Here is a 72,089-nt window from a genome sequence, read left to right as displayed (position 1 = left end):
CTCTTTGACTATGGATTCGATCTCCCAGGTGAGGGCAGCCACTACACAGGATGGTGGAGGGATGGTCTCGGTGTTGGGAAGGCCCTCCTTGGAGACGTATTGACGGGAGAGAGCATCGGGCTTCCAGTTTTTGGGACCAGGATGATAGGTGAGGGTGAATTTGAAATGGCCAAATAATAATGCCCAACGGGTTTGGCGGGAATTAGGGCATTTAGCGGTTTGGATGTATGCCAGGTTCTTATGGGCTGTCCAGATGATGAATGGACATCAGCTCCCTCCAGCCAGTGCCTCCACTCCTCCAAGGTGAGTTTGACAGCCAGTAACTCCCGGTTCCCAACGTTGTAGTTCCGTTCGGCGGGGGATAGACAGCGAGAGAAGAAGGTGCAGCGATGGAGCTTTTGGTCTGGGATGGAGCATTGGGAGAGGACCGCTCCCACCCCAGAGTTGGAGGCATTGACTTCCACAATGAATTGGCGAGAGGGGTCAGGTTGGACCAGGATGGTGAAACGCCTCTTCAGCTCCGAGAAGGCTGAGTCCCCTTCGGGGTCCCAGTGAAAAGGGGTTGTAGGAGAGGTGAGTTGAGTAAGGGGAGCTGCCACCTGGCTGTAATACCTGATGAAGCGACGGTAAAAGTTTGCGAATCCCAGAAACCGCTGGGGTTGCTTGAGCGTCGTGGGTTTTGGCCACTCCGCCACCCCTCGGATCTTTTCGGGATCCGCCCTCACTTGCCCACTCTCAAGGATGTACCCCAGGAAACTGACAGAACAGGCATGGAACTCGCACTTCTCTGCTTTAATGAATAGCTTGTTCTCCAAAAGCCTCTGAAGGACCTGACGGACATGATGGGTGTGTTCCTGAAGACTGCGGGAGAAGATTAGGATGTCGTCCAAATAAACGAAAATGAAATGGTTAATAAGCTCCCTAAGGACGTTGTTCACCAGGGCTTGGAAGATGGCAGGGACATTGGTGAGACGAATGGCATGACCAGGTATTTGAAATGACCGACAGGGGTGTTAAGAGCCGTTTTCCATTCATCTCCCTCCCTTATCTTGACCAGGTGATGGGTATTCCGCAGGTCCAACTTAGAGAAAATTGTGGCTCCGTGAAGGGGCTCGAAAGCAGAGTTGATAACGGGCAGGGGATACTTATTCTTTATGGTGATGCTGTTCATACCACGGTAGTAAATGCAGGGGCGCAGTGAGCCGTATTTCTTCCCCACAAAGAAGGAACCTGCAGCTACAGGGGAGGATGAGGGTCGGATGATGTCAGCTGCAAGAAAGTCATTTAGGTAAGCCTCCATTTCTTCCCTTTCTGGCCAGGACAGGTTATACAGCCGACTGGTGGGTAGAGGGGCTCCGAGGAGAAGGTCAATTGTGCAATTGTAAGGGCGATGTGGAGGCAGGGAAAGAGCCCGTTGCATGCTAAACACTTCTCCCAGATTGTGATACTCTACTGGAACCGTGGACAAGTCGGGGGGTTAGACAGGGTTCCAGGAGTGGGTTGAGTGAAATGAGTGGAGACATGGTCCACCTGGTCACCGATCTGCGTGACATGAGCAGACAGGGAACAGAGGTTCTCCATGACCTCCCGGAGGAGTTGGTCGTGCTGTCCCAGTAGGGAACCCTGGCTGGCGAAGGCTTGTTGAAGGGTATTCATGTCTGCTGGGTCCATGGTGACCAGATCGTTCTGTTGCAACGGACGAGGCGAGCCCAAACACAGGACACAGGAACAGAGATTGAGTTCGGATGCAGACACAGGCATGAGCGTTGAATGGCAAACAGGAGGGAGTGCAGGAAAGCAGGAAGCAGGCAGAACTTATCTTGACACGGAGAGACTGAGTTTCACAGGTAAATCTCAGTACTGAAGCAAAACTTCGAACACACAATCCTAAGAGGCCAGGAAACTTTAATTACCACACTGGCAAAACCAATGATCTGGCAACAAGTGGGTGCAAAGCCGGGGTTCTTATGCTGCAGGTCTTGATGAGAACCAGGTGTGCCGCCATCAAAGGAAATTAGGAGAAAATGGGGAATTAATGGTCAGAACCGTGGCACAATCAAGGGGAATTAGGAGAAAATGGGGAATTAACGGTCGGGACCGTGACAACTTTAAAATTTCAAAGAATGAGTAGCGATCTCATTGAAACTTTAAAAATTCTTATGAGGCTTGAAGATACGAGAAGGATATTTCCCTTAGATGCAGAGTCTAGAAGTCACAGTCTCAGGACAAGGGGTAAACCATTTTAACAGAGATGAAGAAAAATTTCTTCATTGAGGGAATAGTGAATGCTTGGAATTCTTGACCTCAGCACTGTAGAGGTCTTGGTGTTCATTCAAAACCCATGCTGATGGATTTCTGGACATTGTGAATCAAGGGATATAGTTGTAACACTAGAAAATGGTGATGAGTTAGAAGATCAGCCATTCTCAATGAATTGTGAAATAGATTCAGATGGCCCAAATCTGTTCTTCAGAATGACTGATTTACAGAAATGAAAGTTTAAATTGTTCCCAACTACTTAGGAATGGCATGCCAGTGATTTGGATGATGGAATTGATGGCTTTGTGGCCAGGTGTAGTGTTGAGAAAGCAGGGAGTCAGTAGAAGGACCTTGAAAGATTAGGAGAATGGGCAAAGAAGTGAAAGATGGAATACAGTGTAGGGAAGTTTATGATCATGAACTTTGGTAGAAGGAATAAAGGCATGGACAATTTTCTAAATGGCAAATAAAATCAGAAATCTGAGGTGCCAAAGGGGTTTGGGTGTCCTCATACAGGATTCCCTGAAGGTTAACTTGCAGGTGTCGGTGGTAAGGAAGGCAAACGTTAATTCAGCATTCATTTCAAGAGGAATGAACATAACACCAAAGATGTAAGGCTAAGGCTTTTAAGGTCCTTGGTCAGACCACACTTGGAATATTATAAGCAGTTTTGGGCCCCTTTTCTAAGAAAGAATGGAGGAGGTTCATGAGAGTTGTCCTGGGAATGAATGGGTTAACATATCAGGAGCATTTGATGGTGGCTCTGGGCCTGTACTCACTGTAGTTTGTAAGAATGAGTGGGGTTCTTATTGAAACTTATCGAATATTGAAAGACCTAGATAGAGTGGAGGTGGAGAGGTGTTTCATGTAATGGGGGTGTCTAGGGACCAAAGGGCACAGCCTCGATATAGAAGGACATCCCTTTAGAACAGAGATTAGCTTGAATTCCTTTAGCCAGAAAGTTGTGAGTCTGTTGAATTCATTGCTACAGGTGACTGGAAGCCCAAGTCCTTAGGAATAATTAAAGTAGAGGTTGATAGGTTCTTGATTATTAAGGGTATTAAAGTTTATGGGGAGAAGCTAGGAGAATGGAGTTGAGAGAGAGAATAAATCAGTTATGCTGGATGGTGGATCAGACTCAATGAGCCAAATGGTCTCATTCTGCTCCAATATTTTATGGTCTTATGGTCAAGTGCAATAATCTCTCACATCTGCAAGTGAAACATTGCTTCCACGGAATGAGACAAATAATTAACTGATGAAAGATGAACAGAAAGATCAGAGACCATGTTCAAAAATGTCACAGTTTGAGGATAAAGGGTGATTTATTCATCTTTTAGGACCAAGATGAGGAAAAACTTCTTCACACAGAGAGTGGTGAATCTGTGGAATTCTCTGCCACAGGAAACAGTTGAGGCCAGTTCATTGGCTATATTTAAGAGAGAGTTAGATATGGCCCTTGTGGCTAAAGGGATCGGGGGTATGGGGGGAAGGCTGGTACAGGGTTCTGAGTTGGATGATCAGCCATGATCATACTGAATGGCGGTGCAGGCTCGAAGGGCTGAATGGCGGTGCAGGCTCGAAGGGCTGAATGGCCTACTCCTGCACCTATTTTCTATGTTTCTATGTTTCTAAAAATGTAATACCTGTAGATAGCCGTAGGGCCTTGGGTATTATGAAAATTGGAGGCCCTACATCCCATTAAATATATTAATGCATTGAACATATGTAAAACCATTAAATGTTTTAAATTGCGCATTAATAAACAAAGCATATCATACAATGTCAAAACTAACTCTTAATTTTCCATCATAATAAAACCATGTCTTTAAGGAATGACTATCTTCATTTAAATGTACATTTCACATTGTTCCTGCACATCAGCCCAGTGTATGTACAATGTTGACACATCAATTTATACGATGGTTATGAGCATGACTCTAGGAATGCCACTGGTGACACTTACTGTTAAAAGAAGTTGTAGACCTACAAAATACATCTCAGTATTTAATCATCCCAAACATGTACTAGACATCCTCTGCTTCAAACTTCATGTCTATATATCCGATTACACACATTTTAATACTGTCATCGCATAATTATGTAACAAAAGTGTGAGAAGAAAATTCTCATGAGAAAATACTGCTTGCCTGTTAAATCAGCCATTCTTCCAACATAAATGAGCAGTGCTTTCCAAGCTTTGAAGAAGGAAAGCTCGTGTACAAAGTCAGCCATGCTAAGCTGCCGCACTAGTTTCAGACTCTATTTTTTCCAGAGATCTTTCATCAGAATTGTGAAAAGTGGTGGGTATCTACTGCCCAGCAACAAACAGGGGGATCGAGAACCCTGTACAAAAATGAAACACATGTAAATCCCTGGAAAGGAACCAATCAAAGGAATAGTTTTTCTCAGATCTAGTTCCATAGAGTTCCTGAACGAAGAGACAATTTTGATCAAAGTCATCTCAATGGAAAAACATATCAGTTGATTATTTCTCTATATTTTCTTGGGAGAGGAAAACATTTAAGGAAATACCCATTTATGCCATTTGCAAACTCGAAAGGCAGTTTGCTGGATACGTAACTTTGAGCTGGTGATTATGAACAACAGGACACTCGTGGCAAGGTTGACACACAAAATGCTGGAGGAACTCAGCAGGTCAGGCAGCATCTATAGAGGGGAAAATAGAATCAACCGGAAAGGAAGGGGGAAGAAGCTAAGATATAACGAGAGAGGAGGGGAAGGAGTACAAGCTGGCAGCTGATAGGTGAGACCAGATGAGGGGAAAGGTGGGTGGGTTGGTGGGGAATGAAGTAAGAAGCTGGAGATAATAGATTGTAATACAACAAGCATATTTGTAATATTTTCATGTAATGGCAGTATGAGTGAAGAAAGGGTTATTGAAGTCACATTACAACAGCTAATCTGACTGGAGGAAATGAAACTAGGAGATGGATATCAACAGAGGAGTGAGAAGCCAAAAAGCAAAGCTGGATCTGTGAAATGCGAACACAGCAGTAGCTGAAATCTCTCAGCCAATACCACACAGAATGCTATTCAGCTGTTTTCATCTTCACCTATCACAGATACTCCTTTTGTTTTCTCCTTCCTTCTGCTCACTCTGGTTTCTAATATTTTCTTGTTCTGCCTGAAAGTTCATTGACCTGAAACACAAATCCAGATTCATTCTTCACATAGATTGCCTGATCTGCAAAGTACTGCCAGCATTTTCTGGTCATGTTCCGAATAATGACAATGGGCACCCCTTAAGAGGGGAGGTGCATTGTGGCTTAACCAGGTACTGACAGTCCTGCAGGATATGAATCTCAGTTTGGAGACAATAAGAAATAATGGAATATGATGGGAGTTGAGCCTAAAATATTCCAGGTACTGTACTTGAGGTCTTGATGGAAAAGAAAGTGTATTGCAACTTGTTTTCATTATAGATTTAGTTACCTCAGTTGCCTTACAAGTTTTTCATTTGTGAATACAAATTCCCCTGTGGCAAATTTAGTCACTAGATCTTTAGAAATAGAAGCAACAGAAGGTCATATTGCAACTCAATCCTAGTCTATCATTAAATAATGCCATGGTTGAACTATTAGCTCAAGTTTGCATTCCCACCATATCTCCATAATCCTTGATTTCCCTGGTGTCCCAATATTTATCGATCTCAGTTTTCAAATATGCTGAACCATTAAATATCCATATCTCCCCAGAGGAGAGAATGCCAAAGATTTACAGCACTCTCAGTAAAGACATTTCTCTTCATCTCAGTCATAAATAACTGACCCTTTACCCTCTGCTTTTAGAGCCTTCAACCTGATGAAACGTGTACCCTGTCAAACTTTCTCAGAATCATGAGTATTTTAATAAGATTTTTTTCTATTGCACAATTTGATTAGGACAATATTACTGTCTCTTTGCAGAAAATCCATTTCAATAAATTGAATTGCAATAAGTTTTGGAGTTTTTCATTGAAAAATAAGTTTTGCATTGATTGTATTGTGTTTCTTTGGATCTATTGTGAATGCCTGCAAGAAAATAAATCTCAGAGTAGTAGATGATCACAAACATTCTTTGATAATAACTTTACTTTGAACTTTGAACTTTTAACTTTGACTAGTTAATGATTAGCTCCAGAAAGAAAATGGCATTAAAATCTGTAAGTTTATTGTAAAGCTTAGTTATTTAAGAAATAAGGCAAAAAGCTGTCTGGCCACAGTGAACACTGCCACATTCAACAAGGTCACAGCTGATCTGCCCCATTTTCTGCCATATTTAGGCTGAATTTAGTGTTATGTGCCGTTCTGGTCAACTAGCTACCTATAAGTAAAATATCAACAAGCTTGAAAGAGGGCAGAGAAAATTTACAAAGGATGTTGCTGGGACTTGAGGACCTGAGTAATATGGAAAGATTGAATAGGTTAGAGTTTTATTGTGTGAACCATAGGGGAATGAGGGGATAGCTTATAGAAATACACAAAATTATGAGTGGGGTAGATAGTGCTGCATTTCTCCCTTCATATTGGGTGAGACTAGAATTAGAGGTCAGAGGTTGAAGGAGAAAGGTAAAATATTTAAGGGGAATCTGAGGGGAAACCTCTTCACTCAAAGGGTGGTGCAAGTGTGGAATGAGCTGCCGGCAGAAATGGTAGATTTACATTCAATTGTAACACTTACAAGAAGTTTGGGTAGGTACGTGGATGTGAGGGTTTTGGAGTGATATGGTCCAAGTACAGGTAGAGGGGACTAGGCAGAAGAACAGAGCAGCATGGACTAAATGGGATGAAGGGCATTTATCTCCACTGTAGTATTCAATTATTAGATGACTCTATTTCCATATCCTTTGATTTCTATGAAAATATCGTGGTCTATGAACCTTTGTTTTGAATGAACTCAGTGACTGGCCTTTCATAGGTATGGACTTCCAAAAGCTCATCACTTATTGGTTGGAACATTTCTCTTCATTTCAATCCCTTTACTTTGAGACTGTGTTTGGAGGGCTTGAAATACATAAAGATGAATAAATCCCTGGTGCCGAACCCTGTGTACCCTAGACTATTAAGAGGTGTAAAGCTTGACAATGCTGGAGCTTTGGCAGAGCATTTTGCATCGTAGTTTGCCACCGGTGAGGTATCAAAAGACTTGAAGATAGATAGTATTGTGCCTTTATTTAAGAAAGGCTGCATTGATATGCCAGAGAGCTACAAGCTGGTGAACCTCACAACAGTGGTGGAAAGGTTATTGGAAGGGATCCTGATGAACAGGACTTGTTTGCCTTTGGGAAGGCAGGGAATGATTAGCAATAGTCCGTATGGCTTTAAACATGGGAAATCAAATCTAACACATTTGACTGAGTTTTCTGAAGAAGTGGCCATGGTGATTGATGTGAAGAGGGCGGTAGGCATTGCCTACCTGGACTTTAGCAACACCATTGACAAGCTGCATGATAGGCTGGTACGTGATGTTAGGATACATGGGAGCCAGGGTGAGCTGTCCAATTGAACACAACATTGGTTTGGTGATAGGTGATAGGAGATAGAGGGTGGTTTTTCAGACTGGAGACCTGTGACTAGCAATGTTTTGCATAGATTGGTCTTGGGTCCTTACTTACTTATCAGATATATTATTAATATGGATGTGGTACGATCAGTAAGTTTGCAGTGACACCAAAATTGTTGGTATAGTGGACAATGAAGAAGGTTGGCAAAGGTTAAAATAGAATATAGACCATCTGGAAAAGTGGCCAAGGGAATAGCAGATAGAATTTTACTCTTGAAAAATCTGAAGAGATAAATTTTGGGAAGTTTTTGGAAGGACAAACACAAAGAAAGTGATGTTCTAAAGCTTGAGGTTTAGGGCGAGAAGGAAAAGTTTCAAGAGGTACCTGACAGGTAAAACAAACTATCAAAGGAGGTAAAGTCAGAAACAGTGAATGTAAGAGGCACGTGTACAGGTACTTAAATGAACACAACGTAGAAGGATATATAACTAGAATAAGATTCAAGATATAATTACAGATATATGTTATGAAATTAGTGCAAGACATAAACAGTGTTATAAGTTACAAAAAATAAATACAATAAATCGTGCAAAGCATGAATAATGAGATAGTGTTGATGAGTTCATGGATATTTCAGAAATCTGATGGCAGAAGAAAGAACTTATCTTCTCCAACAGGGCATAGTAGCTCACCAGAGTCCTCTGTCCTGGACTTCCACTTTATCTCCAGATGTAGCCACCTTCTTCTTGTATTATTTCTCTCCCAGGGATGGTTTCTGTTGGCACTTCTGTAGCATTGGGTTGTTATGGAATGGGGTTGCTAGCTCCATATCCAACCCTCCTTCTTTTGCAGCTGGGCTTAGGACTGTCCATGATGGAGTTCAGAGGGAAGAAGCTGTTCTTATAATGTTGAGTGTGAGTCTCCAGGCTTCTTTCCTTCCTCCCCAATGGCACTAACACAATGAGGTTACTTCCTGTATCATGAAGGTCCTTAGATGCTGTCTTCTTGAGCCACCCCCTTCTTAAAAATGTCCTTGGCGTTGGGAAGGGTGGTGACGTGACAGAACTGGTTTAATCCACAACACTCTGCAGCCTCTGTTCTGTGTTTTGGAGCCCCCATATCAGTCTGTGATATAACCAATCAGTCTGCAGTGATTTTGTACATCTGTAAAAATTTGCAAATGTCTTTTGTGACGTATCAAATCCCCTCATACTTCTAATAAATTATAACTGCTAGTAGGCCTTCTTCTTGATTGCATCAATGAGTTTGGCCCAAAACAGACACCCTAAGATGCTGACTGCCAGGAACTTGAAGGTTTCTACCATTGACCCCTCAGTGAGGAAGTGTGTGTGTCACCCTGACTTCCCCTTCCTGAAGTCCACAATCAGTTCCTTGATCTTGCTGACACTGAATGCAAGCATGCTGATACGACACAATTCAATCTATTTCATTTCTGTCTGCCTCCTTGTCGCTATCTGAGATTCTGCCAACAATTGTCATTGTTGAATTTACAGATTGTGGTTTCAGCTATGCCCAGCCATAAGAATGTAAGGAGCAGAACTCACAATTTTCCAGCTGTGGTCTGACAATTTCTTATAAAACCTCAGCATTACATCCTTCTTTTTGCTTTCTAGTCCTCTCGAAATGAATGCTAACATTGCATTTGCCTTTCTTACCGTCAACTCAACTGGCAAGATAAGTGTATGACTATGCATTTCCCGACATTATATTCCATCTGCCATTTCATTGCCCATTCCCCTAATCTTTCTAATTCCTTCTGCAGATAACCTACTTCTTCAACACTGCTTGCCTCTCCACCTATCTTCAGATCACCCACAATCTTGGCCACAAAGCCATCAATTGCTTCATCCAAATCATTGACATACAACATGAAAAGAAATGATCCCAACACTGACTCATGCGGCAAAACACTAGTTACTGGCAGCCAACTAGAAAAGGCCCACTTTGTTCCAACACTTTGCAGTCTGCCAGTCACCCAATCTTCTATCCTTTCCTGTAATACCATCGGCTCTGATTTGTTAAGCAGCTTCATGTGGCCCTGTCAAAGGTCTTCTAAAAATCCAAATATACAGCATCCACTCAGTCTCCTTTGTCTATCTTGCATGTGATTTCCTCAGAGAATTCCAACAGATTATTATCAGGCAAGATTTCCCCTTCAGAAAACCATGCTGAAGTCAGGCTAATTGGACTATAATTTCCTTTCTCCTGTCCCTCTCCTTTCTGGAAGAATAAAGTGACATTTGCAATTTTCCAGAACTCTGAAACCATTCCAGAACCTAGTGATTCTTGAAAGTTCACCACTAATGCCTCTGTAATCTCTTCAACTACCTATTCCAGAAACCTGGGGTAATGCTCATCTGGTAAAGGTGACGTATCTATCTTCAGGAGTTCAACTCCCCATGCATCTACTCCTTAATATTAACAATACTCACTTCTGCCCCTTGACACTCTCAAATTTCTGCAAATGTCTTCCACAGCCAAGACTGATGCAAAATGCTTATTACATTTGTCCAATATTTCCTTGCACCCCATTAATACTTCTCCAGTATGATTTTCCAGTAGTCTGATATCCACTCTCGTCTCTCTTTAACTCGTTATATACCTGAAAAAGAAGTTTTTGTATCCTCTTTTATATTATTGGCTAGCTTCCCTGCATATTTCCTTTTTTCTCTCTTTATAGCCTTCTTAGTTGCCTTCTGTTGGTTTTTAAAACCTTCCCAATTCTTACCTTCCCACTAGTTTTTGAGATATTATGTGCCCTCTCATTTGCACTATACTGTCTTTGACTTCACTTGTCAGCAACGGTTTTCTCATCCTCCCTGTAGATTACTTCATCTTTGGGATGTATCTATCCTGCACCTTCCATATTGTCCACAGAAACACCAGGCATTGCTGTTCTGCCATCATCCCTGCTAATGTCCCCTTCCAAATGACTTTGGCCAGCTCCTCTTTCATGCCACTGTAATTCCCTTTACTCCACTGTAATATTGATACTTCCAATTTTAGTTTCTCTTTCTCAAACTGTAGGGTGAATTCTATCACTGTCTGCTAAAGGTTCCCATACATTAAGCTTCCTAATCAAATCTAAATCATTGCATAGCACACAATCTGGAATTGTCATTCCCCTAGTGGGCTCAAGCATAATCTTTCTAAAGAGCCATATTGTAAGCATTCTACAAATTCCCTCTCTTGGGATTCAGCACCAACCTAATTTCCCAATTTACCTGCATATTGAAATCCCCCATGACTATTGTAACATTGCCCTTTTGACGTGCCATTTTTTTTATCTCCCACTGTAATTTGAAGTTCACATCCTGGCTATTTTTCAAAGCTCTGTAGATAACTCCCATCAAGGTCTTTTCACCCTTGCAGTTTCTTAACTTTACCCACAAGGACTCTACATCTTCCAATCCTGTGCCACCCCTTTCTAAGGATTTGATTTCATTTTTTACCAGTGGAGCCACCCACCCCTTTTGCTTACCTGCCTGTCCTTTTGAGACAAGGTGAATCCTTGGATGTTAAGCTCCCAACTATGATCTTCTTTCAGTCACGACTCAGAGAAGCCCACAAACTACCGATTTCTAACTGCACCTCAAGAGCATCTGCCTTATTCCAAAAACAAATATAACACCTTCAGTCCTATATTCATCATCCTCTTTGATTTTGACAGCCTATTACAATTTAACTCATCCCACTGACTGCAATTTTGCCCTATTATTTGCCTGTCATTCTTCAATGTCTCACTACACCTCTGTATGTATACCAGCTGCCCCATCCTCAACCCTATCACTCTGGTTCCCATCCCCCGCCAAACTGATTTAAACGCTCCCTCACGGCTCTAGCAGACTTGCCTTCAAGCATATTGGCACCTCCCTTCACCCCCGCCCCCACCACCCTCAGGTGTAACCTAAACTTTTTATACAGATCATATCTTCCACAGGAGAGGTCCAAATGATCCTGAAATCCGAAGCCCAGCTCCTGCACCAATTTCTCAGACGTAGTTCATCGGCCAAATCATCCTATTCTTGCCTTCACTTGCACATGGATCAAGCAGCAATCCAGAGGTTACTCCACTGAAGGTTCTGCTTTTCAGCTTTCTGCCTAGAGTAACTCCCTATGTTCTCTCTTCAGGACTTCCTCCCTTTTCCTACCTATGTTGTTGGTACCAATGTGCACCATGACTTCCAGCAGTTAACCTTCCCCCTCTAGAATGCTGTGGACCCAATCCAAGACATCCCTGACCCAGGAGGCAACATACCATCTGGGTGTCTCTTTCATGTGCACAGAATCTGCTTTCTCCTCCTCTAATTATGGAACCCCCTATCACTACTACACTCTTCTTCTCCCTATTTAACTTCTGAGCCACAGAGCCAGACTCAGTACCAGACACCTTGTCACTGTGGCTTCCCCCGGTAGGCAATACCAACACAGACCCCCCCCCCCCCCACCACCAAAAGTATTCAATGCAGTGTAATTATTATCAAGGGGTATATCCACAAGGATACTTTGCACTATCTGCCTTTTCCTTTTCTCTCGTGACAGTCTCCCAGGGACCTGCCTCCTGCAACTTAGGGGTGACTACCTCCCTGTAGCTCCTATCTACCACCTCCTCAATCTCCTGTAAGAGCTGAAAGTCGCTGAGCCGCAGCTCCAGTTCCTTAACACGGTCTCTAAGTTGCTGCAGCTCGATACCCTTCATGCAGATGTATTTATCAGGGAGATTGGAGGTCTCCCAAATTTCCCACATCTCACACAGGAAAATACCACTAACTCTGGATCCATTCTCAGCGTATTAGCTATGTACTAAGAAAAAATTTATTAAAAACTTTCTTACTGACTTACTTATAACCTCCGCCTGTGCTTGTTGAAGCCTATTCTCACCTAAGCCTGTTGAGTCAAAGCCGCGCCACTCCAACAACGTCCGCTTCGCTTACACCTCTGTTCCTTTCATTGGCCCCTTGCTGACAACAAGTTGAAAGCTCTCAAGTTCTTTTTAAAACTCGCACTGCATCACCAATGAATGATGTCTCATGCTGATCTCAGCCTGCTGCCACACAGTCATAAGTCTGGAGAGAGTAGAGCAGTGGGCAAAGCACATGTCCTTGAGGTGTGCCTGTGTTCAGTGAAAAAAAAGGTAGTATTATTGACTGTGGTTTCCAAATACAGAAGGTGATGATCCAATTGCACAGGGAAAAACAGAGGCCCAGATTTTGAATCTTGTTGATTAGTTCTGAGTCAATGATGGTATTGAATATCGAGCTGCAATCAAGAAGCAGCAGCCTGAGATATGGCTTGCTGTTGTCTACCTGCTCAAAGCAGATTGGAGAACCAGTGCGATTGTTTCCGCTGCAGACTAGTTGTGGTGATAGGTGATTTGCAGAAGGTCCAGGTCCTTGTTCAGGTAGGAGTCAATTCCAGCCACGACCTATGTAATATGTGGAGTTGTGTGTTTCATAATAAACTCTCTGCGGTATTCCGATGTGGCAGATTTGTCAAACTCATGTTCGCCCAGCCTTGAAAACCTAGTGATTAAATGCCATGCATTCTATTTATCTAGGGAGTTCTCATCCATGATCCTCACTGGAGTTTACCTACCTCTTGAGATACTCCGCAATGCCATCACCAAACAAGAAACGGTCCATCCCAACGCATTCCAAATTAGAGGCTAAAGAGCAAGGCTCCAGAGATGAGAACAAAGAGGTAATCGTGGGAGGCCGAGGAGTGGCCATGAGATTCCTTCGAATTGGTGGAGTCGGCTGTATTCAGGACTCAGGTGGATCTGAATGAATACACCAAGATTGTCATTGACTTTATAATGACAGTTGTAGACGACTGTGTCCCCACAAGATCATTCGGAGATTCCCCAACTAGAAGCCCTGGATGAACCATGAGATCCATAATCTGCTGAGGACAAAATCAGAGATATTCAAGTCTGGTGACCAAGAAAGTTGTAAGCGGTCCAGGTACGATCTCTGGAAAGCCAGCTCACAGGTGAAGAGGCAGCTCCAGACTAAACTTAAATCAATGAATGATGCTTGACAGTTGTGGCAGGACTTGAATGCTATCACCACTTATAAGGTAAAATCAAGCATCATAGGTGACAATAAGGCTTCCCTTCCAGATAAGATAAATGCATTCTATGCTCACTTTGACCATCAAAACACAGAGGAACCTTCACAAACTCCCACAGACCCCAATGATCCTGTGATTTCAGAGTCTGAGGCCAAAGGGTGAGCTTCCTTCAGGATGTTGAACCCATGGAAAGTATCCCCCCCAAGCAAGGTTCATGGCCAAGTACTGTTGCTCATAAGAACATAAGAAATAGGTGCAGGAGTAGGCTATCTGGCCCATCAAGCCTGCTCCACTATTCAGTAAGGTCATGGCTGATCTGGCCATGGACTCATCTCCACCTACCTGCCTTTTCCACATAACCCTTAATTCCCCTACTATGCAAAAATCTATCCAACCCTGTCTTAAATATATTTACAGAGGAGCCTCCACTATTTCATTGGGAAGATAATTCCGCAGATTCACCGCTCTTTTGGAAAAGCAGTTCTTCCTCATCTCTGTCCTAAATTTACTATCCCCGAATCTTGAGGCTATGTCCGTCAGTTCTAGTCTCACTATCAGTAGAAACAACTTTCCTGCCTCTATCTTATCTTTTAAAGGCATCCGTTAGTCTTGCGAGACCATGGATCTGCGCCTGGAAAGTCTTCACTCTCCAGGGCGCAGGCCTGGGCAAGGTTGTATGGAAGACCGGCAGTTGCCCATGCTGCAAGTCTCCCCTCTCCATGACACCGATGTTGTCCAAGGGAAGGGCAGGGGCCGATACAGCTGGGCACCAGTGTCCTCGCAGAACACTGTGTGGTTAAGTGCCTTGCTCAAGGACACAACACGCTGCCTCGGCTGGGGCTCGAACTCACGACCTTCAGGTCGCTAGTCAAATGCCTTAACCACTTGGCCACGTGCCCAAGTGGTAATCTATCCCTTTAATAATCATATATGTTTTTATAAGATCTCCACCCATCCTTCTGAATTCCAGCAAGTACAGTCCCAGGTGACTCAATCTCTCCTCATTGTCTAACTCCCTCATCTCTGGAATCAACAAGCTGAACCTGCTCTGCGCCACCTCCAAAGCCAGTATACCATTCCTCAAGTATGGAGACCAGAACTGCATGCAGTACTCCAGATGCAGCCTCACCAGTACCCTATATAATGGCAGCATAATCTCCCTGCTCTTAAGTTCAATCCCTCTAGCAATGAAGGGCAGCATTCTATTTGCCTTCTTGATAGCCTGCTGCACCTGCAAACCAACTTTTTGCGATTCGTGCACAAGCACTCCCAAGTCCCTCTTCACAGCAGCATGCTGCAATCTTTTACCATTTAAATAATAATCTGATCTTCCATTTTACCTTCCAAAGTGGCTGACCTTCCATTTACCAACATTGTATGTACTCCATCTGCCAACCCTTGCCCACTCACTTAACCTATCTATATCTCTCTGCAGACTCTGCATATCCTCTGCACAATTTGCTTTTCCACTCAATTTAGGGTCATTAACACACTTAGACACATTGCACTCGGGCCCCTCTTCTGGACTGTTAATGTATATCTTGAACAGTTGCAGGCCCAGCACTGACCCTGCGGCATACCGCTCACCTCTGAATGCCAACCAGAGAAACACCTATTTATCCCATCTCTCTGCTTTCCCATTTCTCTATCCATGATAATACATCACCCCCAACTCTATGCATCCTTATCTTATGGATAAGTCCTTTATGTGGCACCTTATTGAATGCCTTCTGGAAATCCAAGTAAATAACGTCCATCTGTTCCTCTCTATCTGCTGCACTTGCTATCTCCTCAAAGAACTCCCGTAAGTTTGTCAAACAAGACTTGCTCTTGCTGGGTCCATGCTGCATCTGCCTGATGGCTAGAGTGTTCATTGAGATCGTGAACCTCTTGCCTCGGCAGTCTGAGGTACCCACCTGCTTCAAGCAGGCTTCAATTATACTGATCCCTATGCAAAACGTGGTAGCCTGCCTCAGTGACAATCATCCAGTAGCACGTACTGTGATGAAGTATTTTGACTCCTGCCTGAGAAGTGACATGGATCTAAAGAGCAACACACACTAAATGCTAGAGGAACTCAGCAGGCCAGGCAGCATCCATAAAAAGAGTACAGTCAACATTTCAGGCCAAAATGCTTTGGCAGGGGTGGGGAGCATTCCTGGAAGTTAGCGAAATCGATGTTCATGCCATCAGGTTGGAGGCTCCCCAGACGGAATATAAGGTGGTGTTCCTCCAACCTAAGTGTGGCCTCATCACAACAGTGGAGGAGGCCATGGATATACATATCAAATTTGGAATGGGAAGTGGAATTAAAATAGGTGACCACTGGAAGATCCTGCTTTTTCTAGCAGATGGAGAGTAGGTGTTCGGTGAAGTGGTCTCCCAATCTATGTCAGGTCTCACCGATATACTGGAGGCCACACCGGGAGCACCGAACACAATATATGACCCCAACAGACTCACAGGTTAAGTATTGACTCACCTGGAAGGATTGTTTAGGGCCCCGAGTGGTAGTAAGGAAGGAGGTGTAAGGGCAGGTGTAGCACTTGTTCCGCTTGCAAGGATAAGTGCCAGGAAGGAGATCAATGGCAGCAGCCTCAGGATTCACAGCACCAGGTTCAGGAACAGTTATTACTCCTCAACCATTAGGCTCTGGAGATGACTTCACTTGCCCCATCACTGAAATGCTTCCACAACCTATGGACTCACTTTCAAGGACTCTTCATCTAACATTCTTGATATTTATTGCTTATTTAAAGTGCAAAATATATTTCTTGCCAAAGTATATGTGCAACTTTGAGGGTCATCTCCTTACAGGCAGCACAAAACAAAGAAACCCAAAAGAGAGTAAGAGTTCGGCACAGACTAGAAGGGCCGAGATGGCCTGTTTCCATGCTGTAATTGTTATATGGTTATATGGTTATAAGAAGAAAGCTGTCAAACACCCAATGTACAGAGAGAAAAACTAGTTCTGCAAACAATAAACGTAAGCATATAGCATTCAGAACTGAAGTTTTATGAAAGGCAATCCACAGATACAACGCGAGGCATCAATGCTGCCAGAGCAGGCCACAGACTCACTGCGGCCAGAGCCAAGTTGATGTTGAGGAGCAGCAAGCAGAACTGGCTGTCCCACCGCCCTGAGCTTTTCAATCTGGCCAGTGCTTAAATCCTCCAAATGTTGTGTCATTCCTCGCTCTTGAACCGCTCTGGGTCCCTAACCCCACTGCCAGGATTCGGCCCATACCCGACTTTCCAATTCGGCCAGGCACTTAAATTGATCAAACCTTGCATCTTTCCTCATTCTCAGGGGTACCTCAACTCTGTCTCACCTCTGCTCGCCTTGACTCTACTTCTCCATTGTTTATGCTGATCATTATTAATAAAGTGTTTTTAATAAAGTTGTTTTCTTTGTTTTGTTTCCCAACAATAATTATTGTAGTTGCTGGGCTTCACCAGCACCATCCTAAATATTTATTATTATTATTTATTTCTTTTTGTATTTGCACGGTTTGTTGTCTTTTGCACACTGGATTGAACGCCCAGTCTTTCATTGATTTAATTATGGTTATTATTCTATTACGGATTTATTGGGTAAGCCTGTGAGAAATCAATCTCAGGGTTACATATGGTGGCATATATGTACTTTGATAATAAATTTACTTTGAACTGTGACCAACCTCTTGAAGCACTACATTGCGTTAACTGTGAGTGCTCTCTGGTGATAGTCTTTGAGGTAGCTCTCCATGCTTTCTTCGATACTGGTATGATTCATGCCCTTTTGAAGCAGGTAGGAATATCTGACTGTAGCAATGAGAGGGCGAAGATGCCCTGAAACACTCCAGCTAGTTGATCAGCACAAGTTTTCTGTATCCTGCCAAGTACACCAACGTGGCTTGATGCCTTGTGCGGGTTCACCCGCATGAAGCATGTTCTGACTTTGGACTCCATGACTGAAATCACAGGGTCACCAGATGCAGTGGTGATTCCTTTTCAAGGCGTGTATGAAAGGTGTTGACCGCACCTGGGAGAAAAGCATCACAGCCATTTAGCTGTTAGGTTTCACCTAATAGGAAGTTATGCTATGCAGACTCTGCCACAGCTGTCGTGCATCCATTTGTGTCTCTAACTTCACATAGGATTGCCTTTTCACTCTCACAATGGCTTTCTAGATTTGTAGACACATAGAAAAGTACAGAACAGAACCTTCAGCTCATCTAGTCCTTACCGAACCATTTAAACTGCCTGCTCCATTGACCTGCACCGGGAATATAGCCCTCCATACCATTACCATCCATGTAACTTTCCAAACTTCTCTCAAATGTTGAAATTGAGCTCGCATGCCCCACTTGCACAGGCAGATCATTCCACACTCTCACAACCCTCTGAGTGAAGAAGTTTCCCCTCATGTTCCCCTTAAACTTTTCACCTTTCACTCTTAACACATGGCCTCTGGTTGTAATCCCACCCATCCTCAGTGGAAAAAGCCTGCTTGCACTTACGCCTTCTATGTCCCTCATTATTTTGTATACCTCTATTAAATCTACTTTCAATATTCTATATTCCAAGGAATAAAGTCCTAAACCAATCAATCTTTTCTTATAACTCAGGTCCTCCAGTCCCTGCAATATCCGTTTAAATTTCTTTGTACTCTTTCAAACTTATTTACATCTTTCTTATATATAGGTGACTAAAGCTGCACACAATACTCCAAATTAGGCATCTCCAACATCTTATACAACTTCAACATAACATCCCATCTCCTGTAATCAGTACTTTGATTTATGAAGGCCAATATGCCAAAAGTTTTCTTTATGACCCCATCTACCTGTGACACAATCAGTCCATGCCTATCCAAATACTCATACATCAGGTCCCTTAGAATACTTACCAATAACGTTTTCACTACGGATGCCAGGCTCACTGGCCTCTAATTTCCTGGTTTATCTTTAAAGCCTTTCTTAAACAGTGGAACAACATTGGCCATTCCCCAATCTGGTATTTCATCTTTCACTAAGGATAATATAAATATCTCTGCTAGTGCCCTGGCAGTTTCTGCACTTGCCTCCCACGGGGTACGAGGAAACACCTTGTCAGGCCCTGGGGATTTATCCACCCTAATTTGCCTCAAGACAGTAAACACCTCTTCCTTTGTAAACTCTATGGGGTCCACAAAGATGATGCCACTTTGTCTCACTTCTATAGACTCTGTATCCATCTCCTGAGTAAATACAGATGCAAAAAAATTAGTTTAAGATCTCCCCCATATCCTTTGGCTCCACGTATGGATTACCATCAGCCGGCTGATGGCATAGTGGCATCAGCGCTGGCTTTGTGGGGGAAGGTCCTGAGTTCAACATAAAGATATGATATCATTCAATATGAACGACATGAAGGAAATCTGGAAGTCGAACCTGACCAGGGGGCTTAAAAAGCAGTCATAGAGTCCATTCTCACGTACTGATGTGAAACATGGACACTCACCAAGACTGCAAAAGTCTCTAGATGGTTGCTATACACAAGTGCTCGGATGGCTCTTGATGTGAGTTGGCAACAGCACATGACGAACATCGAGCTCTATAACGACTTACCAACGCTCACCACTAAAATCAAGGCGAGAAGACTGCAACTAGTGGGGCACTATCTACGCCACCCCGAGCTGCCTGCCAGTCTAGTCATCATATGGGAGCCCAAGCATGGGAGGATGAACCCTGGACGCCCTCCCAAGACTACGGTCAACACGCTCCTAGAAGACAGCGGCGCGGCTAATGTAGATGAACTGAACACACTGATGAGGGAGAGGGAGAAGTGGAGAGTCCATCATCGTGCCTGACGCTGGACCCCTAGGCCTGAGTCGACATAGTAATAGTAGTCCTGAGTTTGAATCCAGCCAGCTCCCATGCCCGCTTTCCATCCGTGCTGGGTTGAGCGTCGAGCTAGCAACTCGACCTCATAAAAAAGAAATTGCCTGCTACAGAAACATCAACAGCAAAAAGTTGATGGCCTATGATCTCTTATGAGTTTAAAGGCAATTTCTTTCTGTCCCCTGCAATCCTTTTGTTCTTAACATTATCTATAGAATCTCTTAGGATTCTCCTCCACCTTGTGTCCACCTTGTCTACTAAGGCAACTTCATGCTTTCTTTTAGCCCTCCTGATTTGTTTCTAAGCCTTCTCTTGCATTTCGTATACTCCATAAGCACCTCATTTATTCCTACATGCCTATACCTGCTATGCACCTGTTTTTTTTATCTTAACCATGGCCTCAATATCTCTTGAGATTCTTGTCAGATTCTATCTTCTTCAGCCCATTAACTTTTCCACCTATCACCTCCCAGCTCCTCACTTCATTCCCTCTCCCCTACTCATCTAACTTCTCCCTCATGTGGGTTCACCTTTCATCTTCTAGCTTGCACTCCTTCCCCCCACCCCGCTTTCTTAAACTGGCTTCCTCCCCCTTCCTTTCCAGTCCTGACGGAGGGTCTCAGCCTGAAATATCAACAGTTTATTCCTTTCCATAGGTGTTGTCCAAACTGATGAGTTCCTCAGGCATTTTGTGTGTGTTATTCTCAATCTCTCCTTTTATGCTGATCACTACCATCCAAGCATTCAACCTAGTGACTGTTTGCTGCACTCCCTCTATAATAATATACCCTATTTTAGGTAGTGATGCTAAAATTGAATGCAATACTCTAAGGGTGTTGACTCACTATTTTAATTGCAATAGGAAATTTGTACTCAAATCCTCTTGCAGTGAAAGCCAACATTGCATTTGCTTTCCTAATTGCCATCTGCACGTGCATGTTAACTTTCAACAACTTGTGTATAAAACACCAAGGACTCATTGAACATCAACAATTTTAAACATTGTATATTTTAAAAAGTCACTTGTTTTTTCTGTAATGTGCCCCAAAGTGGATGACTTCACATTTTTCCACATTCCAGTCCATCTACTGCGCTCTGGCCCATTCCCTCTGCTTGTCAATATTGCCCTAAAACACCTTTACATCCTGCAGTGTATACACGTTCAGTTCCCCTCCAAGTGGATAACCTCACAACTTACCACATGGTCCTGTGCCTACAATACTATTGTTCAGAATCAGATTTATTATTATTGACTTATACGATGTGAGGTTGTTTTGATTTTAGGCAGCAGTACAGTGCAAGGGCAAGCATAAATTTACTCTAAATTACAAAAACAAAGAGTGCAAAAAAAAAACCCAAAATAACAAGATGGGTTCATGGACTGTTCAGAAACCTGTTCCTGAATCATTGAATGTGGGTCTTCAGGCTCATATACCTCATTTCCATGAACAAGAAGAGGGCACACCCTGTCCCAAACTTCTACAGATGTACTGTGGGGAGAATTCTAACCGGCTGCAACACCTTCTAATATGGGGGAGGGTTGCTACTGCATAGGATCGAAATAAAAGCTGCAGAGAGTTGTAAAGTTAGTCAGCTCTGTCATGGGCACTGGCTTCCATGGTATCCTGGACACCTTCGAAGAGTGATACTTCAGACTGGTGGCAACCACCATTAAGGACTCATCAACCAGGTCATTGCCTTGTTCTCATTGCTACCATCAGGAAAAAGGTACAGAAGCCTGAAGGCACACTCTCAACGTCAAGAACAGCTTGTTCCCCTCTGCCATCAGATTTCTAAATGAACATTGAGCCTATGTACACTATCTCACTACTTTTTAATGTCTATTTTTGCACTATTTAAGTTAACTATTTTATATATATAAAATATATATTTTATAAATTTTTGCTGTAATTCAAGGTTTCTTTTCTATTATGTATTGCATTGTACTCCTGCCATTGTACTCAGGACATATGCCAGTGATATTAAAGCTGGTTTTGATTCTGGATGGTGAGAGTCCTTAGTGATTAATGTTGACTTCTTGAGCCATAGCATCATGAAGATAGAGAGAGTAATGCCCGTGATGTGCCACTTGCAATCCTGCGTATTGAATCCCCCACACCAATCTGTGATGCTATCATTCATTTTGTTATCATTCATTTAGCTTGTGTAAAAAACAGGACCTGAGGTGGTTCCAGGTCTTTCATTGGCACTAAAGCAGCACTGGATGTCACACCATTGCTGTTTGTGAGAGTTGTACAAAGGGCAATAAATCCAGTGGTGTGTTTCTCAGTGCATCATTGTCTGCTTCTCATCCCATAGAATTCCTTCCCGATGCAGTGCAAGATCTTGCAGTTCTTGGCACGTAGCCCAGCAATTGTGATCTTTGCATCCAGTTCTTCAAGAGCCATAATATAATACAAGCAATGCTTTTTCATCTGCTAGGGGGTGCTGCTACTGACCATGAAAGTGGATGTTGCAATAATGGAAGGAGGATTGAAGAGTGTTCCCAAAGGGTTAAGGGCAGCCCATGTCAACAGGAGGCACATTCATTGTGCAGAGAGTCACAAAAGCATTACAAAGTGATGTTTACTGCCCTCCTGGTAAGAAGTTGCAAAGGGGGCTTCTGTAAGGATAAGTGTAGACAAAGGATATGTGTATCTGTTATGTGTGGAAGTCTGAAATGCCTTTGTTTATTCTGACTGCTCTTGTGAGGTAAAGGAGAAGCAAAGTCTTACTTCCTTGAGCATGGCTTTCAGGTTGCTTCCCTAATGCAAGAGTGTGTTGCAGATAGCAAACATCACCAGGCACAGGCTGCAGTGCTCCCAAAACAGAAATCTAAGGGATGCAATGTCTATGATCTCCATCAACAAAGCAATCCAACGTGCATATGTGTCATCTTAGGAGTATGGAATTTCTAATGGGACAAAGAAAGCAATTAGCCCCTTAAACTATGTGGCTTCAGGGAAAGCAGAGTTGAGTAAGGTTGGTAGTTCTGTGAGTAAATAAAGATTGTCAGTTTATTTTAAGGAACTGAAGTTATAACATTGGATGTCGTACTATTTCATTTACACTTGAAACTAAAGCAAAATAAAAACCTCTCCAAGAGATGGGGAGACAAATGCCCTTATGGATACTAAGGCACCCAGAAGTGAGTGCACTCAAGGTAAACTCAATTTCAACTGCAAAACGTTATTTTCTGCAGGTCTGTGCACATAAATTTCAAGTGCTGGGACTTTGTCACCCAGCACAAAGGATAAGAGAAACCTGGGAAACCGTCAGCAGAGGAATGGGGGATGATCAAAAAAGAGTGATCAATTGTGGAATAGCAGAAAGAAATGTCAGGTAATTAAGAGACCAACAAGGAAAAAGGAAAAGCAGATTACTGCCAATGATGACATGTAAATTGCTGTTTAAAATGTTTGCTTGAACCATTCAGCTTGAAACGGGCAGAGATTTATGCTGTTTTTAAATGGAGCTGGGAAGTGACTTGCTCAAATTGATGCCCAATGCCAACACAAATTTTTCCTTGCCATTATTCTGTTTGAACTGGAGTTAAGTTTCAGTTTTCACTGACATCTGAGCTGGTTATATGTTGGAGGCCAATTAAAAATTTATTTTTTTAAACTTAAACTTGTAATTTCTTTCTCCCTCCCCATACTCCTCACCCATACCTTGTATCCTCTTCTTTCTTTTCCAAGTTAGTTCCCTTGATCTGCCATACTACTGTTATTCCAAAAGACACACCACTATCATGAATACTGTCAACGTTAAAAGAAAGCATTTATATATGACCCCGACAGATATTCCCCACCATTTCTCAGTAATGTCCAAGCATTTTGTTTCTCCAGGAGCCAGTGGGAGAGATTGAGAATGGAATGTGAGTTGGGGTCTGGTCTTGACAGAATTATGAAATTTCCTAGTCAGCAAACCATACCAGGGCGAATTCTTTAAAATATAGCTACCTAATTATGATCCTTTTCTTGCTCGTTCCTATATTTTTGCCTACTTCCTACTCGATTGTTTTATGAATTTTTTCCTTTGCCATTTTCTATCAATTCACAGAACATTCAATATCTTAAGGCCATAAAATCTTGCAATGCACGAGGCTATTCCGCCCATCATATATCTACTAGCTCTTTGAAAGAGCTACCCAAAGTTTCTCTCCACCACCTTGTTCCTCCTCTTGACTGCTCTCCTTCTTGTGCCCTACAAATAATCCTCAGCCGGTTGTGGACCAGAAATGCCAGAGGATTCTCTTTCCATAGATGCCCAAATGATTTTTTTGTAAGTTATCTGAAATCTTTTTCTTCTGGTCACCACCAACGTCTGCCATCAGAAACCGATCTTCAAATTTTCTGCTAGCTGGAAAGTGATAGCTGGAGCCAAGTGAGTAGGAAAGGTAAAGGACTGGAGAAGAAAGAATCTCATAGGAAAGGAGAGTGGACCATAGGAAAAAGGGAATGAGGAGGGGACCCAGGGGGAAGCGTTTTGCTGATGTCATCTTTTACTTCTAGATTTTTTTAATAACTGAATTTAAATTGTCGAGTGGCCCTGCTGAGATTTAAACCCAGGTTTCTAATGACAATTGCCCAGACCTTGGAATAACTAGTCTGGCTCTTCACATTCTCTGTAGCTGTAATGCTTTATTCTACATTGTTATTATTTTACTTGCATGTTCTATTTGCCTGTTGAACCCATAGCTTACGCCTCTCCTCGTGCTTCCTTCCTCTCTACTCTGGTCCCAGATGCAACTAATTTCCTTCACTTTCCTCACCAGTGGAGAAAATTCAAGAAAATATAAGCTCTCAGGCATTGTACTGGTGAACCTGCAAGTAAAATATTCATAGACCAGTCATATAACTTATCACACCTTCTGAGGCACCAATACAATTGTAGGCATAGCTCCCACACCACAACTTGTTTGATTTGTTTTATGTATTTCAACCAATCGTTCACTATTGTCTAATCATGAACTGAATTTCAGTCTATCACTACCAGCTCGTCTGCATCTAAGTAACCAGCATCCAATATGTCTTTCTCAGTTCTTCCACTAGCTACTGACCAAGCATCTTCCACCAAAGCTTCCCCCCATTTCATTGTAGTGATGATTATCTGGGTCAAAGCTACTCAATACACCCAATAGAATTTGGATAGGAATTCATACCCAATTTGCTCTCACTTGTCCAGTTCACTTGGCTCTTCTCACACATAGGGAACACCTCTACCTGCTCTGCCAATGCCCACCTTTCATTTTGATTTGGTCATATATAATCTGTCTTTACGGTTACTTCGGATTTCAGTCAAGGTTCAAGTGTGAATTTACGGGAGGTTCCATATCTGGGTTGGTGAAGGATTCGCCTGTTATTCTATACTTTGCTGGAAAATTGCATGCTTGTGCATCCATGCAGCTTACCTTTGCCTTACCTGAGTTAGCCTGAAACAAAATCATGGACGGTGGTGAGAATGACCAGGAACAGTTGTGAAGAAAATGTATACTGCAGAAATTAGAGTGTTGCTGAATGACGTTGTCTTAGAAACATAGAAAACCTACAGCACAATACAGGCCCTTCGGCCCACAAAGCTGTGCATGATCTTGTCCATGTTTTTCAAAGTAAATCTAACATTGCCTTCAAAAATTTTCAAGTTGGTAATCAATGAAAGGTGTCAAATTAAAGGGGCAATTACAACCTCTTGGAGTCTGGCTGGATAGTAAAATAAATAAGGGTGACAGGTCAAGCTATCATTTACATATCTAAATGAAGTTGAGTGCACTAGATTTCCTGCCATATTCAACCAAGGCTACCAACACCTGATAGGAGGAGTGAACTGCTTCATGAGCAGGCAGCTGCTTTTTCAGAATGTGAGATGGTGGGAGCACTAAGTGGATATGTTAATTAGGGTGACACAATATGCAGTTATGGCCCAGGTGCAGAGGGAGAGACACTGAAGCAGATGAATAGTTCATTGACTGTGCAGGGAGTAAATGCTAGACCAGCGGGGCTATTACCTACAGTTACCAAACTGGAAGCTAATGCCAACACTGTGGCTAGGAAGCAGGAACTAATTTAATACCTCCCCTTTACAGGGACAACTGAAACAGTAGACTTATTTCCTGGAACAAGGAGAAAGGTAAACGCAGAGCATAGATGTAGCTGTGTTTTTGGTAAAGTTTTGACAAGAAAACAGTTAAATACCACCTCAGTGAAACACTCATTGGTTAGAAGGTGCATACTCACAAACGTGATTGCCAAACCTGCTCCGCAGCCCACCTGTGAGGCCACACAGACCTACGGCAGAGACTGAGGTTGTGACATATTGTGATGATGGCCAACCCTGTTCAATTGTTTGCCCATGTATTTACCAATATTTCCCCTCTCAACCACATCCCTCTCCAGCCCAAACCCATGTCATCCACGTCACCCTCCTGCAAACTTCTCATAGGGTCATCTGTGATCTTCTCCATTGAACCCCTGAGAATTTCATCTATCATCTCCTGATTAGTCTCCTACCTGAGACACTTTTCCTCAATAACATCAGATCTCCTCAGCCACTCAGTCTCTACAGGCAGTTCTTTCATTAGCCTTTTCCAGCCTCTGATTTTGTCTGGCACATTCTATGCTCACATCAGGACTCAAACCCCTCATTTATCATCCTGACACGCCATGCCCATGTCAGGTCTTGAATTTAAATTTGGCTGAATCTGAGGGAAAGCATTTTTTTTCATCATTTTCTCAGCAGCTAAATTATATCCAACTATCCCATTCTTTCCTCGCAGCCACATCCTTCCAATTTTCTGGTTAGATGGTGGTGAGCTTGGTTGCAGCAGCCTTTCCAGGTCCAACAAAAGATGCAAATGTTCGTCTTAATTGTTACTCTTGCAATCAGAAGACCCTGATGGATATTAGTAGGACAAAGTACTGCAAGTCTGATTCATTGGTGAGACCAAAGGCAGCAGAGCTGTGTGGACTTGGTTGTTGCATGGACCAGACCCTCATGCCACAGCGTAGATTGTTACAGACACCCAGGGGAGAAGGCAGTCTAGGATGGAACAGAGCTGTAGCAAGTTGACTCCTGAAGGTCAGCTCACCCATCAGTGTTGGTCTCTTTGTTTGCCCACTGGAAGACAAGCTGAATTGCCTGTGGCTGACTCAGCAAGAGACAAGCAGATTTGCCTTTGTCTGCAGCTGAGAGAGATCAGGAACTGCTACATACTTGTTCTTGCAAAAACATGGCTCCAAGACAACATCCCATGCTCCATCAGTCTTCAGGCCATGCCACTCAGGAATGTGCTAATATTATATTGTGGCTGTATGTGCTATCATAACTATATGTGTTGCATGCTATGTGAACTGTGTTTTGTACTTGGACCTGAAGAAATACTATTTCATTTAGCTGTACATGTATATGGTTGAATAGTAAATAAACTTGACCTTGAAAACTAAAGCCCATGTCTCTGCATAGCCTGCAATGAGAAATGTGTGTAAATATTATGCTGACCACACTGTAAAGTGGCCACTATACTTCCAGTACAGGTACGTTTCATGTTCTGCAGTGTGCTGTAACCACAAAGCTGGAAAATAATTTGCTCCATGTGAAGTAATGTCTCACACCAATACCTATTTAAGAGGAAACTAAATTATACTGGTGGTGTTGCTACTTTGTGTGAACGGAGAAAAATCTCTTCTTTATTTATTTGCTTGCTGTCTTTTAAACATCTGTCAAACCCTGCAGTTATTATGAAAGCGGCAGTCCCCAAGTAGTAGGCATGGAAGGATACTGTATCAGTAAAGGTCATTGTGGATTTGGTGAGCCCATTGACCCATTTCAGAACCAGAATCAGGCTTATTATCACTGATAAATATCATTAAATATGTTGTTTTGCTGCAAGACATCATTCGTTCGTTACGTGCTGTGTCCTGTGATGTAGGCGATCATGGTCTTTGCATGACCATGATTCTTCTTGGCAAATTATTCAAAAGAAGTAGTTTGCATTACCTTCTTCTGGGCAGTGTCTTTATAAGACAGGTAACCCCAGCCATTATCAAGTTGAGTCTCTCAAAAGCAAAGGTGGAGGAGGTGTATGCCTCATGGTCAGCTCCTCTTAGTGCACAAATGTATCACAGCTGTCCCAATTCTGCTCACCAGACCTGAAGTATCTCATAATTAAATGACATCCATTTTTACCTGCCGCAGGAGATTCCTGTGATCATTTTGGTGAGCAGTGTACATTCCACGTCAGGCCAATGTCAAACAGGCTCTGACTGATCTGTGCAATGTGATCAACATGCACGAATCACACCCCGGCACCTCCACCATCATTTTGGGGGATTTTAACTAGGCCAGCCTGAAAAAGTCACTAAATAATTACCATCAACAAATCATTTGTACTACCAGAGGAAGCAACACACTGGACCACTGTTACACCTCTATCAAGAGTGCTTACCGTGCTATTCTACACCCTTACTTCAGAAGGTCTGATCACCTGGCTGTACTTCTACTCCCTGAGCATAGGCAGAGACTGAAGACTGCAGCACCAGTAGTGAGGGGCAAGAAGGTTTGGACAAGGGAAACACAGGAGCACCTACAGGACTGCTTTGAATCGGGGGACCGGGCTGTATAGAGGGATTCATCTTCCAATCTGGATGAGTATGCCGCAGTCGTTACCAACTTCATTAATACTTGCGCGGATGAGTGTGGGCCTACAAAAACTTGCTGTACTTTCCCAAACCAAAAGCCATTGATGAATCAGGGGTTCATTGTCTGCTGAGCACGAGATTTGTGGCACTTAAGTCAGGTGACCCAGGTATGTACAAGAAAACCAGGTATGACTTGTGGAGGGCTATTTCAAGAGCAAAGAGATAAGTCCGAGTAAGGTTGAAGGCGATGTCAAATACATGTCAACTCTGGCAGAGTTTACAAGACATTACTTCCTACAAAGCAAACCCAATAGCATGAATGGCAGCAGTGCTTCACTGTCAGATTACCTCAATGCCTTCTATGCCCATTTTGAAAAGGAGACTGTAACTGCAGCTGTAAATGTTGTGTCTTTGCACAACTACATACATATTAAATAAAAGAATACATGTAGAAGATGGTTTTAGCTGGTGTAGTCACATGGGGGGGAGAGAGGGGGGAGAGAGGGGGGGAGAGAGGGGGGGAGAGAGGGGGGGAGAGAGGGGGGGAGAGAGGGGGGGAGGGAGAGAGGGGGGGAGGGAGAGAGGGGGGGAGGGAGAGAGAGGGGGAGGGAGAGAGAGGGGGCGGGAGAGAGAGGGGGAGGGAGGGGGGAGAGGTGGAAAAACAATGTGCATACATAGATAACAGCGCATGCACAGGCAACAGGTCAATATGTAGTGCTAAGAGGTGGGGGGTGGGTGTCTTTGCTCTAAAAGAAATAAATTCATACATTACAGTGAAGATCCCTGCTGCACCCAGTGATCTCCGTCTCAAAGGCCAATGTTGGCCTGTCTTTAGGGAGGGTGAACCCTTGCAAGGGAGCAGGCCCTGATGGAGTACCTGGTAAGGCTCTGAAAACTTGTACCAACAGCTAGCAGAAGGACTCAAGGACATTTTTAAACTCTCACTGCTGCAGTAGGAAGTTCCCACCTGCTTCAAAAAGGCAACAATTATTCCAGTGCCTAAGAAGAGTAGTGTGAGCTGCCTTATTGACTATCACCCAGTAGCACTCACACCTACGGTGATGAAATGCTTTGAGAAGTTGGTCATGGCTAGAATCAACTCCTGTCTCAGCAAGGATTTGGACCCACTGCAATTTACCTATCACCACAATAGGTCTATGGCAGATGCAATCTCTTCACATGGCCTTACGTCATCTGGACAATACAGACACTTATGTCAGGATGCTATTCATTGACTATAGCTCAGCATTTAGCACCATCGTTCCCACAGTCCTGATCAAAAAAACTACAAAACCTGGGTCTCTGTACATCCTTCTGCAATTGGATCCTTGACTTCTTAACCAGAAGACCACAATCTATGTAGATTGATGATAATATCTCTTCCTCGCTGACGGTCAACAATGGCGCACCTCAGGGGTGTGTGCTTAGCCCACTGCTCTACACCCATGATTGTGTGACTAGGTATAGGTCAAATACCATCTATAAATTTGATGATATTATTATTAGAATCTCAGATGGAGATGAGAGGGCGTACAGGAGCGAGATAGACCAGCTAGTTGAGTGGTGTTGCAGCAACAACCTTGTACTCAATGTCAGTAAGACCATAGAGCTGATTGTGAACTTCAGGAAGAGTAAGATGAGGGAATATGAATCAATCCTCAGAAGGATCTGAAGTGGAGAGAGTGAGCATTTTCAGGTTTCTGAGTGTCAAGATCTCTGAGGATCTAAACTGGTCCCAACATATTGACATAGCTATAAAGAAGACAAGACAGCAGCTATATTTTATTAGGAGTTTGAAAAGATTTGCTTTGTCACAGAAAACACCAGAAAACTTCTATAGATGTACTGCGGAGAGCATTCTGACAGGCTGCATCACTGTGTGGTATGGGGGAGCTACTGCACAGACCAGAGAAGCTACAGAAGTTTGTTAAATTAGTCAGCTCCATCTTGGGTACTAGCCTCCGAAGTATCCAAGATATATCCAAGGAGCAGAGCCTCAGAAAGTTGACGTCCATTATTAAAGACCACCGCCCCCCCCAATCACCCAGGGCACGCGCTCTTCTCATTGTTACTGTGAGGAAGGAGGTACAGAAGCCTGTAGGGACACAGTGATTCAGGACAGCTTCACCCCTCTGCCATACAATTCCTAGATGGGCAGTGCACCCATGAACACTAGCTCACTTGTTTTTTCTTTTTAAGTATATATTATTTATGTTTTTGCACTGCTTTAAATCTATTGAATGTATATATATATATATATATATATATATATATATACTTACTGTAATTGACTTACTGGGTTACTTATTTATTTATTCCTTCTTTCTATATTATCAAGCAATCGCATTGCACTGTTGCTGCTAAGTTAACAAATTTCATGACACATGCTGATGATAATAAACCTGATCCTGATCAATACTCTCCAGAGATGTCTGCCTGACATCAGTGGCTACGTAACCAGGACCTGAGTTATACACCATCTGCTCATACGACCATCCACCACCAGCTCCCATGCCTTCGCATGACCCTGATCAGGTGGCTAAGCAGGTGCTACACCTTGCCCAAAGGTGACTTGCAGGGTAGTAGAGGAAAGGAACACTTTAAGCCTCCTTTGGTAGAGACGTATCTCCACCCTGCCACCCAGTGCAATGCATAATATATATTATATCAACAAATATATATATTTTTTAAATTGATAAATACCCATTTTTATGTAGAATCACTCCATGACCCTGACTCAATGCAAAAGATACATGCAAATCCAATGCAATGTCTGTGTACATCACATAGAAGTTTAATGTGGAAGTTCAGGGATATGGGTTTAGAAGAGTGATGCTGTAATACTCCTTGGATATTTTCCTCTTTTTGATTTCGCAAGCAAAGGGAGAGACCTTATTGGTGAATCAGAGAAAAAAATTGAGCTATTTCTGGTGTGCCCTACCCACTCAGATAAATAATAGTTCAGAACTGTGAGATCTGGGCTGGTTTTGAGGGATGTGTATGTCCTGTGATGTGTGAGTCCAGATGAGGGGTGTAGGCTCAAAATGTCAACAATTTACTCTTTTCTATAAATGCTGCCTGGCTTGTTGAGTTACACCAGCAATTTGTGTGTGTTGTTTAGATTTCCAGCATCTGCAGGTTTTCTCATGTTTGAGGGGTGTGAGGAGGCCTGCAATCAGGAAGTAGGCTGAGGCTAAGGTAAGAGTCCGTGAAGTGTGAAGAGAAGTTGGATCGAAAAGGGGTATTAGCAATTGGGCTACAAGGGTGAACTGACAAAAGCACTTTAAATCTGATGACTAGCATGTCTGCTCTTACCCCATCCTCCCACCACCCTGCTAGGGATAGGGTTCCTCTTGTCCTCACCTACCACCCCACCAGGCTCCGTGTCCAGCACATAATTCGCCGAAACTTCCGCCATCTCTATGGGATCTCACCGCCAAATGCATCTTTCCCTCCACCCCCCCCCCCACTTTCTGCTTTCCACAGGGATCACTCCCTTGTCTATTCACCCCTCTCCACTGATCTCCCTCCTGGCTCTTATCCTTGCAAGCAGAACAAGTGCTACACCTGCCCTATGCCTGCTTCTTCACTACCATTCAGGGCCCCAAACAGTCCTTCTAGGTGAGGCAGCACTTCACCTGAGAGTCTGCTGGGGTCACTTACTGTGTCTGGTGCTCCCGGTGTAGCCTCCTGTATACTAATGAGACCCAACGTAGATTGGAAAATCGCTTCACTGAGCATCTGGTGGATGGAGTACAGAAAAAGTGGGATCTCCCAGTAGCCACCCATTTTAATTCCACTTTCCATTCCCATTCCGATATATCTAGCCATGGCCTCCTCCACTGTCGTGATGAGGCCACACTTAGGTTGGAGGAACAACAGCTTATATTCCGTTTGTGTAACCTCTAACCTGATGGCATGAACATCGATTTCTCAAACTTCCAGTAATGCCCATCTCCATTACCCATCTTCTTTTCTCTCTCTCTCACCTCATCTCACCAATCAACTTCTCAGCTCTTTACTTTATCTCTCCCCCTCCAGGTTTCACCTTTCACCTGGTGGTTCGCTTTCCCCTCCCCCTACCTTTTAAATCTACTCCTCAGCTTTTTTTCCTCCAGTCTTGCTGAAGGGTTTCAGCCCGAAACATCAACTAGCCTGTTGAGTTTCTCCAGTGTTTTGTGTGTGTTGCATGGTGTTACCACAACGTCCAATGTTCCCAGGACTAGGGATGGCCTCAGAGTGGGATCTTCAAGCAGAAGTTCGGCCCCTGACCTGCAATGGTCCTACTTTAGATACAAGTTCTGATCATCTGTTTTCTTTCCCTTCGTCAACATGTCTTGCCCCACATTTCCAGCTGGACATATGCATTTGATTCCTACCCCATCAAATTAATGGTTTACCAAAATGGCTAATGACCAAAATGAGGTATTTCTAACTGGATTCACATGCCTAGCACAAAATTCAGCTTTATGCATGAGCTGTACCAAACATCAATTCAATCTGAAAATCAAAACACGAGAATAACAACCAAATTAGCAGGATAGAGTCCTGCAGCTGATCCACTCGGATATTCAGATCACTAACCAAGATCATTATTTTTGGCAGCCTGTCAACGTCTGAAATTAACACAAGCCTTTGATCAACAGCAATGAATTATAATAATTAGCTCCTGGTCTGCCTGGTATGTCTTGCTCTTGAGCAGGCCAATCAGCAATATTTAAAGGAGTCACTGAGGGACGTTCATCTAAACAACCCAAAACCTCAATAATGTTGTTGATTAGGGAACCAGAAAGAGGAGGAGTGTAACTCTTGATTTCTCCTACAATAATATAAGGTCTGTTAATCCACAGTTCGGTGACCCACAGCCTCATCTGGACCCAGTCACGCTTAGAATCCTGGCTAAGGAAATACTCCCCGAGCATTCACCACACATGAATTTAGCCATAATCAGAGTACTACAGCACAGAAACAGGCCCTTCGGCCATCTAATCCATACCAAACTGCATCTTCCCATCAACTTGCACCGGGACCATAGCCCTTCATTCTCCTCCCATTCATATACCTCTCCAAATTTCTCTGAAGTGGTGAAATCAAACCTGCATCCATCACTTCACTGTCAGCTTGTTCCATATTTTCACCACCCTCTGAATGAATATGTTTCCCCTCATGTTCCTCTTAAACACTTTACCTTTCAAGGCTCCCTTCCTTAGTTTTGTCTCCACTGCAATCTCCTGCTATCCTTACTGATGGATCTTCTTCACCCCCCCGCCTTAGCACTCAGCCCCTTTACCTCAGATTCCCAATTCCACTCAAACTTCTAAGGCTATTCCTTTCTTTACCATGCTTCAAATCAAGTCAAGTTGCTTTTATTGTCATTTCAACCATAACATCTGGTAGGGTACACAGTAAAAATGAAACAACATTCCTCCAGGACCATGGTGCTATATGAAACAACACATAACTGTGTGTGTTTGTGTGTATAGGTTGGTGTCAGACTAGACTCTGGGAATTGAGGAGTCTAATGGCTTGGGGGAAGAAACTATTACACATACTTCTGAAACATATCCTGAAAATCAATTCACCTACTAAACTAATTTCAGCCTTTTATACCTCTTTTTTAAAAAAAAATTATTCTGTCTGGGCCTTCCATTTCTGGTATGTCTCTCTATAATATATAGTACATGTGTTCTGCTATAAATATAAGCTGGCTCTGATGTTATGAAGTAGCCAGTCTATTAGTTATTAAATGTCAGATTAATATCATAGCAACCAAGTGAACTAACACAGACACCAAAGTCCATTTGATTTACCTTAGTACCACAGACATATGTCACAGTGGTCAGTAATAGCATGTTGCAGGCAGGAACCCAAGAACAGTTCACTTGACTACCCTTTCAAGTCCTTGGATCACACCTGACACAAACCACACCAAGTGATAGATTAAATAAACAATTTACAAAAAAATAAATCACACCAGAGGTAGAAAGAAGTTATGAGTGAGCAGTAAATACACACAGTTTCTTTTAAGCAGGTAACTGACTCAAAGTCTAATCTTAAGGGGCTCCACCCTCAGAAGAAAAGGCTGCACAAGCTGCCATGATAAAAATGATTGATTATTCATCAACCTTACTAAGAAGTAATCCATTCCAAACAGCTCCTCGTTGAAACCATTAGGGGTTTAATTTGGCATGGTTGTGATCCCAAAATGAGTGAAATTGTAAAAAATATAGTTCAGAGGCTGATGTGTTTCATGCTCTATTAACCCTTACATACAGTTCATATTCTATACCTTCACAGTATGGTCTGGGTCAGTTTTGACCCGGCCCAAGAATCCCCTCATAACAAGTGTCTATACCAAATTTTGAACCACAGATCTATTTGGAATGAATAAATAGCCTATCTGACATTAATAAATGGGTGATTAATCCTTAATTAATGTTTCAGGGATTTAATAGAAATGGGTCAAATTTGACCCAGAACAGCCTAAATGTACAAAAATCTGTAGCACCTGTACAAAAGTAAAATATTTTTTAAATATTTTCATTTTTTGCATATCTTGGGTCACTTTAGGAAAAGTCATCAAATTTCAGCCAACAAAATGGCATTTAGGGTGTTTTTACTGCTGTCAAATGTCAAAATGGGTCAAATTTGACCAAACAGTATGTAAGTGTTAATAGATTAACAGATGGCTGAAATAAGTGCAGACTTCATTTCAACATTGAGATGAAGCCTTGCGCCCATATCCATCCCCGAGTGATAAATGAGCCAATTCAAATGTAGCTCCAATCCGTATGGTCCAATTTGAATTTGTAACAAGTGGAGATCATTCGAACAAAGGGGCCCTAAAACCAGAAATATTTACCGTAGTGCCAGACGGAGTGGGAATTGCTCAGCTGGTCTCATGCCTTCCTAATAACTTTTCCCCGCCCTTTAGCCTCCCCATTTACAGCCCACTATTATCCTTTGCTGAGTCATTTCTGTGAGGTATCATGGTTCAAATTTAGTCTGATCATTAGGCCTTTAGGTTAAAGGTTCCTATCATTTGTTGAAACTCTGTTATTAAGAATTTATTCCCATTGCCTTTGCTTTTGCTCTTGCCATTCTAGAGCAGAGGGATGCACAGAAGGCCATAAAGTCATGCAGACAACTGCGTCATATATTCAGGGATCTCCTGAATATACTCATAACTTTACAATGCCCAGTCCCACTCTATCCACTGCCCTCTCCAACTCTCAAGTCCAACGAATAGGCTGGGATCCTCCGCTGGCAAGTATTACTTTTATTTTATGAAGCTATGCAGAGGGAGTATAAAATTCACCCTTTCAGTTTGTGTGGAGATGTATTACCATATTATTATTACACACTCGGGCCCTCTGGGCTGCTCTGTAGAAAACAGAATCACTGGAAGACACATAAACCCAGTCAGAGAAGCATTTTTCTGGCCATCATCCATGGCCCCTTGTTTCACAATTAGACCTGTCAATATGCACAGTTACAAATGTCATTCATTTCATTTTATCCCCCACCTCGTCAACCAGTGGGGATCCTCGCCCTTCCTTCCTGGAAGCTCCACGCCATAGGTATTATAGCACCCGTGCCTACCCCATTCTGCACGCTGTCGATTGAGGCAGTGTATAAACATCTGTTGCCCTAGGCATGAAATTTGTCTAGTGCCAGCGTTAAAAAAAATTGCACGTTTTGGTAGGATCTACACAGGCCCATGAAATTGTGTTGACCTGATTCTCACATTTGGAGAAATTGTTATGTCTCTGAATCACCTTAAAACCTGGAAAAAGTGTTGAATTTTGGGAAGTCCTCTGAAATATTAACACTGCATCTCTCTCCAAAGATGTTGTTTCATCTGTGAGCATCCACAGTATTGTCTGTTTTTATTTCGGATTTCTATCATTTAGAGTTTTTGTTTTCCATTCACATCAATATCCACCTGCTAGGAGTACATTGATTTCGGGACGCACATGGAAAGGTTGGCAGAAACTATTACAGGAAAGTTAATTAATTCATTACTAAATTTACCATAAAGTCTGCAATATTCCAGATCACAGTTCTCCTCTCTGCTTTTTGTGAGACTAGATAAAGAGTTGTACTTAGAAACCATAGAAACCATAGAAACTACAGCACAGAAACAGGCCTTTTGGCCCTTCTTGGCTGTGCCTAGTCCCACTGACCTGCACACGGACCATATCCCTCCATACACCTCCCATCCATGTATCTGTCCAATTTATTCTTAAATGTTACAAAAGAACCCGCATTTACCATCTCGTCTGGCAGCTCATTCCATACTCCCACCACTCTCTGTGTGAAGAAGCCCCCCTAATGTTCCCTTTAAACTTTTCCCCCTTCACCCTTAACCCACGTCCTCTGTTTTTTTTCTCCCCTTGCCTCAGTGGAAAAAGCCTGCTTGCATTCACTCTATCTATACCCATCATCATTTTATATACCTCTATCAAATCTCCCCTCATTCTTCTACGCTCCAGGGAATAAAGTCCTAACCTATTCAACCTTTCTCTGTAACTGAGTTTCTCAAGTCCTGGCAACATCCTTGTAAACCTTCTCTGCACTGTTTCAACCTTATTTATATCCTTCCTGTAATTTGGTGACCAAAACTGAACACAATACTCCAGATTCGGCCTCACCAATGCCTTATACAACCTCATCATAACATTCCAGCTCTTATACTCAATACTTCGATTAATAAAGGCCAATGTACCAAAAGCTCTCTTTACGACCCTATCTACCTGTGACGACACTTTTAGGGAATTTTGTATCTGTATTCCCAGATCCCTCTGTTCCACTGCACTCCTCAGTGCCTTACCATTAACCCTGTATGTTCTACGTTGCTTTGTCCTTCCAACGTGCAACACCTCACACTTGTCAGTATTAAACTCCATCTGCCATTTTTTAGCCCATTTTTCCAGCTGGTCCAAGTCCCTCTGCAGGCTCTGAAAACCTTCCTCACTGTCTACTACACCTCCAATCTTTGTATCATCAGCAAACTTGCTGATCCAATTTACCACATTATCATCCAGATCATTGATATAGATGACAAATAACAATGGACCCAGCACTGATCCCTGTGGCACACCACTAGTCACAGGCCTCCACTCAGAGAAGCAATTCTCTACCACCACTCTCTGGCTTCTTCCATCGAGCCAATCTCTAATCCAATTTACCACCTCTCCATGTATACCTAGCGACTGAATTTTCCTAACTAACCTCCCATGCAGGACCTTGTCAAAGGCCTTACTGAAGTCCATGTAGACAATATCCACTGCCTTCCCTTCATCCACTTTCCTGGTAACCTCCTCGAAAAACTCCAACAGATTGGTCAAACATGACCTACCACGCACAAAGCCATGCTGACTCTCCCTAATAAGCCCCTGTCTATCCAAATGCTTGTAGATCCTGTCTCTTAGTACTCTCTCCAATAACTTACCTACTACTGACGTTAAACTCACTGGCCTATAATTTCCCGGATTACTTTTCAATCCTTTTTTAAACAACGGAACAACATGAGCCACTCTCCAATCCTCCGGCACTTCACCCGTAGACAGCGACATTTTAAATATTTCTGCCAGGGCCCCCGCAATTTCAACACTAGTCTCCTTCAAGGTCCGAGGGAACATCTTGTCAGGTCCCGGGGATTTATCCACTTTAATTTTCCTCAGGACAGCAAGCACCTCCTCCTTTTTAATCTGTACAGTTTCCATGGTCTCACTACTTGATTCCCTCAATTCCATAGATTTCATGCCAGCTTCCTTAGTAAATACAGACGCAAAAAACCTATTTAAGATCTCCCCCATTTCCTTTGGTTCCGCACAAAGCCGACCACTCTGATCTTCAAGACGACCAATTTTATCCCTTACAATCCTTTTGCTCTTAATATACTTGTAAAAGCTCTTTGGATTATCCTTCACTTTCACTGCCAAGGCAACCTCATGTCTTCTTTTAGCCCTCCTGATTTCTTTCTTAAGTATTTTCTTGCACTTCTTATACTCTCAAGCACCTGATTTACCCCCTGTTTCCTATATATTTCATACAACTCCCTCTTCTTCTCTATCAGAGTTGCAATATCCCTTGAGAACCAAGGTTCCTTATTCCTATTCAATTTGCCTTTAATCCTGACAGGAACATACAAACTCTGCACTCTCAAAATTTCCCCTTTGAAGGCTTCCCACCTACCAATCACATCTTTGCCAGAGAACAACCTGTCCCAATCCACGCTTTTTAGATCCTTTCTCAAATTTGGCCTTCTTCCAGTTCAGAACCTCAACCCTAGGACCAGATCCATCCTTGTCCATGATCAAATTGAAACTAATGGTGTTATGATCACTGGAACCAAAGTGCTCCCCTACACAGACTTCCGTCACTTGCCCTAATTCGTTACCTAACAGGAGATCCAATATTGCATCCCCTCTAGTTGGTCCCTCTATATATTGATTTAGAAAACTTTCCTGAACACATTTTACAAACTCTAAACCATCTAGACCCCTAACAGTATGGGAGTCCCAATCAATGTATGGAAAATTAAAATCCCCTACCACCACAACTTTATGTTTCCTGCAGTTGCCTGCTATCTCTCTGCAGATTTGCTCTTCCAAGTCTCGTTGACTATTGGCTGGTCTGTAATACAATCCCACTAATGTGGCCATACCTTTCCTGTTTCTCAGCTCCACCCATAAGGACTCAGTAGACAAGCCCTTTAATCTATCCTGCCCGAGCACTGCTGTAATATTTTGCCTAACAAGCAATGCTACTCCCCCACCTTTCATTCCTCTGCCTCGATCACATCTGAAACATCGGAACCCTGGAATATTAAGCTGCCAGTCCTGCCCCTCTGTAGCCAAGTTTCACTAATTGCTACAACATCATAATTCCACGCCCTCAACTCATTCGCCTTCCCCGCAATACCCCTAGCATTGAAATATATACACCTCAGAAGATTTTTACCACCACTCACAACCTTTCTATCAGTGGATTTGCTTAAACTTTCAACATCATTTATTTTCACCCCAGCCCCACTGTCAGCTCTGGCACTCTGGTTCCCATCCCCCTGCAAATCTAGTTTAAAGCCTCCCCAATAGCACTAACAAACCTCCCTGAAAGGATATTGGTCCCCCTGTGGTTCAAGTGTAACCCGTCTCTCTTGCACAGGTCCCACCTGCCCCAGAAGAGGTCCCAATGATCCTGAAATCTGAAACCCTGCCCCTACACCAGTTCCTCAGCCACCTGTTCCTCCTCCAGAGCATCTTATTCCTACCGTCACTGGCACCTAGCACAGGTAGCAATCCTGATATTACCACCCTTGAGGTCCTGCTTTTCAATTTCCTACCAAGCTCTCTATACTCACTGTCCAGGACCTCTTCACTCTTCCTTGCAATGTCATTGGTACCGATGTGCACCACGACATCTGGCTGGTCACCCTCCCACTTCAGAATGTCATGCAATCGATCAGAGACATCCTTGACCCTGGCACCTGGGAGGCAACAAACCATCCTGGATTCTCTGTCACGACCACAGAACCTCCTATCTGTACCTCTAACTATCGAGTCCCCTATCACTACCGCTCTCCTCTTTCTCCCCCCTCCCTTCTGCACTGCAGAGCCAGACTCAGTGCCAGAGATCCGGCTACTGCAGCTTGTCCCAGGTAAGTCATCCCCCCCAACAGTATCCAATGCGGTATATTTGTTGTTGAGGGGAATGGCCACAGGGGAACCCTGCTCCGCCTGCCCTTTCCTTTTCCCTCGCCTGACAGTGACCCAATTTCCCGTCCTCTGCTCCTTTGGCGTAACTACCTCCCTGTAGCTACTATCTATAATCTCCTCATTCTCCCGAATGATCCGGAGGTCATCCAGCTGCTGCTCCAGTTCCCTAACGCGGTTTGTCAGGAGCTGCAGCTGGATGCACTTCTTGCAGGTGTCGTTGTCAGGGACACCAGAGGGCTCCCTGACTTCCCACATCCTGCAAGAGGAGCATTCCAACATCCTGCCTGGCATTCTCTCTACTGTAAAGAATCTGAACAAAAAACTTACCAGAACCTACCCTGGCCTCTGCCTGTCTGAGCCAAAGCCGTCCCACTCTGACTCAGTCCACTCCAACGATGGCCGCTGTATATGGTGGTCTGCTTTTTAAACCTTGGCGCGCTACGTCACGCACCTGCGCAGTGCAGATCCTTCTCCCCAAGCAGTGTTTAAAAAAAAACGACTTTTTCGACCCGAAATTCTTCCGCTCACTCCTTCAGCTACTTGCTTCGACTGAAACAAGAACCGTTGAAGTTTTCCCTTTTTAAACCTTGGAGCACTACGTGAGACTGTTGTCCAAGCTTCCCTTCATAAAATCACACTAAAGCAAACATTGTCAACTTTGACATTGATTCCCTGTAGATGAGTTTGAAGTTGGCATTTCTCTCAAGATCAATTGCTGCATGTGTGATCCTTGCACCCATCACTTAAAGACATTCAATGCTTGGAGTAGTGAGTGAGAGAGTGACATCTTGCACAGTGGGAGCCATTTGAAAAAAGCAAGGCTCGTCAGGAGTGAGTCATTGTTGAAGTAGTGGGAGAGAGTGACATCATTCAGAGTGAGTTTTATTTTAGCCAATAAAAAAGAGGCATAAGTGGAGCAGCTATTGTGGGAGTGGCAATTGTTGGAGTTGTCCAGAATTAAAGACTTTGGATGAGCAGGCTTCAATGAGAGTATGCAAAGATTATGGATGGTGTGTGTTTTGGAATCATTTTGCTGATTGTAGACCTTAAGATTATGAAGTTAGAGCCATATGTAAAATAATTATAGGCAGGATGGTAGTCATGGCAGTGGGCTGCTCCTCCTGTAAGATATGGGATTGCAGGGTGCCTATCGGTCTCCCTGATAACTACATCTGCAGGAAGTACACCCAACTTCAGCTCCTGATTGACAAGGTCAAGGAACTGGAGCTGGGTGTATTCAGGACAATCTGGAAGGCTGAAAAGCTCATAGACAGGAGTTCTACAGAGATAGTCAATCCTTGAGTGCAGGCTGCAAATAGTAAATCAGTGACCACAAGGAGGAGTAAGGAGACTAAGACATCAGTGCAGAATTCCCCTGTGGCCAGTCTCCTCAGCAACAAATATGTCCCTTTGGATACTGCTGAGGTGGGGGATGACCTATCAAGGCACAGCAAAAGAGGCCAGGCTAGTTGTACAGTGGTCAGCCCTGGGGCTCAGCAGGGGATGGTAAAGTCAGGTAATGTGATAGTGATAGGAGACTCGATAGGGAGATAGACATAGACTCTGTGACCACAACAAAGATGCTAGGATGGTGTGTTGTCTCCCAATTGCTAGGCTCGAGGATGTCTCAGAATGACTACAGAATATTCTCAAGAGGGAAGATGAGCAGCCAGAGGGGATGGTACACATTGGCACCAATGACATACAGAGCCTATAAAACGTACTCACCCCCATGGAAGCTTTCATGTTTTATTGTTTTACAACATTGAATCGCAGTGGATTTTATTTAGCTTTTTATGACACTGATCAAAAGAAAAAGACTCTTTCATGTCAGTGAAAATAGATCTCTACAAAGTGATCTAAATTAATTGCAAATATAAAACACAAAATAATTGATTGCATGAGTATTCACCCCATTTAATATGACACACCAAATCATCACTGATGCAGCCAATTGGTTTTAGAAGTCACATAATAAGATAAATGGAGATCTGTTGTAGTCAAGGTGTTTCAATTGACTGTAGTAAAAATACACCTGTATCTGCAAGGTCCAACTGTTGGTGAGTCAGTATCCTGGCAAAAATACACCATGAAGACAATAGAACACACCAAGCCACTCCACAAAAAGGTTATTGAGAAGGACAAGTCAGGGGATGGATAAAAGAAAATATAAAAGTTACAGAATATCCCTTTGAGTACATTTAAGCCAATCATCAAGAAATGGAAGGAATATGGCAAGCTGTAAATCTGCCTAGAGCACGCCATCCTCAAAAACTGAGTGACCATACAAGAAGGGGACTAGTGAGGGAGGCTACCAAGAAACCTATGACAACTCTGGAGGAGTTACAAGCTTCAGTGGCTGAGAGGGAGAGACCGTGCATACAACAACTGTGGCCCGGGTGCTTCACAGCTTTATGGGTTAGTGGCTAAGAGAAAGCCACTGCTGAAAAAAAACTCACATGATATCTTGGATAGAGTTTGCCATAAGGCATGTAGAACACTCTAAGGCAGCTGGAAGAAGGATCTATGGTCTGATGAAACCAAAATTAAGCTTTTTGGCCATCAGACTAATCCCTATATTTGGCATAAGCCAAACACTGCACATCATCAAAAATGTACCATCCACCATGAAGAATGCTTGTGGCTGCATCATGCTGTGGGGATGCTTCACTGCAGCAGGCCCTGGAAGGCTTGTGAAGGCAGAGGGTAAAATGAATGCAGCAAAGTACAGGGAAATCCTGGAGGAAAACCTGATACAGTCTGCAAGAGAACTGCAACCTGGAGACAATTTGTTTTCCAGTAAGACAATGACCCCAAACATATAGCCAAATCTACACAGGAATGACTTAAAAACAACAAAGTTAATGTCCAGGAGTGGCCAAGTCAGAATAAAGAATGAAAACTTCCAAGGGAGGGTGAATAATTTTTATAAACACTGTAGATAGAAAAGGAGAAGCGGCCTTGCACAGTGAGTATAGAGACTTCGAGAAGAGGCTGAAGAGCAGTCTCCAGATTACTCCCAGTGCCACATACTAGTTAGGGTAGGGGTATGATGATAATACAGATGAACGGGTGGCTGAGAATCTGGTGCACGAGGCAGGTTTCAGTGTACGTACTAGATCATTGGGATCACTTCTGGGGAAGGTGTGACTTGTACAAAAAGGATGTTACACTCAACCCAAAGGGTCCAATATTCTTGTGGGCAGGTCTGCTAGAACTGTTAGGAAGGATTTAAGCTAATATGGCAGGGGGATGGGAACTGGAGTGATAATGCTGAAGATGGGGCAGTCAGTATCGAAATAGATGCAATATGTGGAGAGATTGTGAGGAAGGACAGGCATTTGAAAGGGCAAAATTGCAGTCAGTGGGATAAGGTGCAGCATAACATGGGGGCAAAATTGAAAAGGGTGATGAATACAGCAGTAAAGGGGTTATATTTGAATGCATGCAGAATAGGAAGTAAGGTAGATGACCTTGTGGTGCAGTTAGAGATTTGCAGGCATGATGTTGTGGGCATCACTGAGTCATGGTTGAAAGATGATCATAGTAGGAAGTTTAACATCCAAGGATACTCATTGTATTGAAAGGTCAGGAAGGTAGTGTAGGCAGAAGGGGTGGGGTGGATCTATTGGTAAAAAAATCAAATCAAATCGTTAGAAAGAGGTGACATAGGATTGTTAGACAGAGAATACTTGTTGGTAGAGTTAAGAAACTGCAAGGGTGAAAAGACCCTGATGGGAGCTAGATGCAGGCCTCCAAACAGAAGACAGTATATGAGATATAAATTACAATTTGAGATAGAAAAAGTATGTAAAAAGGGCAGCAATCATGGAGGATTTCAATATGCAGGTAGGTTGGGAAAATGCTGGATCTCAACAGGGGAATGTGTAAAATGCTTATGAGGTAGCTTTTTAGAGCAGCTTGTGGTTGAGCTGCTAGGCAAATGGCAATTCTGAATTGGGTGTTGCATAATTGATTAGGGAGCTTAAATTAAAAGAACTCTTTGGAGGCACTGATCATAATATGATAGAATTCATAGTGCAGTTTGAGATGGAGAAGATAAAGTCAGATGTATCAGTGTGGAGTAAAAGGAATTAGAGAATTATCACAGTGGAGTAAAAGGACTTACAGAGATATGCGTGAGGAGCTGCCGAAAGTTAATTGAAAGGGGCACTATCAGGGATGATGACAGAAGAGCAACGGCTGAAGTTTCTGGAGGCAATTCAGTAGGTGCAGGACAGACACATCCCAAAGATGAACAAGTATACTAAAGGGGAGAAGAGGCTGATAAAGGGAGTCAAAGACAGCATAAAAGAAACAGAGAGGGCTTATAATATAGCAAATTCTATTCACCAGTGAAAAGGACTTTGGTCAATTGTCGGGATGATTTACAACGAATTGAACCACTTGAATGTATAGACATTAAGAAAGAGGATGTGCTGGAGCTTTTGAAATGTATTAAGTTAGATAAGTCGCCGGGAATGGACAGGATATACCTCAGGTTAATGTGGGAAGCAAGGGAGGAGATTGCTGAACTTCTGGTGATGATCTTTGCATCATCCATAGGGACGGGAGAAGTACCAGAGGATTGGAAAGTTGCAGACATTGTTCCCTTATTCAAGAAAGGGAGTAGAGATAACCCAGGAATTTATAGATTAGTGAGTCATACTTCAGTGGTGGGCAAGTTGTTGGAGAAGATCCTGAGAGGGAGGATTTATGAGCATTTGGAGAGACATAATCTGATTAGGGATAGTCAGCCTGGCTTTGTCAAGGGCAGGTCATGCCTTATGAACTTGATTAAATTCCTTGAGGATATAACAAACACATTGATGAAGGTAGAGCAGTGGATGTAGTGTATATGGATTTTAGTAAGGCATTTGATAAGGTTCGCCATGAGAGGCACATTCAGAAGGTAATGAGGCATGGGATCCAAGGAGACCTTGCTTTGTGGATCTAGAATTGGCTTGCCCACAGAAGGCAAAGGGTGGTTGTAGGTGGCTCATATTCTACATGGAGGACCGTGAGCAGTGGTGTTCCGTTGGGATCTGTTCTGGGACCCCTCCTCTTTGTGATTTTTATAAATGACCTGGATGAGGAAGTAGAAGGGTGGGTTAGTAAGTATGCTAATGCAAAGAAGTTGGGGGTGTTATGGATAGCCTGGAGGGTTCTCAAAGGTTATAGCACAACATCAACAGGATACAGAACTGGGCTGAGAAGTGGCAGATAGAGTTCAACCCAGATAAGTGTGAATTGGTTCATTTTGTTAGGTCAAATTTGAAGCCAGAATATAATATTAATGGTAAGACTCTTGGTAGTGTGGAGGATCAGCGAGTCTTGAGGGCTGTGTCTATTGGACACTCAAAGCTGCTGCACAGATTGACAGTGTTGTTAAGAAGGCGTATGGTGTGTTGGCCTTCATCAAATGTAGGATTGTGTTCAAGAGCCGCGAGGTAATGTTACAGCTATATAAGACCTTAGTTAGACCCCACTTAGAGTACTGTATTCAGTTCTGGTCACCTCATTACAGGAAGGATGTGGATAATATAGAGAGAGTACAGAGGAGATCTACAAGGATGCTGTCTGGATTGGAGAGTATATCTTATGAGAAAAGGATGAATGTACTTGGCCTTTTCTCCTTGCAGCAATAGAGGATGAGAAGTGACCTGATAGAGGTGTATAAGATGGTGCGAGGCATCGATCGTGTGGATAGCCAGAGGCTTTTTCCCAGGGCTGAAATGTCTAACATGAGGGGTAGAGTTTTAAGGCGCTTGGAAGTAGATACAAGGGGGAATGTCAGAGGTAAGTTTTTCACTCAGTGAGCAACGGTGGTAGAGGCAGATACAATATGCTATTGTAAGAGACTCTTAGGTACATGGAGCTTTGAAAAACTGAGGGCTACGTGGTAGGCAAATTCTAGGCAGTTTCCAGTGTAGGTTACATGGTCGGCACAATATTCGGGCCAAAGGGCCTGTAATGTGCTATAGATTTCTATGTTCTAAATATTAGTGGGTAGTAAGATGTTTTCAAAACCACAGAAGGCAATTAAAAAAGCCATAAAGAGAGAAAAGTTGAAATATGATGGTAAGCTATACAATAATATAAAGAGGATTCCAAAAGTTTTTTTCAGATATAGAAGGAGTAAAAGAGAGGTGAGAGTGGATATCAGATCACTGTAAAATGATGCTGGAGAGGTAGTAATAGGAGACAAAGAAAAGTCGGATGAAATTAATAAGTATTTACTTTGTGTTTTTACTCTGGAAGGTACCAGCAGTAGACCAAATATTCGAGAGTGTCAGGAAGCAGAAGTGAGTGTTACTATTATTAAAGAGAAGGTGTTTAGGAAGCTGAAAGATCAGAAGGTAGATAATTCGTCTGGACCAGATGGTCTACCCCCTGAGGTTCTGAAAGAAGTAGATGAAGAGATTGTGGAGTCATTAGTGATAATCCTTCAAGAATCATTAGATTCTGGAATAGTTCCAAAGGACTGGAAATTTGCAAATGTCATTCTGCTCTTTAAGAAGGAGAGAGATGGGAGAAAGGAAATTTAAGCCGATTAGCCTGACCTCAGTGATTGGAAAGATGTTGGAGTCCACTGTTAAGGATGATGTTTTAGGGTACTTGGAGGCACATAATGAAATGGGCCAAAGTCAGCATAGTTTTCTAAAGGGGAAATTGAGCCTGAAATTCTGTTGGAATTCTTTGAGGAAACAACAAGCAGGATTTACAAAGGAGAGTCAGTGGATGTTGTTTATTTGGATTTTCAGAAGGTCTTTGCCAAGGTGCAGTACGTGAGGTTGCGTAACAAAATAAGAGCCCATGGTATTACAGAAAAGGTGCTAGCATGTATAGAAGATTGACTGACTGGCTGGAGGTAAAGATTGGGAATAAAGGGGACTTTTTCTGATTGGCTGCGGGTAACTAGTGGTGTGCTACAGGGATAGGTGTTGGGACCGATTCTTTTGATGTTGTATTGTCAATGATTTGGGTGAAGAAATTGATGGCTTTGTGGCCAAGATTATGGACTATGCAAAGATTGACCAAATGGCCTAATTCTCCTCCTATGTCCTATTGTCTTCTGGCTAGGCACAGCTCAAATCAATGTATAAATCCACTGATGACACCATTATTTATGGCAGAGGAAGGACACAGGAATGAAATAGATTGACTGGTGTTGCATCGAAATGCTTGCACTCAAGGAACTAATAGTGAACTTCAGGAAGGGGAAGTTGGATGAATGCACACCATACCTCAATGAAGGGTCAACAGTGGAAAAGGTGTGTAGCTATATAGAGATAACAGGCAGGAGAGACAAAGGAGAGTCAATGGATGTTTACTTGTGTAACACCCTGGGAAATGTTTCATTGCTAATGTAATGGTCTTTCTGTAGAAGCAGTGTTTGGGTTATGGTTAGGGATAATGGGTGTTTTGGATGTGAGCCATCCAATGACAGGAAGGTGTTTCTGTGCCGCGTGCCTCACACCAGGGTGGTGGGGGTCTTTTTTTCGGTGGGAGATGAAGAGAGAAGACGCCGGAGCAGAGCCATGATCCGATGAAGGCCGGGGAGAGACCGAAGGAGGATCGGCAAAGGGGAAACCGTAAATTCCAGCTTCTGCACCTTAGACTGTTTCATTAAAATGGGCCCTTTTTTTTGCTTTTTCTTCACTAATCCTTTAGTCAAATTGAGAACTATAAAGCTAAATTGTCTAATTGTATGCGGTGTTCTGTATGTTATTTCGTGGTACTAATTTGTAACAGGGTAACAAATCATGCAGCATGCCCACAAACAGAGGGGTTTCGGTGTGAACTCGCATCTCAATCTCACCCGTTTGGCAGGGCCAGAGATTGTCTTCCCTAGACACGTAGCCAACAGAACTGGAGGGTTACACTTGGTTTATAGAAGGCATTTGATACGGTGCCACACACGAGGCAGCTAAACAAGATAAGGGTCCATGCTATTGCAGGAAAGATACTAGCACAGATGAAAGATTTGGCAAGAGCCAAAGAGTTGGAAAAAATGTCCTTTTTTCTGGCTGGCTGCAGTGACTAGTGTTGTTCTATAGGGGGGTTGGTATTGGGACCACTCCTTTTCACGTTATATATCAATAATTTGGATGGTGAAACTGATGACTTTGTGGCCAAGTTTACAGATGATATGAAGAAAGGTGAAGGGGCAAGGTGTGTTGAGGAAGCAGGGAGTCTGCAGAAGGACTTCAATAGATTGGATGAGTGGGAAAGAAGTGGGAGATGCAGTAAGGAAGTGTATGGTTATGCACTTGGGTAGAAGGAATAATGATACAGACTATTTTATAAATGTGGAGAAAACTAAAAAATTAGAGGTGCAAAGGGACTTGTAATTCCTTGCACAGGATTTCCTACAGGTTAACTTGCATGTTGAGTCAGTGATAAGGAAGGCAAGTGCAATGTTAGCATTTATTTTAAGAGTACTAGAATATAAAAGCAAGGATGTAATGTTTGGGCTTTATAAAACATCAGTCACACCACACTTGGAATATTATAAGCAGACTTGGGCCCCTTATTTAAGAAAAATGTGCTGGCATTAGAGAGGGACCAGAGGAGATTGACAAGAATTATGCCAGAAATGGAAGGGTTAATGTACAAGGAGTGCTTGATGCCTCTAGGACTTTACTAACTGGAGTTTAGAAGAATGAGAGGGGATCTCCTTGAAACCTATAAAATATTGAAAGGCCTAGATAGAATGAACGTGGAGAAGATGTTGCCACATTCACTTTAGGAGAGTCTAGGCATAGCCTCAGAATAGAGGGACGTCCATTTTGAACAGATGAGAAAGAATTTCTTTGGCCAGAAGGTGGTAAGTCTGGAATTCATTGTCTCAAATGGCTGTGGAGGCCAAGTCATTGAGTATATTTAAAATGGAGGTTGATAGGTTCTTAATCAGTCAGGGCATTAGAGGTTACCGAAAGAAGGCAGAATAATGGGGTTGAGAGAGATAATAAATCAACCATGATGGAAAGGCAGAGCATACTCAATGGGCTGAATGGCCTAATTCTCCTCCTATGCCTTTCTATGGCCTAAAACACTTTTCTTTGCAATAAGGGAATGGTACTACTGGATGAATGGTTACAGCAATCGTGGATGTGATGTGGGAGAATGCTTCAATGGGATGAGGTAGAAAATACGAGTGGATGTGCTTTCGGTGCCAAGTGGGAAAACCTCCAGAAACCTTCTACTCCCAATTCATTATGATCTTGCACCTTACTGTCTTCCCAATCTGCAATTCTTCTGTGGCTGTTACACTTTATTCTGCATTTTCTCATAGTTTTACATGGTACTACAAACATTTGTACATCAATGCAATGTTGTAATGAATTGATCTGTATGCACAGAATGCAAAACAAACTTTTTACTGTTCATCAGTACATGTGACAATAATAAAACAATACAATTACAATTACAGCCATACACTTCTGGAAAGGTGACGATAGTAAGAACTCTGTAAAGAAGTTAATACCTGCTCTTTGGAAAAGGTTCCTGGATATGGGCTATCTGTTCCTGTGGACCGAAGAAAATGCAAATGAAGTTCTCTCTTTGAATGTAGAATGTGAGTGATATCCCTAACACAGCAGCGAGCAGTGAACTGCAGTTTTCTGTAGCATCAAATGGAGTTTTTTTTAAACACTTTTGCATAGGTATATGAATATGCAAAAATGAAGGTATATGGACATTCTGTAGACAGAAGGGGTTAGTTTTATTAGGACATTTAATTGGTATAGCTCAATATTGTGGGTCAAAGGACTTGTTCCAAGTCACACCGTTCTATGTATCTTGGAATGACCCTGAGGCTCGAAAGCTGAAAGTGAAACTGACATGAATCCCAGTGGGCAAAACAGTAAGGGCATGTGTGGTTATATTTGAGTTTGCAGGAGATCATAGACCTTACTGAAAACAAAAAATATAGTTTGAATTTTAGAGCATTAAATAGCATAGTTTCATTATAACGAGGGTTATACAAAATTTTGATTATTCTATAAGATTTCTTTAACCACTTAAGTTGAAAATCTCAGAGCAGTGAAATTTTGCTGTTTGGACTTGGGGAATTGTTATGCCAAAAAGAAGTGCAAGAGAGGATGAAAATCCTGCTGAAGGAGAGCTTTGAACGTTTGTGTTAAGATAAGTAGAAATGTGCCTAAAATTGCTCTTCTCTGGATTAAGTTAATTATCATCAGAGCAATGTCATTTCTTGAAGAGTTGTGTGAGCATATCTTGAAGCCCTAATTTCACTTCAGTCTTTCAAAGACTTTTACCACAAGATCTAAGTTGACATTTCAATGTAGTACTGTGACAGTTGTTGCCTTTCGGATGCCGTCTTAAACTAAGACCCCTTCTGCTCTCTCAGTCAGCGATGTCAGGTTCCATAGCCTTATTTCAAACAAGAGAGAATTCTGCATTTTTCCTTCAGCCAATATTACTCAAGCAGATTATCTAGTCATTATCACAGTGCAGGTTCTGGAACCTTGCTGTGCGCAAATTGGCTGCCACATTTTGGGCATAGTAAAAGTGACTACTCTTCAAAAGTATGCTATTGGCTGTAAAGTGCTTTGGGACATCCTGAGGTCATGGAAGGTGATACATAATCCAACAAATTTTGAGAGCTGTGCTTATTCCAACATTACATTTTATCTTCAAGCTAAAACATGTAAACAAAAATTGAAACCAACATATTTCAGCCAAACTTCACCATTCTGGTTAAAACAGATTGCATCAGTGAAATGCTAAAGCCTTGTTACTCCAGTCATTTGTTTTTCTACCCTATTGGGTATGTGTACTGTCATTTAAATATATTGAGCGAACTGTTCATTGCACCATTTCCCAAAGCCATGAGCTCACACCTCAGAACACTTCCTGTGTCGATTATGCAGCTAGCTACATCATTTACAATTTGTGGAATGGATCAATGGCAAAACATAGAAGAAATCCTTGATACAGTGTTCCAAACCTGGGCTGTATATGTCTCAAATTTGGAATAAACCTGGCACAAAGCACATGTGCTGTTATATTTCCATCTCGGAGGATTGAAATAATTTGATTTCTTCTTGATTACTCCTCAATGTTAACAAACCTATCAAGTTATCTGCTGATTTAATACTTATCTGCTCCTGTTCTCTCTCCATTCTAAAGTCATCCACCCAGATCCAAGTGCTAGATTTCTAGGAATCTAACAATGAATCTAAATAGCACCCCAGTTGAGTACAGTATTGACTTAAGTATTTTATTTGTAAATTTTATCAGCTTTCATACTTTATTTATAGGTGAGTTTGAGTTCCCAGAAACAAAAAAGGGGCATTTTTTACCCCTGAGAACTGGACATAGTTATCAGCATGTCTTAATAATGAACAGAGATTTTAGGTCAGATTAATTTTGCTGAACATTTCTGGCTCAGCTGCCACATCTGACATGGTACATCTGCTCATTCAGATTGCCATCTATGCATTCTTACTCTGTGAATATTGGCTGCATCCTTTATCGCCACTACAAAGGTGAATACACAAAGTACTTCTTTACACCTAAAGAATTCTAAAATAGAATAGAATTAGAATGACAAGATATAAATTCCAGCCAGATAGTTTTTGATGTTTATTGGCTGGATCAACAAGATTGATGAGATGGAGTTTGAGAAAGAGATCAGGAACATTGTACAGTGGTGGCAGAACAACTTAGCCTTTAATATCAGTGAGAGCAAAGAATTGATCATTCACCTAAAGAAGCAGGGTGGGGTGTGGGGTAGTGGAAAACACAATATTTTGTCACCAATGGAGCTGCTGTAGAGATTCATGATAGCTTCAATTCCTTGGCATCTGTAATTACAGCAACATTTCGGGATCCCTTTATACTGATGTAGTGATCAAAAAAGCATATTAGTAGATATCTAGGCACCTGAGAAGATTTGGCATTTACACGAGGATTCTCTCAAGTTTCTACAGGCGCACTATATTCCATCTAAACCTGTGAAGAGTTGCAAGTACACCATAGTCCATCACAGCTCATCAGTTTCTTCAGTCTATCTTCATAATGCATTCATTTAGGAAGGCTAGTGATATTGTCGAGGGCGTCTGCTACCTTGATATTCCCTTTACCTTCTTCTACCTTATGGGAAAAGATGCAGGAGCTTGAAAGCCTGTCCAGAATTAAAAGCAATTTCTTCCCCACTGCTATCACACTTCTGAACCAATCACCTCTTCCAAATTACCTTCCCCATGGGACTGCCATGTTCTTGTACTTTTAACTCGGGGAGGGGGGTGCACAGTAGCATAGTGGCTCACATAACACTATTACAGCCACAGCAACCTGCGTTCCATTCCCAACACTATCCGTAAAGAGTTTGTACAAGCTTCCCATGGCCGCATGGGTTTCCTCCAGACACTTCAGTTTTCTCACACATCCCAAACACTTGCAGGTTAGTAGGTTGATTGGTCGCATGGGCCGGAAAAGCCTGGTATCAAGCTGTATCTCTAAATAGATTAAATAAACTCTACCTCACTCGGTTATTATGTTGCTGTCATTGTGGTATTTTTTATGCACTACTTCAGAGAGCACCATTCTGCTTTGGCACTCATTATTTATTGTTATCATGTATATAGAAACATAGAAAATAAGTGCAGGAGTAGGCCATTTGGCCCTTCGAGCCTGCACCACCATTCATGGCTGATCATCCAACTCAGAATCCTATAGCTGCCTTCTCTCCATACCCCCTGATCCCTTTAGCCACAAGGGCCATATCTAACTCCCTCTTAAATATAGCCAATGAACTGGCCTCAACTGTTTCCTGTGGCAGGGAATTCCACAGATTCACCGCTCCCTGTGTGAAGAAGTTTTTCCTCATCTCTGTCCTAAAAGGATTTCCCTTTATCCTTAAACTGTGACCCCTCATTCTGGACTTCCCCAACATCGGGAACAATCTTCCTGCATCTAGCCTGTCCAATCCTTTTAGGATTTTATATGTTTCAATAAGATCCCCCCTCAATCTTCTAAATTCCAGCGAGTATAAGCCTAGTCGATCCAGTCTTTCATCATATGAAAGTCCTGCCATCCCAGGAGTCAATCTGGTGAAGCTTCTTTGTACTCCCTCTATGGCAAGAATGTCTTTCCTCAGATTAGGGGACCAAAACTGCACACAATACTCCAGGTGTGGTCTCACCAAGGCCTTGTACAATTGCAGTTGTACCTCCCTGCTCCTGTACTCGAACCCTCTTGCTATGAATGCCAGCATACCATTCGCCTTTTTCACCGCCTGCTGTACCTGCATGCCCATTTTCAATGACTGGTGTACAGTGACACCCAGGTCTCGTTGCAGCTCCCCTTTTCCTAATCGGCCACCATTCAGATAATAATCTGTTTTCCTGTTCTTGCCACCAAAGTGGATAACCTCACATTTATCCACATTAAATTGCATCTACCATGAATTTGCCCACTCACCTAACCTATCCAAGTCACCCTGTATCCTCTTAGCATCCTCCTCACAGCTAACACTGCCACCTAGCTTCGTGTCATCCGCAAACTTGGAGATGCTGCATTTAATTCCCTCGCTTAAGTCATTAATATATATTGTAAACAACTGGGGTCCCAGCACTGAGCCTTGCAGTACCCCACTATTCACTGCCTGCCATTCTGAAAAGGTCCTGTTTATTCCCACTCTCTGTCTGACAACCAATTCTCTATCTACATCAACACCATACCCCTAATACCGTGTGCTTTAAGTTTGCACACTAATCTCCTGTGTGGGACCTTGTCAAAAGCCTTTTGAAAATCCACATCCACTGTATATCATTTAACCTGTGAAATTCTCATAAACAAGAAATTGCAATACGCTAATAAACTAATGTAATCTAAAACTTGCTTCTGAATTTTATTGATTTCGTATACTTCTTCAAATTCAACATTGTTGTCATTTAACCATATACATGTATACCATCACGTGGCCAAGTGGTTAAGGCATTGGACTAGCAATCTGAAGGTCATGAGTTCGAGCCCCAGCCGAGGCAGCGTGTTGTGTCCTTGAGCAAGGCACTTAACCACACATTGCTCTGTGACGACACTGATGCCAAGATGTATCAGCCTTTGCCCTTCCCTTGGACAACATCAGTCTTGTGGAGAGGGGAGACTTGCAGCATGAGCAACTGCTGGTCTTCCATACAACCTTGCCCAGGCCTGCGCCCGGGAGAGTGAAGACGTTCCAGATGCAGATCCATGGTCTCGCAAGACTAACGGATGCCTTAGTATACTGCCAAACAGAACAACGTTCCTCCGGACCAAAGTGCAGCGCACAGTAGATATAACTCACACACAAAACTTAAAGTAATATTACTACAAGCAAATTAACAAATAATAAGGTTCATGAGTACAGCACTACTGGCACTTTATTCATATGTGATGAGAACTGGACGTGGCAGGGTGTTCAGTAGTCTCACAGCCTGGGGGAAGAAGCTGTTTCCCATCCTAACAGTTCTTGTTTTAATACTGCAATACCTCCTCCCTGAAGTTGGGAGGCCAAAGAGATTGGTGGACAAATGGGAGGGATGCTAAATGCGTTGCACACACAGCGCTCCCAATAAATATCTCAGACAGGTGAAAGAGAGACCTGTCCTCATTGGGGGATTAGAAGTGGAGCGAGTCAGCAGTTTTAAATTCCTCAGCGTTATTATTTCAGAGGACCTGTCCTGGGCCCATTATATAAGGTGCCACGGTCCCGATCGTTAATTCCCTATCTTTCTCCCAATTTCCTTTGATTGTGCCACGGTTCTGACCGTTAATTTCCTGTTTGCTTTTAATTCTCTTTGATGACAGCACACCCGGTTTTCATCAGGACCTGCAGCATAAGAACCCTGGCGTTACAACCACTAGTCGCCAGATCGTTGGTTTTGTCTGTGTGGTGATCAACGTTTCCTGGCCGCTTTGAACCGTGTGTTCTAAGTTTTGCTCCAGTTTCAGGGTTACCTATGAAACCCTGTCTCTCCATGTCAAGGTCCCTCCTGTTTGTCGTGCAACTTTCACGTCTGTGTAAGCATTCTAATTCAATCTCCGTGCCTGTGTCCTGCACTTGGGTTCACTTCAGTCATTCATTGCAACAGAACAATCTGGCCACAATGGACCCAGCGGACACGAGAACCCTGCAACAAGCCCTCGCCAGCCTGGTCTCCCTACTGCGTCTGCACAATCAACTTCTCTGGGATGCCATGGAGAACCTCCGTTCCCAGTCCGCTAACGTATCGAAGATCGGTGACCAAGTGGACTGTGTATCCACTCATTTTACCCCATCCACTCCTGGAACTCAGTCTAACCAGCCCAGACAGCCTGTACTGGCAATCCCTACGTGCCAGCAACACCCCCGACAAGAGAGCTGCAGGTACCTGAACCAGAACATTATGCTGGGGATTTGGGGAAGTGCTGGGCCTTCCTACTGCAATGCTCCTTGGTATTTGACCAGCAGTCATCCACATACTCCACAGATAAGTCAAAGAGAGCTTCTATCATGGGGTTGTTCGGGAAGTGCCTTAGCGTGGGCTACGGCTGACTGGGATAACCAACCGGATATCTGCTCTTCTCTCCCCACCTTTATCGCAGAAATGAAAAAGATCTTTGGCCACCCCGTCCATGGTAAAGATGCGGCTAAGCGTCTACTCACTCTCCGTCAGGGCTACGCAGTGTTGCCGAATATTCCGTGGAGTTCCGGACGTAAGCGGCCGACTCGGGGTGGAACGATGAGGCACTCCAAGGGGTATTTCGGAATGCTCTCAGTGACAGGGTGAAAGACGAGTTGGCAGCAAGAGATGACACCAACAGCCTGGATTCCTTAATCTCCCTAGTCACCAGGTTGGACAATCATCTCCGAGAGCGCCATAGGAAAAGAACTAGTCGTTCACCATCTTTGGCCACTTCACGGCACTCATTACCGTCTCCCACCAGCACAAGCCTCTCTTCTCCTCCTGCTCCTAGAATAGCTCCCAGCCTGGTCATTTCCACCACCCTGGGAGAGGAACCCATGCAGCTGGGAAGGACCCATCTCTCTCCCACAGAGCGACTCTGGAGATTCAGAGCGGGCGAGTGTCTCTATTGCAGCCAGTCTAGCCACTTCTGTGCTACCTGCCTCCTTCGGCCAAAAGGGAAGGCTCACCAGTAGAAAAGGGGATCCTGGTGAGCCAGACAACATTCCCTTATGTCCCAGATGCAGATCCAAGCTACACTACATTACAACCAACAGTCCCACCCTGTCAGCTCTAATGGACTCCGGTTCTGAGGGAAACCTTCTGGATGAAAACATAGCTTCCCGGGCCGGACTTCCTCCGGAGCCGTTGAGTACCCCTCTGGAAACCCAGGCACTGGACGGCAGACTCCTGGCCCGAGTCACACACTGCACACCACCCCCGTCTCTTATTCTCTCCGGGAACCATCGGGAGCAGGTACAATTTAACCTAATTTCCTCTCCTCAAGCTCCTATAGTTCTTGGGTACCCCTGGTTAAGCCGCCATAATCCCCACCTTGACTGGTCCACCGGGAAGATAGTCAGCTGGAGTCCGTTCTGTCACTCCACGTGTCTACAGTTGGCCCTGTCCCCTGTGAAAGTCACCGCGACCTCGTCTGCCTCAGAAACCCCCGACTTATCCAAGGTTCCAACAGAGTATCACGACCTGGGACAAGTGTTTAGTAAACAACGGACCCTTTCCCTGCCTCCATACCAACCTTACGATTGTGCTATTGTACTTCTGTCCAGAACCCCTCTACCCACTAGTCGGCTGTATAACTTGTCCTGGCCAGAAAGGGAAGCAATGGAGGCTTACCTAAATGAATCTCTCGCAGCGGGTATTATCCGACCCTCATCCTCCCCTGTAGGTGCAGGTTTCTTCTTTGTGGGGAAGAAAGACGGCTCACTGCACCCCTGCATTGACTACTGGGGCCTGAATAGCATCACCATAAGGAATAAGTATCCACTGCCCCTTATCAACTCTGCTTTAATACCCCTTCACGGAGCCACCATCTTCTCTAAGTTGGACCTACTAAGTGCCTACCAGCTGGCCAGGATAAGGGAGGGAGATGAGTGGAAAACAGTTTTTAACACCGCTCTTGGTCACTTCAAATACCTGGTCATATCATTCGGTCTCACCAATGCCCCCACTGTCTTCCAAGCCCCGATAAACAATGTCCTTAGGGACTTTATTAACTGTTTCATTTCTGTTCATTTGGACGACATCTTAATCTTCTCCCGCAGTCTTCAGGAACACACCCACCATGTCCGTCAGGTTCTGCAAAGGCTTTGGGAGAACAAACTATTCATTAAAGCTGAGAAGTGCGAGTTTCATGTCCCTTCTGTCAGCTTCTTAGGGTACATCATCGAGAGCGGGCAAGTGAGGGCGGATCCCGAAGAGATCCGAGGGGTGGCGGAGTGGTCAAAACCCACGACACTCAAGCAACCCCAGTGATTTTAGGGGTTCACAAACTTCTATCATCGCTTCATCAAGGATTACAGCCGGGTGGCAGCTCCCCATACTCAACTCACCTCTCCTGCGACCCCTTTTCACTGGGACCCCGAAGTGGACTCAGCCTTCTCGGAGCTGAAGAGGCATTCCACCTCCGCTCCCATCCCGGTCCAACCTGACCCCTCCTGTCAATTCATTGTGGAGGTCGATGCCTCTGGGGTGGGAGCCGTCCTCTCCCAACGCTCCTGCCCAGACCAAAAACTCCATCCCTGCGCCTTCTTTTCTCGTCATCTATCCCCCGCCGAACGGAACTACGACGTTGGGAACCGGGAGTTACTGGCTGTCAAACTCACCTTGGAGGAGTGGAGGCACTGGCTGGAGGGAGCTGATGTCCATTCATCATCTGGACCGGTCTCAAGAATCTCGCATACATCCAAACCGCCAAACGCCTGAATTCCCACCAAGCCCGTTGGGCATTATTTTTTGGCCGTTTCAGATTCACACTTACCTATCATCTGGGGTCCAAGAAAGGGAAGCCCAATGCTTTCTCCCATCAATACATCTCTGAGGGGGGCCTTCCCAACCCCGATACCATCCTGTGTAGTGGCTGCCCTCACCTGGGAGATAGAATCCATAGTCAAAGAGGCCCAACGGACTCAACCTGACCCAGGCAATGGACCCCCCAGTTGCCTCTTCGTGCCTGACTCGGTTCAGTCTCAGGTTCTCCAGTGGGGGCACACTTCTTGTTTCACCTCCATCCTGGAATCAATCGAACTCCGCCCCTTCTGAAGAGACATTTCTGGTGGCCCTCCATGGATGCTGACACTCGCTCCTTCGTCTCTGCCTGTTCTGTTTGTGCCCGCGGAAAAGCCTCCCACCAACAACCTGCTGGGTTGCTTCATCCCCTACCTGTCCCTAGCCGCCCCTGGTCTCACATTGCACTGGATTTCGATACAGGAATACACCTTTCGCTTGGGAACACTGCCGTACTCACCGTGGTGGACTTGCTTCTCCAAAGCTGTGCATTTCGTAGCCCTTCCCAAACTCCCTACAGTCCGTGAGACAGCCAACGTCCTTGTTCATTACATCTTCCGCCTTCGTGGTATCCCCTCTGACATTATTTCTGACTGGGGCCCCCAATTCATCTCTCAAGTCTGGAGATTCTTTTGTCAAGCCTTTGGAGCCTCAGTAAACCTGTCTTCCAGCTTCCATCCGCAGACTAATGGTCAAACAGAATGAGCAAACCGGGATTTGGAAACAGCACTGTGCTGCATAACCGCCAACAACCCGTCATCCTGGAGCACCCATCTTGTTTGGGTCAAATACGCCCACAACTCCCTGGTCAGCACTGCCTCCGCAATGTTCCCCTTCAAATGCTCCCTCAGTTATCAACCCCCTCTGTTTCCTGCCCACGAAGATGACATCGTTGTACCTTCTGTTCAGGCCTATCTCCGCTGGTGCCACAAGATCCGGAAGGATGCACGCATGGCACTGCTCCGCTCAGCCAACCGCAACCAGAGGATTCCCAATCACCATCGAATTCCTGCACTAAATTATCGGCCCAGGCAGAAGGTTTGGCTCTCGTCAAAAGACACCCCTCTCGAGAATGAACGAAGAAACTCATCCCTCACTACCTGGGACCATTCGAGATTGAGAGTATTATCAACATCTCGGCGGTCAGACTCAAACTGCCCAGATCCATGCACATTCATCCCACGTCCCACATCTCCCAATTGAAGCCTGTGTCTGTCAGCCCTTTGTGCCTTCCTGCCAAACCCCCTTCACCCACCCAGATCATTGACGAACACCCAGCATACACCATCTGGCAAATACTGGGTGTACACAGCCGAGGCAGAGGCCTCCAGTACCTGGTCAATTGGGAGGGATATGGCCCGGAGGAACGCTTCAGGATTCCTCGCTCTTTCATCCTGGACCCTTCCCTCCTCCGTGATTTCCATCGAGACAATCCAGAAAAACCTGGTGGTCCGCCTCAAGGCTTCCGTTGAGGGGGGTTATTGTCATGGTCCCGATTGTTAATTAGAAACATAGAAACATAGAAAATAGGTGCAGGAGTAGGCCATTCAGCCCTTCGAGCCTGCACCGCCATTCAGTATGATCATGGCTGATCATCCAACTCAGAACCCTGTACCAGCCTTCCCTCCATACCCCCGATCCCTTTAGCCACAAGGGCCATATCTAACTCCCTCTTAAATATAGCCAATGAACTGGCCTCAACTGTTTCCTGTGGCAGAGAATTCCACAGATTCACTACTCTCTGTGTGAAGAAGTTTTTCCTCATCTCTGTCCTAAAAGACTTCCCCTTTATCCTTAAACTGTGACCCCTTGTTCTAGACTTCCCAAACATCAGGAACAATCTTCCTGCATCTAGCCTGTCCAATCCTTTTAGGATTTTATACGTTTCAATAAGATCCCTCCTCAATCTTCTAAATTCCAGCGAGTATAAGCCTAGTCGATCCAGTCTTTCATCATATGAAAGTCCTGCCATCCCAGGAATCAATCTGGTGTACCTTCCCTATCTTTCTCCCAATTTCCTTTGACTGTGCCACGGTTCTGACCGTTAATTTCCCGTTTGCTTTTAATTCTCTTTGATGACAGCACACCCGGTTTCCATCAGGACCTGCAGCATAAGAACCCTGGCGTTACAACCACTAGTCGCCAGATCGTTGGTTTTGTCTGTGTGGTGATTAACGTTTCCCGGCCGCTTAGGACCGTGTGTTCTAAGTTTTGCTCAGTTTCAAGGTTTACCTATAAGACTGCGTCTCTGTGTCAAGGCTCCGTGTCCAGATCCCTACTGTTTGCTGCTCAAGGTTCAAATCCGCGTAAGCATCCTAACTCAATCTCCGTGCCTGTGTCCTGCTCTTGGGTTCACTTCATTCGCTCATTGCCACATAAGGGCAATTACAAGCAAAGCACAACAATGTGTCTACTTCCTTAGGAGTTGGCGAAGATTCGGTATGACATCTAAAACTTCAGCAAACTTCTGGAGATGTGTGGTGGAGAATATATTGACTGGTTGCATCACAGCCTGGTATGGAAATGCCAATACTCTTGAATAGAAAATCCTACAAATTGCAATGAATATGGCCCTTCCATCATGGGTAAACCCCTTAGCCCCATCCCCCATTGAGCACATCCACATGAAACTTTGTTGCAGGAAAGCAGCATCCATCATTAGGGATGCCCACCTCCCTGGATATGCTCTCTTCTCAAGGTACTGGAGCCTCAGGTCCCTCACCAGTAGGAACAGTTATAACCATTTAACCATCAGGCTCTTGAACCGGGGAGGATAACTTCACTCAATGTCACTCACCCCATCATTGAAATTTTCATTTCATTTCATTTTAAAATCTTTTTAATTAATTATTACTGAAAATCAACAAAAATACATTAAAGTAATCAAGTCAACATGTCAATATGGACAGTATGAATTAAATTATCAAACAACTTCTTTACAAAGCTAAACAATATATCAATAATAATAAGAAAAAACAAAATGTTAGAACTATTTTTTTGGAAAAAAAAGTGAAAGAAGGGAAAAAGAACCCCTACTAACTAACACAAAAAAAACCCCTACTAACGAAAAAAATGGAAAAAACACCATTGGGAGCGCAACCCTGGAGCTATACGCCGTACAAACTTCGATAAAAGAAAAACATCAATCTGCCAACCAAATCCATTTAAACGAGAATCATAAGGGGACCATCTTAATTAACTCAAATCAATTAATAGTAGCGGGCAAAAGAACCCCACCTTTTCTCAAAGTCAAATCGAGGATCAAAAGTTCGACTTCTGATTTTCTCCAAACTAAGACATAACATCACCTGAGAGAACCATTGTATCAAAGTGGGAGCAGAGGCATCTTTCCAGTTCAATAAAATTGCCTTTCTGGCCAATAATGTGAAAAATGCAATTACAAATATTTGTACATGTTGGTCTAATATAGAAATACTATGAATATATTGAGGGATTATATCCAACAAAACTGTCAATTTATTAGGTTGTAAATTAATTTTTAAAGCTTTAGAAATTGTAGAGAAAATAGATTTCGAAAACTGTTTCAATACAGAACACGACCAAAACATATGCGTCAATGTAGCTGTCTCAGTTTTACATCTATCACACTGACTATCAACATTAGGAAATATTTTAGGCAGTCTCTCCTTTGTCAGATAGTAATGATGTACAGTTTTAAATTGAATTAGAGAGTGACTGGCACAAATCGAAGAAGAGTTAACCAACTTCCGAATTCGCAACCAATCCAATGTTATCAAGGTCATGTTAAGCTCTCTTTCCCAATCTTGCTTAATCTTAAGTAAAGGATAATTGTACTGTTGTAATAGTAAATTATAAATTTTCCCAATAAAACCTTTCACTAAAGGATTCATTTTTAAAATAATGTCCAACAGGTCAGAATCTTGTATATATGGAAAATTACTTAAATATTCTTGTAAGAAATGTCTGACCTGAAGATATTGTAAGAAATGTGAGTACGAAAGAGAATATTTAGTTACTAATTTTTCAAAAGACATCAATCGGCCTTCTTAGAACAGATCCATGAAGGAATAAACTCCTTTATTCCTCCAAAAAGAAAAGGTAGGATCACTAAGTGAAGGTTTAAATAAGCAGTTGCGATAAATTAAACTAAGAAGGTTAAATTTTTCAAGATTAAAAAATAATCACAAAACTGGTACCAAATTCGTAATGACTGCTTAATCACAGGATATAAATTTAGAACAGAAATGTTGGCTAGTTGTACAGGTAAAGAAGCTCCTAATAACGAAGTTAAGTAAAATTGTTTCACAGCTTTCAATTCCAAATCAACCCAAGGAGGTCGTTCATTTTTATCAGTCCAACATAACCAAGAACACACATAACGTATATTAACAGCCCAATAGTACATTCTTAAATAATCAGAGCGAGACCTACATCCTCTTTTAATTTTTGTAAATGATATTTTCCAATTCTTGGTCTTTTATTATTCCAAACAAAAGATGAAATAATTGAACCAACCTGATCAAAAAACTTCTTAGTTAAAAAAATAGGAATATTTTGAAATACATACAAAAATTTTGGTAAAATCATCTTCTTAACTGCATGAATTCGGCCAGCTAACGAAAGTGTAAGTGGATTCCATCTACAGAATAATTGCTTCATAAAATCCACTCAGGGAACCAAATTAGCTCTATAAAGGTCTCCATAATTTTTACTGATGATAATACCTAAATATTTAGAAGAGTCCATAACTTTAAAAGGAATGTCATCATATATAGAAGCAGAATCATTTAGAGGAAATAATACACTTTTATAAAGGTTTTATTTATATTCCGAAAACTTTCCAAATTCATTTAATAATTTCAATAAACTAGGAATGGATTCTTCAGGATTCGACACATAAACTAAGAGATCATCAGCATAAAGGAAGATCTTATGAATAGTCCCATTTATGGAAATTCCTTGAATATCTTTAGCTTCATGAAGTGCAATGGCCAAATTAAATAATCGGGGACTTAACGGACATCCTTGTCTCGTACCCCATGAAAGTCGAAAAAAAGGAGATCTGCAATTATTAGTAATAACCATGACCTATGGATTCACTTTCAAGGATTCTTCATGTCATTTTCACAATATTTATTGCTTATTTCTTTTTTTATTTGTTTGTTTGGTTGTTTGATTGTTTATTTATTTATTTATCTTTTGTATTTGTACAATTTGTTGTCTTTACCATATTGGTTGTTTGTCTGTCCTGTTAGGTGTAGTCTTTCATTGATTCGATTACGTTTCTTGGTTTTACTGAGTATGCCTGCAAGGAAATAAATGTCAGAGTTGTTTATGGTGATATATACAGTATGTACCTTGATAATAAATTTACTTTGAACTTTGATGATCCTCTCAGCAGCCCTCGCAATCCTTTGTAGAGTCTTGTGGTCAGATGCCTTGCAATTCCTGTACCAATCAATGATACAGCTGGTCAGGGCACTGTCAATGGTGCTCCCGTAAAAAATGGTTAGGATGGGGTAAAGGGTGTGCCTTGCTCACCTTCAGGAAGTGGACATGCTGCTTTGCTTTCTTAATTAAATGGGTAATGATGAGGGACCAAGAGAGACCGTCCGTTATATGCAATCCCAGAAAATTGGTGCTCCTAACTCTGTCCACAATGGTCTTGCTTATGTGCAGTAAGGAGTGGTCAGCCAACACCTTCATAAAGTCTATAATCATTTCTTTCGTCTTGTCAATTTTGAGACTCCAGTTGTGTTCGCACCATTTTACCAGCTGCTCTATCTCCTCTCTGTACGCGTCTCGTCATCATTATAGATGACACCAGCCATTGTTGTACCATCAGCGAACTTGACAATTTGGTTCAAACTGAATCTAGCAGTACAGTCATACTTCAGCAGTGTGAACAGCTGCGGTGGGGGGAGGGGGGGCCTAAATTCTCAGTATTCCTATTCTTCAGTGTTCAGAAGTTCTTATTGAACCTCTACATTCGCTTTCATCTCCCATCTAGTGCAAAACAGTGGGGTGGCAGGGTAGTGGTTAGTACAGTGCTTTACACCCACAGTCCAAAGGTGCAACCGGTTGGTAGGTTAAATTGTTATTGTTAATTGTCCTGTGATTATTTTAGGGTTAAAATTGGAGGGCAGCATGGTTTGAAGGAGCGGAAGGACCTATTCCCCACTGTATGCCAATAAATAAATAAATAAATTGGTTAATATAATCCACCAATTTAACCTCGCCTTCCTTGATGTCTCCTTAAAGGAAAACAGAGAAGACAGGAATCAGGTAGCATCTGTTGAGAAACAGTGATGACGTTTCCAACGTTAATTCTTTCTGTAGGAGTATTGTCTGACTCTGACTCGATCCTGCACTCACTGTCCTTAGTTCAGATTTCCAGGTTTCCAGTATCAGCAATTTTTTGCATTTTGCTTCTTCCTTATGTGCCTTGGTATCAAAGTAAATTTGTTAATGCTTAGATGAAGCACTTTAGGATGTATGGATGCAATATAAATGTAATGCTGTCGCATCTTCCTCACATAACTGGTAAAAAAAATTATTTCCTTGAATCTAACATCAGTGGTGATGCCCACTCAGCCACTCTGCCTGTGCTATGTAATTACTTTAATTAATCCTACTGTCCCCATGTTCTCTTTTTTCCTTTTTAATTATATATTTCCTAGGAATTTCTCCTCAATCTGCTTCTGCACAATTATGAGGCTGTACATTTCAGATCATTTTAACTCACTGCGTACAGAAGTATTTCCTTTTTTTCCCCATGTGATTATATGAATAATCATAAACTTAAATCCACTAATTGGTGGTGACTCTCTTTGCTACATTTCTCTTCGTTGCTTTGTCAAAACTCTGAGTTTGAAGCTCCTGTGCTGAATTAAGGTTCATGCATTTGTCTTGCTTTGAGCAACACACACAAACTGCTGAAAGAACTCAGCAGGTCAGGCAACATCTATGGAGAGGAATAAATGGTTAACATTTTGGATCGTGATTCCTCATACAGATCTGCCTGGCCAGCTGAGTTCCTCCAGCATTCTCTGTATGTGCCTCTGGATTTCCAGCATCTGCAGAATCTCGAGTTTATTAATTTTATTCTAGAGACATAGAAACATAGAAAATAGGTGCAGGAGTAGGCCATTCGGCCCTTCGAGCCTGCACCGCCATTTGTCCCTTCGAGCCTGCACCGCCATTCAGTATGATCATGGCTGATCATCCAACTCAGAACCCTGTACCTGCCTTCTCTCCATAGCCCCGATCCCTTTAGCCACAAGGGCCATATCTAACTCCCTCTTAAATATAGCCAATGAACTGGCCTCAACTGTTTCCTGTGGCAGAGAATTCCACAGATTCACCACTCTCTGTGTGAAGAAGTTTTTCCTAATCTCGGTCCTAAAAGGCTTCCCCTTTATCCTTAAACTGTGAACCCTCATTCTGGACTTCCCCAACGTCAGGAACAATCTTCCTGCATCCAGCCTGTCAATCCCTTTAGGATTTTAAATGTTTCAATCAGATCCCCCCCTCAATCATCTAAATTCCAGCGAGTATAAGCCTAGTCGATCCAGTCTTTCATCATATGAAAGTCCTGCCATCCCAGGAATCAACCTGGTGAACCTTCTTTGTACTCCCTCTACGGCAAGAATGTCTTTCCTCAGATTAGGAGACCAAAACTGCACACAATACTCCAGGTGTGGTCTCACCAGGGCCTTGTACAAATGCAGTAGTACCTCCCTGCTCCTGTACTCAAATCCTCTTGCTATGAATGCCAGCATACCATTCACCTTTTTCACTGCCTGCTGTACCTGCATGCCCACTTTCAATGACTTGGTGTATAATGACACCCAGGTCTCGTTGCACCTCCCCTTTTCCTAATCGGCCACCATTCAGATAATAATCTGTTTTCCTGTTTTTGCCACCAAAGTGGATAACCTCACATTTATCCACATTAAATTGCTTCTGCCATGAATTTGCCCACTCACCTAACCTATCCAAGTCACTCTGTATCCTCTTAACATCCTTCTCACAGCTAACACTGCCGCCCAGCTTCGTGTCATCTGCAAACTTGGAGATGCTGCATTTAATTCCCTCATCTAAGTCATTAATATATATTGTAAACAACTGGGGTCCCAGCACTGAGCCTTGTGGTACCCCACTAGTCACTGCCTGCCATTCTGAAAAGGTCCCGTTTATTCCCACTCTTTGCTTCCTGTCTGCTAACCAATTCTCTATCCACATCAATACCATACCCCCAATACTGTGTACTTTAAGTTTGCACACTAATCTCCTGTGTGGAACCTTGTCAAAAGCCTTTTGAAAATCCAAATATACCACATCCACTGGTTCTCCCCTATCCACTCTACTAGTTACATCCTCAAAAAATTCTATGCGATTCGTCAGACACGATTTTCCTTTCACAAATCCATGCTGACTTTGTCCGATGATTTCACCGCTTTCCAAATGTGCTGCTGTCACATCTTTGATAACTGACTCTAGCATTTTTCCCACCACCGATGTTAGGCTAACCGGTCTATAATTCCCCGGTTTCTCTCTCCCTCCTTTTTTAAAAAGCGTGGTTACATTAGCCACCCTCCAATCCTCAGGAACTAGTCCAGAATCTAAAGAGTTTTGAAAATTTATCACTAATGCATCCACTATTTCTTGGGCTACTTCCTTAAGCACTCTGGGATGCAGACCAACTGGCCCTAGGGATTTATCTGCCTTTAATCCCTTCAATTTACTTAACACCACTTCCCTGCTAACACGTATTTCCCTCAGTTCCTCCATCTCACTAGACCTTCGGTCCCCTACTATTTCCAGAAGATTATTTACATCCTCCTTAGTGAAGACAGAACCAAAGTAGTTATTCAATTGGTCTGCCATTTCCTTGTTCCCCATAATCAATTCACCTGTTTCTGACTGTAAGGGACCTACATTTGTCTTAACCAATCTTTTTTCTTTTCGCATATCTATAAAAGTTTTTACAGTCAGTTTTTATGTTCCCTGCCAGTTTTCTCTCATAATCTTTTTCCCCTTTCCTAATTAAGCCCTTTGTCCTCCTCTGCTGGACTCTGAATTTCTCCCAGTCCTCAGGTGAGCCACTTTTTCTGGCTAATTTGTATGCTTCTTCTTTGGAATTGATACTATCTCTAATTTCCCTTGTCAGCCGCGGGTGCACTACCTTCCCTGGTTTATTCTTTTGCCAAACTGGGATGAACAATGGTTGTAGTTCATCCATCCAATCTTTAAATGCTTGCCATTGCATATCCACCGTCAACCCTTTAAGTATCATTTGCCAGTCTATCTTAGCTAATTCACGTCTCATACCTTCAAAGTTACCCTTCTTTAAGTTCAGAACCTTTGTTTCTGAATTAACTATGTCACTCTCCATCTTAATGAAGAATTCTACCGTATTATGGTCACTCTTACCCAAGGGACCTCTCACGACAAGATTGCTAATTAACCCTTCCTCATTGCTCAATACCCAGTCTAGAATGGCCTGCTCTCTAGTTGGTTCCTTGACATGTTGGTTCAGAAAACCATCCCGCATACATTCCAAGAAATCCTCTGTGTTCCCTTTCTGACTCTTGTCAGAGCCATGAACTGAGGCATTAGAGAGTGTCCAGAGGAGGTTCTCAAGAATAATCCCAGGTATATTGGGAGGTTGATAGGTTCTCAGTGAGTAAGAGTGTCAAAGGTAACAAAGAGAAGGCAAGAGAATGGGGCTGAGAGGGTAGACAGGATAGACATCAGCAACAAGCAGACTCAGTGTTTCCATCGAATGTTAATGGAACTTGATACAGAAAATGGTTGAAAACTGGGGAAAAGATCTGGTAAATATGGATCCAAGATCTTCTATTATAAAACAAAAAAAAATGAAGGAAACAACAGATTGGCAGCACCTGTGGAGAGAGAAATAGAGCTGGACGTGACATGTTAGAGTTGGTGTTCAGCAGAATTAAGAATGGTTAGAGTGAGCAAAATTTTGAACATTATATTTTTATTACAATTAAAATATAACAGATTAACATTTTCTCAAACCATACGGAACTTACAAAAATTGACTTACTCATCTTTGTCAATTTTACTGTGACTAACTAGAATGTGAACAACCATTCTGTTGTTGAATGTATTGTGAGATAGGCCAATTTAAAGAAATGCTATCTAGGTTACCTCCCGCAATCATAATAGTTACAAGAAAGTACAACAATATAGCTGGAGAATAATAACAGCAATAATTCTTTATCAATTAGTGTAATTGATAACGAATGACATCAGTTGATAACAATCTTCCAAAACATGAGGAAAAGAAACTGCCAGAGGAGAGTTTTGAAAATCATGGGTTTAAAGACACCTGTTCCTTCATAATAATTTCCATCAAATGTCTTGAGTAATCTATTTCAAAACGATATCCAAAGTATTTATACAAAAATAGTCCTCCCTCAGGAAAAAGGAATTTCATCTCATAGACATGTCAGCAGATTTCAACAATATCCATCATCAGTACATTGCAATATCTCAACTTTTATAGAGTCTGTTGCTTATATGTTCCTGCTTCTGGGGTCCTATTTGCTAGTGGAATGTGGCATACAAAAGAATGGTGCTGATTTTAGCTGGTGTTCAGTGTGATTATGCCAGCTTGCTGTTCAATGCCTTTGTGCAGTACTTTTTTCATCATGGATACTCCAAAGGTTAAACTGAAAACTTCACAGGATAAAGTTTCCTGAATGTATTTAGTCTTCTCCAAATATTACGAGTTGGCTATTACCAATTCATCAAGAATTTTTTTACATTTTTTTAAGTCTGTAGTGACTGTTTACAACATGTGTCTTACTCCGCCGGCTTAGGTGTGAGTAAAAGGACATCAAAGTAGAAAGGACCAGAAACAAAGCAATACACACAAAATGCTGGAGGAACTCAGCAGGCCAGGCAGCTTTTATGGAAAAGAGTAAACAGTCGACGGTTTGGGCTGAGACCCTTCATCAGGACTCATGAAGGCTCTCAGCCCGAAAAGTTGACTGTTTAGTCTCTTCCATAGATGCTACCTAGCCTGCTGAGTTCCTCCAGCATTTTGTGTGTATTGCTTTGATTTCCAGCATCTGCAGATCTTCTTGTGAGAGACATATCTAGCCTACATCAAATAGGGAATGATACCTTTCCTTCCTTGAATAACATTGTGAACTTGTAGGAATTTATAATGATGCAAACGCTTTCCATTGTCAGTCCTTAAATGACACAGAAATGAACATTTTCTGCTGACAATAACTGAGGCAGGGATCCTGGTCAGACCACAACAACACTTAATTGAATAGCTCCATAGAACCTATAAGTATCCTTTTGCATTATCTGTAGAGTCTGTTGAGCCTGCCCAATTGACATCAGCATCTAACCTGTAGCATCAGAAATCCCAACAAACTAGTCCTCTGTTATGCCAAGATAAGGAATGCCTACCGTTCCATGCCCAGACTGCATTTTGGTAAATGTGATCACTTGACTCTCCCTCTCCTACCTGCATTTGCTAAAGAGCAAAACTCCAGAGATTAGGACAACAAAGGGGTGATCGCAGGGGCAGACAAGTGACTACAGGATTACTTTGAGTCAATGGACTAGGTCATATTCAGGGACTCACGTGTGGATCTGAATGAATACACCGTAGCTAACACAGATTTATTAAAACAGTTGGACATGAATGTGCCAAAAAATCATTTTGAGTCCCCAAAAAATCATTTAGTCTTCCCCAAAACAGAAACTCTGGATGAACCATGAGATTCTAAATCTGCTGAGGGCCATATCAGAGGCATTCAAGTCTTTGTCGACAATAGCTCAGCACTCAATACTATGATCGTCTCAAAACTAATCAATAAGCTTCAAGATCTTGGCCTCAATACCTCCTTGTGCAATTGGATACACAATGTCCTTACCTGCAGACTGCAATCAGATCAGATTGGCAAAAACCAGTCACTTTTACCTTGATTTGGCAATGAGCAGTGATACCCATTTGTAAGGGATGGCATCTTTAAGCTGGACAGACAGACAAAGCTGCTGTCCAATGCTTTCTTCTAAAGGCTGTGTCCTCTGCTCAACAATGCAGCACACTCCCTCAGTTCTATACTAGTGTGGCCACCAAGGTGATGTTCTCCGGACTAAGAATGAAATATGAAAAGAGCAAAGAGTTTCAGTTTAGTTTTAAAAGGAGGCCATATGGAGCTGGTTACTGTGTGCTAAAGCAAGTGCTTCACTCTGAAAGGCCCCTCCTGGGATTCCTTAGTTGAGTCATTGTTTTGCATATATTTTTGCTTTTTCTTTCTGAAGACTGTCCAAAGATTTCCCTAGTCGTGTTAAATTATGCAACATTGGAAATAAGATTCTGGTCTCTCAAGTTTGAGCATCAGACAATGAAAATACAGCATTCTGAGATTATGGAATTAATTATTCTTAATCACTTGTAATTTGAGTTTAATTGGCTCATGTTTCAGAGACGAATCAAAATTGATGGAAAAAGCGTGTCCAACATGGTTGGCCTTTGGGGTATTTATTTTCCATTAGCTCACTCCCAGTGTTTGATTATTTATCACTATCATTTGATGGCCGATGGGGCCACCCTATTATACTGAGGCCATGGAGGCACTTACCTCTGTTTGGGGAAAAGAAAAGAAATATCAGTTTGAAACTGAACTGACAATCAGCATTGGGTCCCTGATTGAACTTCGCCTGGAATCTGAATCTGGGTCCAACCTTTATCAAATTATTTTTCCAAGAGGGAAAGGAAAGAAATGAGAAGCTCTTACATCTGGATTGCTCTTGAGGAAAAGAAACACTTTTCATTTAATAGCACCCTTTAAGGTTTCAGGATGTCCAAAATACACAATAGCTAATTAAGTATTTTAGAAGACGCTTAGCTATAAGAGACTATGGATGCTGGAATTTGGAGCAACACATAAAAAATGCTGAAGGCACTCAGCAGGTCAGGCAGTATTTATGGCGAGAAATAGACAATCAACATTTCTGGTCAAGACCTTTCATCTGGACAGTGAGGTGGGGCAATGATCTATGTGATAGTCTGAATAAAAAATCAGGATACATGTCCAGAACTATCCAGAGCTAACAATCTCCAGCAGTGCCATCTTGGATTGTGGTTCATATTTACACATTGGATTCTGATGACTGGATTTTGTCAGAGGCAAAACATGAAATGGATTGCTTCCCATGTCAAATGCATGATACAAAGCACAAAATGGACTCTACACACGTCACGTGTTTGCAGTACAACAGGGAGAAAAATATGAAGTCTAAAAGATGAAGTAATTGACAACTATATCTCAGATGGATGATATGGAAACAGCACTTATCTAATGAGCACAAAGACATCATTTACCCCCTTGGTAAACAAAAATTAAAAATTCCTGCAGATGCTGGAAATCTGAAATTGTAATCAGAAAATGTTGGAAACACTCAGAGGTCAGGCAGCAGTTGTGGAATGAGAACCAGACTTAGTGTCTCATGGAGTTCTGTCAAAGCTTCACATGTCTGAAAAATTAAATCTGTCTCTCTTCCCTCACACACTTCTTGATCTTTAAAACAGAGATGAAGTGGAATTTCTTTACCACAAAGGTAGTTAATCTATTCATTGCCAAAGACTGCTGTGGAGGCCAAGTCACTGGATATGTTTAAAGCAGAGGTTGATAGGTTCTTAATTAGTAATGGCAGTAAAGGTTACTGGGAGAAGACAGGATAATGGCATTGAGAGAGAAAATAAAACAGCCATGATCAAATAGTGGAGTAAATTCGATTGGCCAAATGGCTTAATTCTGCTCCTACATCCTATAGTCTTACAGACCTGGCTAGTGTTTCTAGTCATTTTCTATAAATTTCTATTACCTCCTCAGATGGCTCCATGTCAGATGTTATTTGATAATATTCCCATGAAGCAACTTGTGAAGTAGTAAATGCAGTATGTAAATAATGTTGTTTGTGTTGTCTATTTACTGATGGTGTGGAGAAGGCTCTCCCAGCCCTTCGAGCCAAGCTGCTCCACTACT

This window comes from Mobula birostris, chromosome 1 (assembly GCF_030028105.1).
Source record: "Mobula birostris isolate sMobBir1 chromosome 1, sMobBir1.hap1, whole genome shotgun sequence".
Lineage (NCBI taxonomy): Eukaryota > Metazoa > Chordata > Chondrichthyes > Myliobatiformes > Myliobatidae > Mobula > Mobula birostris.
This window is presented reverse-complemented; position numbering follows the sequence as displayed.